Here is a 72089-nt window from a genome sequence, read left to right as displayed (position 1 = left end):
GAACTTTCCCCTTAGGACTGCTTTTACTGTGTCCCACAGGTTTTGGGTTGTTGTGTTTTCATTTTCATTCGTTTCTATGCAAATTTTGATTTCTTTTTGATTTCTTCTGTGATTTGTTTGTTATTCAGCAGCGTGTTGTTCAGCCTCCATATGTTGGAATTTTTAATAGTTTTTCTCCTGTAATTGAGATCTAATCTTACTGCATTGTGGTCAGAAAAGATGCTTGGAATGATTTCTATTTTTTTTGAATTTACCAAGGCTAGCTTTATGGCCCAGGATGTGATCTATCCTGGAGAAGGTTCCATGTGCGCTTGAGAAAAAGGTGAAATTCATTGTTTTGGGATGAAATGTCCTATAGATATCAATTAGGTCTAACTGGTCTATTGTATCGTTTAAAGTTTGTGTTTCCTTATTAATTTTCTGTTTAGTTGATCTATCCATAGGTGTGAGTGGGGTATTAAAGTCTCCCACTATTATTGTGTTATTGTTAATTTCTCCTTTCATACTTGTTAGCATTTGTCTTACATACTGCGGTGCTCCCGTGTTGGGTGCATATATATTTATAATTGTTATATCTTCTTCTTGGATTGATCCTTTGATCATTATGTAGTGACCTTCTTTGTCTCTTTTCACAGCCTTTGTTTTAAAGTCTATTTTATCTGATATGAGTATTGCTACTCCTGCTTTCTTTTGGTCCCTATTTGCATGGAAAATCTTTTTCCAGCCCTTCACTTTCAGTCTGTATGTGTCCCCTGTTTTGAGGTGGGTCTCCTGTAGACAACATATGTAGGGGTCTTGTTTTTTGTATCCATTCAGCCAGTCTTTGTCTTTTGGTTGGGGCATTCAACCCATTTACGTTTAAGGTAATTACTGATAAGTATGATCCGTTGCCATTTACTTTATTGTTTGGGGTTGAATTTATACACCATTTTTGTGTTTCCTGTCTAGAGAATATCCTTTAGTATTTGTTGTAGAGCTGGTTTGGTGGTGCAGAATTCTCTCAGCTTTTGCTTATCTGAGAAGCTTTTGATTTCTCCTTCATACTTGAATGAAATCCTTGCTGGGTACAATAATCTGGGCTGTAGGTTATTTTCTTTCATCATTTAAGTATGTCTTGCCATTCCCTCCTGGCTTGAAGAGTTTCTATTGAAAGATCAGCTGTTATCCTTATAGGAATTCCCTTGTGTGTTATTTGTTGTTTTCCCTTGCTGCTTTTAATATTTGTTCTTTGTGTTTGATCTTTGTTAATTTGAGTAATATGTGTCTTGGGGTGTTTCTTTGGGTTTATCCTGTTTGGGATTCTCTGGGTTTCTTGGACTTGGGTGATTATTTCCTTCCCCAGTTTAGGAAGTTTTCAACTATTATCTCCTCAAGTATTTTCTCATGGTCTTTCTTTTTGTCTTCTTCTTCTGGAACCCCTATGATTCATGTTGTAGCGTTTAATATTGTCCTGGAGGTCTCTGAGATTGTCCTCATTTCTTTTAATTCGTTTTCTTTTTTATTCTCTCTGATTCATTTATTTCTACCATTCTATCTTCTAATTCACTAATCCTATCTTCTGCCTCTGTTATTCTACTATTTGTTTGCCTCCAGAGTGTTTTTAATTTCATTTATTGCATTATTCATTGTATATTGACTCTTTTTATTTCTTCTAGGTCCTTGTTAAACCTTTCTTGCATCTTCTCAATCCTTGTCTCAAGCTATTTATCTGTGATTCCATTTTAATTTCTAGATTTTGGATCAATTTCACTATCATTATTCGAATTCTTTATCAGGTAGATTCCTATCTCTTCCTCTTTTGTTTGGTTTGGTGGGCATTTATCCTGTTCCTTTATCTGCTGGCTATTCCTCTGTCTCTTCATCTTGTTTAAATTGCTGAGTATGGGGTGTCCTTTCTGTATTCTGGCAGTTTGTGGAGTTCTCTTTATTGTGGCTCTTCCTCACTGTGTGTGGGTTTGTACAGGTGGCTTGTCAAGGTTTCCTGGTTAGGGAAGCTTGTGTCAGTGTTCTGATGGATGGAACTGTATTTCTTCTCTTTGTTCAGTCAGTCGCTGTGGGGAGGGGGAGGAGGGATGCTGCAAGCAAATAACACTGGCGTCTTCGCAGTGCCTGCCTCAGCCACACTGGGTCTGCCCGCTCACTGCGCGTGTAGCCTCCCTGCCCACACTGCTCGGGCTCTAGGTTGTTCCGCCGGGGAACAATCCAAGGCTGGCCCTGGGTTGCATGTACCTCCCAGGTCCAAGCCGCTCAGGTTCAGGCACTCGGATAGTCCTCAGAGGCGCAGACTCAGTTGGGCCTGAGTATTGTGCTCTTCCCAGGTCCGAGCAGCTCAAGTGATGAGGTGTTTGGCGGCGCCAATGCTGCGACTTATCGCCTCCCGCCACTCGGTTATCTGGGCGCAAAACCGCGCACCTTCTTAGGCAGATGTTAACCGTCCAGACCCCAAGAAGTTTTAGTTAGCAAAGAAGCCTGCTTACAGTTTTATAGATAATGTCTCTCTGGGGCTGCGATTGCCCCCTTCGGCTCTGGCTGCCTATCACCGGAGGGGAAGGTCTGCAGCCGGCTATCTCTGTTCAATTCTTTGTTCCGTGCGGGCCTGGCGGTCTTAGGTTGGGCTGGCTTTTCGCGTAGTAGATATCCCACAGTCTGGTTTGTTAGCCCAAATTATTTCGCTCAGATAGTGCTCAGGGTATTCAGGCCAGATTCTTACTCTAAGCGATGCAGCCAGCGCTCTCTCCCTGCCCAGCCCCCGCTTGTTAATGGCGCCTGCAGGCGTCTGCGCTAACTGGGGAGTTACCGTAGGACTCAATAATCTTGAGTTTTAATTGTTTATTTATTTTTCTTCCTGTTACGTTGCCTCTGTGCTTCCAAAGCTCGGCACAGATTCGGCAGTGAGAAGGTTTCCTGGTGTTTGGAAACTTCTCTCTTTTTTAAGACTCCCTTCCCGGGACGGAGCTCCGTCCCTCCCTCTTTGTCTCTTTTTTTGTCTTTTATATTTTTTTCCTACCTCCTTTGAAGAGTTGGATTGCTTTTCTGGGTGCCTGATGTCCTCTGCGGCATTCAGAAGTTGTTTTGTTTTACTCTAGAAAGTGTTCTCCCTGTCCTACTCCTCCGCCATCTTGAAATAAACTTTTAAATATAAGGGAAAGGAGGCAGCATAGTGTCTCCCAAACCATCACCTAAATAGCTAAGCATAAAGAAACTGAGAATTCAAACATTTTGTGTTCAGAAAACAATGTTTAAGTAAGCTGAAGGAATATCCTCAAGGCATAAAAATGTTATCCTTTTTAAAAGCATGCCCCTAGTGATTTATACCTTGATTTTCTGATATAGAAAGAGAAATATATATTCCATCTTTTAAAAGTGTATGAAATTATTTCATCATCATTACTACAAATGCCTGATGTGTTTACTTACTCAGGTAACAGTTGCTTTTCTAGGGTGACTGAAAATTCATTCAGCCATTATTTGATTAACATGTTGAATATATTAGTAACACTTCTTTCCTTTTGGTGTGTAAAAATTTTCCTATCAAGTAAAATAATCTTTTCACCTATTTTCTATATTTGAGAATCCCCATCCTTTTAATGAACATTCTTGCAGAAATCTTACAACAATTATACAATAAATTTTCTATCAAATGATTCAACAAGTGCAGAATTGAGTACAGAATACACTGAATATCCAGTTGGGTAGCACATTTCATTGACCGTGGATTTTTTGTGTGCTAGAAGAACATTTACTACAGGAGTAATGTAGATGAAGTTCTCTCATAGAGATCACTACAAGCGGCTTATCCAGTCAAGGATTAATAGTATTCAACCAACATGGGCTTGATGTTAGGCAACATTTCAAAATGGAGATCTATCAGTGAATGGAATAGTCTCCCAAGGGAACTAATGGGAGTGTAATTGCCTTTCTCATTTAAAATTGAGCCAGACAAAGCCTTTCTGGAAAGAACCATGATATTATGCCAGGGTGATGAACTGCACAACTCATGAGGTCTCTTCCGTCTCTAACTTTATGACATGAGAAATAAAGAAACACATTAAAATTCATGCATCTTAGCACATATCCATCGATCACCCCAAAATAATTCATAGCTGAAAGAAAGGAACAAATAACAATTTCTAAAATCCATTACTAATCATATGCTAGCACTAGTCATTGGGAATATTCTTGTAAGAAGACACTACCTGTAGTGACTATAGTTAACAATACTGTATTATATACTTGAAATTTAGTAACAGAATGGATCTTAAAAAATTTTTACCATACATACACAAAAGGTAACTATATGAGATGATGTATAGGTTAACTAGTTCGATTGTGATGATCATTTTGTGATGTGTGGTTATACCAAAACATCAAGTTGTGTACCTTACATATATATAAGCTCTATGTGTCGATTATAACCTAATATGGCTAAAAAGAAAGAAAAAGAAAAGCTGCCACCTAACTTTTTTAGCACCTGTGGTTAGCAGTTGAGGAAACTGCCATACAGCAATTCCACAGCTGGTATATCCTACAAAACTCTACATCATAATGATGTAGTTAATGTTTTTTTAGAAGAAAAGAAATTCCAGCTTTTCACAAGCACTCACCATTGTTGTTGTTTCACTTTTTGTTATCCTAACAATATTTCATATAAAATATGACTCAGATATTGTTGGATGTCAAATATATTCAGTGGTTTTCTAAGCAGAGTCCAGCAACTGCTGAGAGTCCCAAAATACTTTCAGGATGTCCCTGAGGTCAAAATTATTTTTATAAAGATACAAAGACATTATTTGCATTTTTTGCTCTCAGCCTCTAAGGATAGGCTATGTGATATGCTCACAAAAATCAGAAAAATCCGTATTAAAATGCATATGTGTATGATGCCTGATTTTCTTCATATACTTAACCGAAACAGCATATCACAATAGATTGAATGCAGTGACAGATATGAGAATCCATCTTTTTTCTATTAAGTCAAACATTAGATAAACATATTTGCAAAATATAATATGTTAACATGGGATAGGTTATTATTTGAGTAAGTTAATAAATATGTTAAATATTTTGACATTTTAATTTTTAACGCAGTAAATATCAGTAATCGTAATGTATTATATACCATTATAGTTAAAGGCATTCTAAAATCATAAAATTTAGGAACCATTGACCTAGAAACTTCAAAAACTCTAGATTGATTCTATGTCTTTCAGTAGGTTTCTCCACTTGGCTTTTTTTTAAGCAAAATTTCTAGAATTTTGCCAATATTTGGTGTCTCCAACTCTTTACCTACAAATCTTTCTTTAATTTACTCCAGTCAGAGTTTTTCCATCAAAATTTTAAAAAAACACTCTTACAAAGCTACCAGTGACCTCCATTTTACCCATTTTGAGGTCAATTCCCACTTCTAATAATAATCAGCCTGTCAGTACCATCCAAGACTTGATCTCTCTCTCTTTTTTTTTTTTTTAACTTAACTTCCAATTCACCATACTTTCTTGGTTTTCTCCTGCCTCAGAGGCTATTTTACGATTCATGTTCTAACTCATGTATCTTTTTAGAGGTCTTCTCTGACCATCCTATCAAAAATATCACCTGTTACTTTGTCTGCTTCTGCTTTATTTTTTTTCATAATTCTTATCACTATCTGAAAGTATATATTCATCTATTTCCTTACTCACTGTCTTTCTAGTTATTTATTTTATCTACTTATTTTTAGTTGCACTGGGTCTTCTTTGCTGAACACGGGCTATTTTCTAGTTGCGGTGCACGGGTTCCTCTTGTTGCTAAGCAGATTCTAGAAAGCATGGGCTTCAGCAGTTTTAACACATGAATTCTAGAGCATGGGCTCCATAGTTGTGTCCCATAGTCTTATTCGCTCTGCAGCATGTGGGATCTTCCCTGACCAGGGATGGACCTCGTGTCCCATGCATTGGCTGGCAAATTCTTAACCACTGGATCACCAGGGAAGTCCTATGTATTCCTGCTGCTAAGTCACTGTCCTACTCTGCGTCAGTCGTGTCCGACTCTGTGCGACCTGGTAGATGGCAGCCCACCAGGCTCCCCCACCCCTGGAATTCTCAAGGCAAGAATACTGAAGTGGGTTGCCATTTCCTTCTCCAATGCATGAAAGTGAAAAGTGAAAGTGAAGTCGCTTAGTCGTGTCAGACTCTTAGCGACCCCATGGACTATAGCCTACCAGGCTCCTCCGTCCATGGGGTTTTCCAGGCAAGAGTACAGGAGTGGGGTGCCATTGCCTTCTCCAGTCCTATTTATTGCTTTTCTAAATTGAAAGTGTACAGAGAATTTGGCTTCTTCATCGCTTTGTCCTTGGGCCAGGTGGGTGGTGGTGGTTTAGTTGCTAAGTCATGTCCCACTCTTGTGACTCATGGAATGCAGCCTGCCAGACTCCTCTGTCCATGGGATTTTCCAGGCAAGAATACTGGAGCAGGCTGCTGTTTCCTTCTCCAGGGGATCTTCCTGACCCAGGGATCAAACCTGCATACCCTGCACTGAAGGTAGATTCTTACTATTGAGCCACCAAGGAAGCCCATTCAGGCCAGAACCAAAGCCTAATTCATAGTGGCATGTCATAAATCACAATGATCGTGATGGTGATGATGATGATGCACAACACCTGCTTCAAGAAAATGTGTCTTCATGGCAAAACTATGTCTTACTCATTTTTATAGGCAGCATTGAACACTGTGCTTGGAATGTAATATATATTAAATAAGTGATGATTAAAAGAAGTAATAAATGTTAACACTGTAATGCTTAATGTTTACAAAACACTGTTACATCTACTACCCTACCTGAAAAATCACAATAACTCCAAACAGTAGATAAAATTTTTCTTTATTTTTTATTTGCAAATACTTGCACTGTATTCTAAATCCCACACTCTTTTCCTTAGAAATAATGTAAGCAATGAGCAAATGAACTTTCTAAAAGTTAAAAAAAATAAAAAGCAAACAGAGCTGGAAATGTACTTTTTTCTGTTAATTATCTAGTCTTCTATATTCTGTTAAGATAAGAATTTTTATACCATTTGGCTGTACTCTAGAATTACTGAATAGTAATAAAGAACTGGAGAAAAGTGCCAAAGTTGAGAAACAAATAATTTTAAATTTTGCTACATTTATATTCATCACTGAGAGGACTCAGGTGGTTTAACTGAGAAAATTAATATTATTAAAAGTATTAGTTCTTTTCCAAGAGATATGGACTGCTTGACATCTAATTCAGTCATAAAAGGCTTCATAGAATCTGTCCAAAAGTAGCCAAGCATTTTTCAAGTTTACAGAATCTGAAATATCTGAAAAAATCAGAATCTTAAAAATCAATTTAGTGTCTTTTATAGACTACCTCTCTTGTAGAGAGTTTTGCCGGTGATGAAATCACAGCCGCATCCCTGTTGGAGGGTGGGGGCATTTGGTTTTGCTTATATCAAAGAAGGCATATGTGGATGATCTAGCAGATATAAGGGGCTTTCTGCCAACTAGACATTCAGAAAAAAATGACCTGAGATTGAGCCTAAAAGACAGAGTTACTATGCTAAGTGTGTTGCTATCATTTTATATCTCTATTTTTGTGACAACTTTCCCAAAACCCAGATTTGGTTCCAGTGTGTTCACTTCTGGGGAGATGGAAATAAGATTAAATCTCTTGGGACTGGCTTCATGCATTGTGGACAAACTTCTGGCTTGAGTTTTACTCTAGCATTTGTCCTTGGAGCTGAGGAGCCCTAAAGCATTTGGCGCGATTAAACAACAAGTAAATAATTTGACTTCATCATCCTGTTACTTAGATTCTTTGATAGGAAGCTTATGGTTTTTAAAGAAAAAAGCATTAGTGATCTAATTTAAGAGATGGTTCTTTGATAGGAAGCTTATGGTTTTTAAAGAAAAAAGCGTTAGTGATCTAATTTAAGAGATGGTATACATCTCCATAGCCTCAGAAACAGGGTTTGAAAAGATTATGGAGATCATTCATATGCTTTCCTTGATGTCCTTGCAGTGACAAAGAAGAGAAATAGCAACAGGATATTCCTTCCATGGTGTGGACTAAGTTACATTTTATGGAATATTTTTATAAATTTTAACTTGAAAATAACCTGTGAATCTAGGTTGCTTCTTATAAACAAATTTTCAGAAGATATTCACAATTAGTAAGACACTGCTGTGAAACACCAAGCAGAATTGGGAAGAGGAGAATCTCTGACTTCAAAGCTTGCCGCTTCCCTTCACCTAAACCCCCAGCTCCACCCAAAAGCATGTCTCTTTTTAACCTCTGAAATTTCATGCAAGCCTGAAATCTGGCTCTGACTACAAGGCAGGAAACAGCCCATATGCAGCATCCAGAGAAGAGCAAAAGCAGAAAAAATGCGAAGGCAGGGCGGGGGATATCACTAAAGTTTTTTTTCAATCTGATGCTTTACAAAGTTTATTTAGAAGAAGGGTTGGATTGTGGTTTTGTTTGTTTTGTTTTAAAACTGCCTGTTCCCAAGAGGACAATGAGTATTGAGTTGAGGTGAGGACAAGTTGGCTTTCGGCCTGCAGGCTCTTCCTTGTTACATCCAAAGGGAATTTTAGAAGGATTTGGTATTCTTCAGATCTTTAGTTTGGAGACCATGGGTGGAGCCCAGACACACAGCATTCAGCTGACGGTCGATAAATAAATGCTTGCCGAGTGACCTCAACTGGCCAGACTGTTTCACAGGAGAGGAAACAAGACCCCATGAGATAAATGGGGGAGGAGGGAGTGGGAAGTCTGGAAAATTGTTTGCTGGAAACTGGAGATGCTGGCATGGAGCACATATGTCTCTGAAGGAAGGATGTTAGCCAACCTGGAAATCTGGGTCAAGGAAAGCATCCTTTAAGTCTATCCATAGTAAACAGAATTGAGAACAATACTAAAACAGTTCTCCTAAATTAACAAGCCACAGTCAAGCAAATAAAGTCAGACTATTGAGATTTTTACTCAGTAATTAACAAAAGTTTTCAAACTGATGAGTTTGATTTAGTTCTCATTCAGTCGCCCAGTCTTATTCGACTCTTTGCGACCCCATGAACTGCAGCACGCCAGGCCTCCCTCTCCCTCACCATCTCCCAGAGTTTGCCCAAATTAATGTCCATTGCATGCATGATGACATCCAGCTATTTCATCCTCTGATCTCCTCCTCTCCTTCTGCCTTCAATATTTCCCAGCATCAGAGACGTTGCTACTGAGTCAGCTGTTTGCATCAGGTAACCAAAATACTGAAGCTTCAGCTTCAGTATCAGTCCTTCCATAGAGTGTTCAGGGTTGATTTCCTTTAAGTTTGACTGATTTGATGTCTTTGCTGTCCAAGGGGCTCTCAGGAGTCTTTTCCAGCATGACAGTTTGAAGGCATCAATTCTTTGGCGCTCTGCCTTTTTTACGATCCAGCTCTCACAACCACAACCATACATGACCACTGGGAAGACCATAGCCTTGCCTGTACAGACCTGTGTCAGCAGACTGATGTCTCTGCTTTTCAACACGATTTAGGTTTGTCATAGCTTTCCTGCCAAGAAGCAATCACCGTCTGATTTCATGGCTGCAGTCACATCCACAGTGATTTAGAGTCCAAGAAGAGGAAATCTGTTACTGCTTCCACCTTTTTCTCTTCACTTTTCATGAAGTAATGGGGCCAAATGCCAAGATCTTAGTTGTTGTTCTTTTTAATATTTAGTTTTAAGCCAGCTTTTCACTCTACTCCTTCACCCTCATCAAGAGATTTTTTAGTTCCTCTTCACTTTCTGCTATTAGAGTGGTATTATCTGCATATCTGAGGTTGTTGATGTTTCTCCCGCCTATCTTATTCCAGCTTGTAACTCATCTAGCCCCGTGTTTCTCATGATGTGCTCAGCATATAGGTTAAATGAACAGGATGACAACAGAGAGTCCCGTTGTAGTTCTTTCTCAATCCTGAACTAACCAGTTGTTCCATACAGGGTTCTAACTGTTGCTTCTTGACCCACATACAGGTTTCTAAGGAGACATGTAAGATGGTCAGGTATTTCCATCTCTCTAAGAGCTTTCCAGTTTGTTATGATCCACACAGTCAAAGACTTTAATGTAGTCAATGAAAGAGAGGTAGATGTTTTTCTGGAATTCCAGCAAATGTTGACAATTTGATCGCTGGTTCCTCTGCCTTTTCTAAACCCAGATTGGACGTCTGGAAATTCTTAGTTGACATAATACTGATTTTTTTTAAATTTTATTTTCCTTTAAATTGAAGCATGTGTAAACATTAGGTCTCATCTCTCCACAGTTGGAGAAAACATAATCCCTCTTTAGCTGATTCAGTTCCTATTAAACTGGAATAATTATTATTAATAGCACTCCCTTATATTCTAAAAAGACTCACAATTTGGATGATAAATTATATATGTGTGTGTGTGTGTGTATGTATGTAATTAGTCACTCTTCCTGTGACTAAGGACTTGTAATACTTCAGATGATTGCTGCTAATATATTACAGTGTGATGTTTAGGGAGAATCTGCCTGCAATGTGCAAGACACAGGTTCGGTCCCTGGGTTGGGAAGATCCCCTGGAGAAGGGAATGGCTACACACTCCAGTATTCTTGTCTAGGAAATCCCATGAACAGAGGAGCCTGGCGAGCTACAGTCCATGGGGTTGCAAAGAGTCAGACACAACTGAGCCAGTAACACTTTCATTTTCACACTGACAAATTTAGTAAGTCTAATTGTATCAAAAACTTCTTAAGGAGAAAACTGAAGAATCCAACACCACTTTGGCAATTAGCCTGAGTTAAGTACAACCTCAAATCTAATTCATGCCGTCATGAGGCTGCCAAAACAAGTTAATAACTTATCTTAAATTGCATAAATTGAAGTCTCATGTCCAGAACCAGGGAAGGTATTAGTATTTGTTTTCTGTGCTTTCAGACCGCATCTCAAGAGCCGTGTTTGTTTCTAAGCATACTTCTTGAGAAGGATTAATAAACTAAAGCATCTTCAGCAAACAGCAACAGGATCAGTTCAGTTCAGTTGCTCAGTCGTGTCCAACTCTTTGCAACCCCATGAATTGCAGCACACCAGGCCTCCCTGTCCATCACCAACTCCCAGAGTTCACCCAAACTCATGTCCTTCAAGTCGGTGATGCCATCCAGCCATCTCATCCTCTGTCGTCCCCTTCTCCTCCTGCCCCCGATCCCTCCCAGCATCAGAGTCTTTTCCAACGAGTCAACTCTTCACATGAGGTGGCCAAAGTACTGGAGTTTCAGCTTTAGTGTCATTCCTTCCAAAGAACACCCAGGACTGATCTCCTTTAGAATGGACTGGTTGGATCTCCTTGCAGTCCAAGGGACTCTCAAGAATATCCTCCAACACCGCAGTTCAGAAACATCAATTCTTCGGTGCTCAGGTTTCTTCACAGTCCAACTCGCACATCCATACATGACCACTGGAAAAACCATAGCCTAAACGGACCTTTGTTGTCAAAGTAATGTCTCTGCTTTTGAATATGCTATCTAGGTTGGTCATAACTTTCACACTTTAAAAGTTTTGACATAAGCAGTATGGTTGAAAAACACTAACAAAAGATATCCAAAGGGAAAGAAAGCTGTCAATGCCTGCTGCTGCTGCTGCTAAGTCGCTTCAGTCGTGTCCAACTCTGTGCGACCCCATAGACAGTCACCCACCAGGCTCCCCCATTACTGGAATTCTCCAGGCAAGAACACTGGAGTGGGTTGCCATTTCCTTCTCCAATGCATGAAAGTGAAAAGTGAAAGTGAAGTCGCTCAGTCCTGTCTGACTCTTAGCGACCCCATGGACTGCAGTGCACCAGGCTCCTCCGTCCATGGGATTTTCCCAGCAAGAGTACTGGAGTGGGGTGCCATTGCCTTCTCCGCAATGCCTGCTAGACATCCTTAAATACTTTGTGTTCCTGCTCAGTCTCTCAGTCATGTGTGACTCTTTATGACTCCCATGGGCTGTTGCCCTCAAAGCTCCTTTGCTAATGGAGTTACCCAAGCAAGAATACTGGAATGGGTTGCCATTTCCTCCTCTAGGTGGAGCTTCCCAACCCAGGAATCGAACCCACATCTGCTGTTTTTCCTGCTTTAGCAGGCAGATTATTTACCACTGAGCCACCTGGGAAGCCGCCTCAAATACTTTAACATATATCATATGGAAGAAAGTTGTCTTGTTCTGTAAATCTTTAGGCTATATACAAAGTTCAGCACCAACAGAAATCTGTTCAGTATGAGGGAAACTTTCTAATTAATACAATCTTCTGCAAAGAGATATCTTTGGAAATATTGATCAAGGTAGTCAGGGAAAAGCAAAGGGATATACTCATAGGGATATAAAAGGGTAAATTAAGGTACCACACGGAAGTCAGGACTAAAAGATCCTAAACTCATTTGAACTTTATATATTATACTATCTTTCTGATGAAATAAATGTGGACAATTCAGGAAAATCCTCTACCACTGCATTAGTTACCATTACTCTGTCCATGTTTTGAAGGGTTTTGAATTGGTCACACTGTCCTTTCTTTTTAATGAGTACAATATTTTGGGCAATTATTATTTCCCCATGTACCAGATATAAATACTGTTGTCCAGATCTGGGGAGATGATTAGAAATGAGCTGATCTTGCCAAATTCCAAGTATATTTCACCAAAATCTCTGGGAATGTGCCTAAGAAGCTCTAGGAAATACATATTCTGGAATAATCTGGAATCTGAATCTGACACCCTATTAGCATGCACTGGAAACCTTGGAAACATTCATAAGTCCTTTTTATCTTTGTAACCTAGAAACAAATAACCCTGTATCAAACACTATTATTAATATTACTTGTTGGAAAACTGCATTTGAATCCTTTAAGATACATATGACAAGAGCCTAACCAAAAAAGGAAAATTATGGACTCAAAAAATTTAAAAGCTGGTGCTGATTCAAGTATTATTCAGAGAGTTGGCTGTCATCAGAGTTTTGTTTCTTTTTCCTCTCCTCTACTTTCTTCATTCTATTTGACTCATTTCTCTAAATGGCTCTCTTCATGTAGCAGCAAGATGGCCACAATAGTCTTACATCTCAAGTTCACTGGGAAAAAAAATGAGCATTTTCTTTTTATCAAAAGTTCAGAGAAATTCCAGGGAAAATTCTGATTGACTGACCCTGGGTTCTGTACCCAACCCTGGAGACTGGCATGAGGACACCAGTTCCATTCTGCAGAAATATTATGGCAGGATGACTGGGTAACTGTGCCTCTCCTTGTTGTTTAGTTGCTAAGTCTTGTCCAACTCTTGGCAACCCCATGAACTGCAGCATGCCAGGCTTCCCTGTCCTTCACTATCTCCCAGTTTACTCAAATGTATGTCCCCTGAATCAGTGATGCTATCTAACCATCTTATCCTCTCCAGCTCCCTTATCCTCCTGCCTTCAATCTTTCCCAGCATCAGGGTCTTTTCTAATGAATCAGCTCTTCACATTAGGTGGCCAAAATATTGGAGTCTCAGCTTCAGCGTTGGTCCTTCCAATGCATATTCAGGGTTAATTTCCTTTAGGATTGACTGGTTGGATCTCCTTGCAGTCCAAGAAACTATCAAGAGTCTTCTCCAGCACAATTCAAAAGCATCAATTCTTCAGTGCTCAGTCATCTTTATGGTCCAACTCTCACATCCGTACAAGACTACTGGAAAAACTATAGCTTTGATGATATGGACCTTTGGCAGCAAAGTGATGTCTCTACTTTTTAATATGCTGTCTACTTTGGTCATAGCTTTTATGCCAAGGAGCAAGTGTCTTTTAATTTTGTGGCTGCAGTCAACATCTGCAGTGATTTTTGGAGCCCAAGAAGAAAAAGAAATCTGTTGCTGTTTGAACTTTTTCTCTATCTATTTGCCATGAAGTGATGGGACTGAATGCCTTGATCTTAGTTTTTTGAATGTTAAGTTTGAAGCCAGCTTTTCCATTCTCCTCTTTCACCCTCATCAAGAGGCTCTTTAGTTCCTCTTCACTGTCTGCCATTAGAGTGCTATCATCTGCATATCTGCATCCCCTAGAAAGGGTGATAAATGAAACTAAAGAATAGATATATTTTTTGTTCTCCAACAAGATGGCTATTTCTTGATAATATCTGATAGATGGCCATTTCTTGATAATATGCTAAGTCACTTCAGTCGTGTCCGACTCTGTGCGACCCCATAGACGGCAGCCCACCAGACTTCCCCGTCCCTGGGATTCTCCAGGCAAGAACACTGGAGTGGGTCACCATTTCCTTCTCCAATGCATGAAAGTGAAAAGTGAAAGTGAAGTTGCTTAGTCGTGTCCGACTCTATCGACCCCATGGACTGCAGCCTACCAGGCTCCTCCATCCATGGGATTTTCCAGGCAAAAGTACTGGAGTGGGGTGCCATTGCCTTCTCCATTTCTTGATAATATCTGATAGTAACTGTCCCCAGCTATGGTGAAATACTATAAATTTATAATCTCTGCTAGCAACTATCACAGTACATTAGGAAAATCCACACTCTGTGAATATAATCCACGGGGCTTCCGTGGATTTGTATTATAAGAATGTGGCTATCCATTATGTATAACTCATCACTGAATCATACTATTTATGACCCTAACTTGGAAAGTTCCCGATAGGAGCATCCTGTTATCCTGTAGGAGTCTGGGCTCTCTTCCAACTGGTTCATTAACAAGGTTGGATTGTTGATCTAGATTACAATGTTTCTTCTATAAAAGACAACAAAAGAAGTCGACAGACAGTGAAAATATTAAGGTATGAATCACACATAATTGAGGTGAAAAGGACTTTTCTAACCCTTAAATTTGGGATTTAATTCCCTGGTAGAAAGCCAACAGGAGCTGAGTACATAATTCTTTATTATAAAATCCCCAAAAACTAAGGTCAGATTCAATTCAAATGAAATTATCACTTCTTAGAAGTTCAGTAGATTTGATTTAATTCACTTTCTTGATTTTCACATAACTGATTAATTCCCTTTTCAGTTCCTTTTCTGGTTTCCCATGCCCGCCACCTTTTTATAAATTCCTTTGATTGGTTCATTAAGTTAACAACTACTTTTGCCCTGAACATCAGACTTTTAAGAGAACCTGGTTACCTTTTCCCTTCAACAACTTAATTGGAGACAAGGGAATTCTGAGCTGCTCTCATTTCAGGGACATTTAAAACCCCAAAGGAAAAAATATTTTAATAGGCTAACTACCTGCTATCAAAGAGAAGTTAGACACCTCTGACCCTCATAAGAGAACTATCGCAAGTGTGTTTAAACTTCCACACATATACTCCAAAACAGAGTAGTTTGTCATTAACAAACTGGAGAGCAAAAATTTGTCTTTATCCTGCAAAGGAATAAAGAAATGGAGAGAAAAAGAGGAAAGGAAAGAAATTATCAAAGTGAACTAATGAATATTTTCAAGATAAGTGCTCAAAAATGGAATATTTGGCAATATGATTATCTTCAGCAGAAATCATTAGCAAGAGAATTTATACTCTTATATTTTGTATAATCAGAAAGTCTTCCATTAGATTTTCATGGAATACCTTACCGTAATCACCTAAATAGAAAGTAATAAATTATCTTACCAAATGACTTAATAAAAGCTTTGAAGCTCTTTGATATCGTTAATGGATTTGCCAAATAATCACTCTTCCTCGATAACTGATCTTGTTGAAAATTGTTGGAGCTGCCAGGGGAAATGGTTTCCCGTGTATGTGGAATGTACTAATACTAATATCTTTCCCTGCTGCCACCTGTAGTTCCCAAGGGATCAGGCTTCCAAAGAGAATCCTTTTACGCAGGTTGTGAATGTCTTTTTTTCCCATAATTGTTTGGAGAGAGTCGAAGTCAAAGAGGGGGAGTTTTTTTCCCATCAATCCATTTCCTGTGTTTAATCATTTGACACAGTTGACTCATGGCTGTGTAATTATCTCTTGGCGTGTTTAACATTAATGTAAAATGGTACTGTATTTCCAAGCCAAATGGAATTTTTATGAGGCCATACAACCTTCTTGGCTTTACTTTTTGTTTAATGGTCATGCTGTAGCAAACAGCAGTGTGCAATATGAACAGTTAAACTATTCACTTAATTATTGCATCTGGTTTACCATATCCTGCCCATCTAGTATGTTTTAATTGAAGGGCAGAAAAGATCTCTGGTTGATCATTGATGGTTTTAAATTGGCACATAATGATAATACTGAGTTCTGGAGGGAGTTCTTCCTAAATCTCAGCATATGTCTTTATGTTAAACAATTAAACCACATCTGGAAAGAGAAAGCAGATCAGTACATTCCTCAGTGGACTCTATGAGAAAACTAATTCAGTGGGCTAAATACTTGTTACCAAAAGAGAGAGAGAGACTGAGAAAGATAACCTTGAGCTAGAGTAAATTTGCAGAATTTTTTTAAAAAAAGGAACAGGTGTTTGAAGGAAAATTCCCACAATGAAATAAATAGTTTTATATTGGCAAGGGCATTTAAGCAATAATGAGGAGATTTCATGCATTTTATGCAAGGGCACCAGGGGGAATTAGTAACAGAAGAATATAAAGATCTTATTTCAAGAAAGTATATTATTATTAGGATTTGCCAAGTCTCTTGTACAAGTTAGCTGGACAAGGACTTACTTAGCATTTAAAAGAGAATTCAGAATATGTTTAGAAAGGGTTAATATGCTGTTCACATTGCCTGAAGCAAATCAGACTGAAAGTTACACTTGGGTACATATTTCCAGGTGAGAGTTAAGAGGAATTTTCACAGATCCCTATCTCCTCCTTGGTAGACCAGGGCCAATGCTGCCAATCCCCAATGCTGCCACTCCTCTGGGATGCCAAAAGAAAAGTCTTCGCCACATAGGATTTTATCACATTACTTTTCTGCTGAAATGCCATCAATGCCTTCCCATCTTTTGCCTTTAAGAAGAAACCCAAATTAACAAATCTGACAGTCAAATTCTCCATACTCTGTCCCTACACTATTTTCCTCAGCTTCTTTTTCAACAACTCTCCATAGGAATCCTCTGTTCTAGCCTATTTGATCTGCTCTTGCTCCCCAAACATCCTTTGTATTTTTTTACTTTAGTGACAAAATTTCCCTTGCCTGGAATACCTTCTCTTCACTCCTATCTCAAATCTCTTCTGATTTTGAGACCCAACACAAATGTCATCTCTGTAGCAAAAAGATTCCAATCTTTCCAGTTTAAGCAGTGCTCCCCACTTCCTGATTATCTCTAGAATATCCACGTTATGCTATTTATTCACCATTTCTGAATTCAGTCTATTTTTTTGTTTCCTGTGCAGATGGCTTAAGTACAAGTGACTGTAGACATCATGTATTCCAGAATCTTTTCTAGTATTTATGAATACCCACTTTCTCAAAACTACTCTATATTCTTTCATATAATACTTGCACATTTGAGTAAGCAGAGATTCCAAAATAAATGTATTTACTTTTCAGGTTAAAATCCAGTTCTAAAACAAAAATCAATGGAACTATGTCCTATATTAGTTGGCTTCGGCTGCCATAACAAAATACCACCGACAAGGTGGCTTAAACAGCATAAATTTATTTTCTCAAATTTTTGGAAGCTGGAAGTCCAAGTGTTAGATTCTTCTGAGGTCTCTCTCCTTGGCTTGCTGATGGCCACACCTTATCTGTGTCCTCAAATAATCTTTTCTCTTTTCATAACACATCTCTGGAGTCTCTTTTTGTGTCATAATTCCCTCTCCTTATAAGGACACTAGTCAGATAGAATTCAGTTCAGTTCAGTTGCTCAGTCATGTCCGACTCTTTGTGACCCCATGAATCGCAGCATGCCAGGCCTCCCTGTCCATCACCAACTCCCAGAGTTCACCCAGACTCACATCCATCAAGTCAGTGATGCCATCCAGCCATCTCATCCTCTGTCGTCCCCTTCTCCTCCTGCCCCCAATCCCTCCCAGCATCAGAGTCTTTTCCAATGAGTCAACTCTTCACATGAGGTGGCCAAAGTACTGGAGTTTCAGCTTTAGTGTCATTCCTTCCAAAGAAATCCCAGGGCTGATCTCCTTCAGAATGGACTGGTTGGATCTCCTTGTAGTCCAAGGGACTCTCAAGAGTCTTCTCCAACACCACACTTCAAAAGCATCAATTCTTCGGCGCTCAGCCTTCTTCACAGTCCAACTCTCACATCCATACACGACCACGGTAACAACCATAGCCTTGACTAGACGAAACTTTGTTGGCAAAGTAATGTCTCTGCTTTTTAATATGCTATCTAGGTTGGTCATAACTTTCCTTCCAAGGAGTAAGCGTCTTTTAATTTCATGGCTGCAGTCACCAACTGCAGTGATTTTGGAGCCCAAAAAACTAAAGTCTGACACTGTTTCCACTGTTTCCCCATCTATTTCCCATCAAGTGATGGGACTGGATGCCATGATCTTCGTTTTCTGAATGCTGAGCTTTAAGCCAACTTTTTCACTCTCCACTTTCACTTTCATCAAGAGTTTTTTTAGTTCCTCTTCACTTTCTGCCATAAGGGTGGTGTCATCTGCATATCTGAGGTGATTGATATTTCTCCCAGCAATCTTGATTCCAGCTTGTGTTTCTTCCAGTCCAGCGTTTCTCATGATGTACTCTGCATATAAGTTAAATAAGCAGGGTGACAATATACAGCCTTGACGTACTCCTTTTCCTATTTGGAACCAGTCTGTTGTTCTATGTCCAGTTCTAACTATTGCTTCCTGGACCTGCATACAAATTTCTCAAGAGGCAGATCAGGTGGTCTGGTATTTCCATCTCTTTCAGAATTTTCCACAGTTTATTGTGATCCACACAGTCAAAGGCTTTGGCATAGTCAATAAAGTAGAAATAGATTTTTTTCTGTAACTCTCTTGCTTTTTCCATGATCCAGCGTATGTTGGCAATTTGATCTCTGGTTCCTCTGCCTTTTCACCCTAATGGCCTCATTTTAACTTAACTGCTTCTTTAAACACTATGCCTCCAAATACTGTCTCATTGTGAGATATAGAGGTTTAGAGCTTCCACCTATAAATTTGGGAGGACACAATTTAGCTTAATGGACTTCCCTGGTAGCTCAATGGTAAAGAACCCACCTGCCAGTGCAGAAGATGTGTGTTCGATCCCTGGGTCAAGAAGATCCCCTGGAGAAGGAAACGGCAACTCACTCCAGTATTCTTGCCTAGGAAACCCCATGGACAGAGAAACATCATGGGCTACAGTCTATAACGTCACAAATAGGTAGGATATAACTTAGCAAATAAGCAATAACAAATATATATATATATATATATAAAAGACAAATGTATATATGTTATAAAATACATATATTGTGTGTGTATATATATATCTAAGTATATATATAAAACACTCTTCTGTGTTTATTCTTTTATGCCTTCTGCTACATTGTCAAATAGTTGCACTTGTAAAAAGTTACAAGTAGAAAGATTAAATTTAATGGGTTCCAACAATTGGAGAAGGGCATGACAACCCACTCCAATATTCTTGCCTGGAAAATCCCATGGACATAGGAGCCTGGTGGGCTACAGTCCATGGGGTCGCAAAGAGTCAGACATGAATGAAATGATAAAAGTACTAGATTCTGAGTTTTAAACCTGAATTTCTGGAGTTTTAATTCTCTTTCCCTTTCTATTCACTGGATTTATTTCCATCTTTGCTCACAACTTCATTGCCATCATGCCTTTTCCTTCAATTCCCCAACATCAAATCTTGCTTTCAGAAAAGAACCAATGAAAATTAGAATGTAAATAATCAATGCCAACTAAGAGTCTTCCAGATGCAATCAACAGTAATCCAAACTAAATTTTCTTCTGCATCAAGAGAGTTTTCAGATTCACATAATTTAAAAATAAAAAGGATAGTGGTACTTTAGCTTTGGCTCAATCCAGGTGTTCAGTGTAGCACCAGGACTTGGTTTCTTTCTTCCTGCAACTTTCTTCTTCTGAGTTGGCTCCATTCTCTAATATCACTCATCTTGTACCAAAAAAAAAAAAGTGGTTCTAGTATCTTAGCATATGTCCTTTCAAGTTCAATTTTGTTTCCTGGTAGCTATTTCCCAGACTGGAGAGTTTTTCTTACTAGGACAACTCAGGATGTATCTACCAATCTCTATGGTGAAGGAATGTTTTAACAGACAGATTTGCATCCCACGTGCCACCCCTGGAGAGGAGCATGGAGCAATCTCCACCCCCACCGATGCACACAAACTAAGGAGTTTGTTTTTGGGAGAAGGAGTAATTCTCCAAAAGGAAATTAGAGTTTTGTTCTTTAAAAAAAGGAGGTAGGAGACAGAAACAGGCAGTCAAAGTCTAGCAAAATTTCACAGCAACATTAACTTCTTCCCACTACTTCTTTTGATAGTGGGGGTAAGATAGTAGCAGAGAAACAAGAACTCAATTAACCATAAAGGCAATGAACGTTTTTAGATAAAGTTCCTCCCTTGTACCCCTTAAATTGTACCACATAAGAGTCAACCTTATTTAACTGTCCCTGATTTGGTTCACTTGTAAGAACAAATTTATTCTCTGGTGCCCCACTTTTCTCAGTATGTCTCTAAAAGCCAGAGTCAGGATTAGGTCTGGAATTCAAGTTATTGAGGATTGCCTAATAAAAGGACAAAGCAATTTGAAAATGGAAAGCCATATTCAAACTCTTATTAATAATTGTGTCTCTGCTGAGCACATGTAGAGACAGATAATTAGATTCACATAAAGAGTGGTCTCTAATTGGATCCAGATGTGAAGAAGTCGACAGACATCCACTAAAGGGAAACTGTACAAAACAACCAAGAAACAAATGGAATTGCAATGCGGAAGTTTATGAAGAATGATGGGCTGAATGACTACAAAGGCTTTCAGGCAGCTTTTAGTCACACACTTGAAGAAATTTATTGTTGCGCTGAGCATTATTATAGAGCGGCATCGTCAAAAACCAATGGTGTTCCCTGCAGAAAGAATACAATATGGGACACAGAGTCCTCAGGAAGAGGGCATTATAAAGACTTTAACTGTTAGAAATGCCACCCGTTTTATTCATCGGCTGTGTTTAATATTAATTCCACGTATTAGAAAATAAATGTCATCATTTTTGCATCTCCAGTTTATGCGTGTGCTAAGTGAGGAGACTCTGTAAACACTGCTAAAAAACTAACATGTCTCCACTTAATAGAGGAGATGTAACTAGCTGTTTGTCCTACTTGACTTGAATCCAAATGGGTGTATTCAACCCACAAGTAACCATAACCAAGTGTTAGAAGGAGACAGCAGTTAGCATCAAAACTGCCACATATAGCATCAGGATCAATAAATGCATATACATACACTCCTATCTGAGGTAAAAAGGAATTATGTAGGTCTTGTGGAGCATTTAAAATCTGAACTCTATCTTCTTCATATCCATTTAATAGCCATTTTGTAAGTAGAAGGAAGTATTCTCCAAATAGGGAAAACAGTATATGCAAAGTCCCTGAGCCAGAAAAGACTCATGAGTATGAGGAAGTGGGAATAAGCTAGGATGGTTGGACTATAAAGAGAAATTGGAGAGTGAGGGACTGGGAACCAGACAGAGTCATAATTATAAAGTTATGTATATGGTTTTCTGGCTTGCCAAAGTGAACTATAGTATAATTTTCTAAGATAGAAATAACTGGGAAAGAGAGAAAGAACAAGTTTTATAGTTAAAGGGGTTTGAGACATGTCAGGTTTGAGATGTCTGTGAACCACCCAACTAAAGTGTTGAGTAGGATATAGAAGTCTGGAGATCAGGAGAAAAGCCCAGGCTAAAAACATAAATATACTTAAAAATCACCACTATAAAGATGGCATTTAAATGCAGAGGAATTGATGTCATATATTGAGAGAGTGCATAAATAGAGAAGATAGTTCAAGATGAGGTGGAAATCACAAAGAAGGCTGTGAGTACCCTGTAGGGTGGAAAAAGGGGCAGAAGAATGTGGCAACAGAAGACAGATGAAGCAAAAAATAAGTTGGGGGAGATGGGAAAATGTTATCTTGGTGATGATAAAGTTGAGGCCCTTTGGTTGTACCCATTGTACTCTGGATTTAGCAACATAGGAGTCATTGACAAGAACCATTATGACAGAGCCATAAGTCCACCTTTTAGGGAGTCAATGTGGAAAGTGTATGGGAAGGACAGCATACAGTGACACTCTAACACACAAGATCCGTGATGGCTGGGACTTCACATTTGGTGCTTTTCCAGTTCTCCTATGTCTAAAATATTACCTGGCATAGATAAAAGGTGCTGAATAAACAACTGTTGAATGTTGAAAGAAATGTAAGTTACACATTTAAATGTAAAATGTTCTATTTAGCTGTGAAATTTTTCTAGGAAAGCTAACCTCACATGTTGGCATCAAGGCAGCTGATGGGTATGTTTGTCCAGTATTGGAGTTTTGTCAGGAAAACAAGAGGAAGAGGATGAGAAGGCTATGGAGAGCATTTTCTGTGGGTGGTCATTGTGATGGAATCTGGAAACAGTGTACAGCAAAGAGGAGACGGACAAATAGAAAAAACAAAATGATGGGAAACTGCAGATTAGACGTCTCAATCCTGCCAAAGAATAGTGGCATTAGGCGAAGTTGAAAATGTGACAGGGGAAAGTGAAAAGTTTATCAGAGGTTAGGGTGTTTGAAATCAACATTTCAAAAGTGAATTGCTTTCAGATGTGGCCCATGCCAGCTACCCAGCTAGGGTGAGACCATGTGTGGGCAGATCAAAGAACAGAGGGTATTAGGTAGATCATCTGTAGGGATACTCAAGTCTCCAAGAGTAATCACAGGATCTGGAGAAGAGAGAAACATTTTGAGTCAGATAACACTATCATCACTTCCTGTCCAGGAAATATATGAGCATGAGAGACAAAACTAGCCTTGCCCCCTGGAGGTTATAGGAAAGCAGGGACCTTGAGAGCAATCCAGTTCAGTTATAGCTTCAGTTATAAGCAAAGTGAAAAAACAAAGATAGTTCAAGGAAAAATCTGAGGATAGAGAAGAGTTGACAAAAAAACAGTCCAAAAAGTCAGAATAGTAGGGTTTGGGAAGGAGGAGAGAGCAAGGTGGTTGGATCAGAGCAGGAGAGGAGTGTGGTTTTGCTAATGACAGGTGACTAGGGAAGACAGACACATAGCAGCAACTGCAAAAATAAGGATGCAAGGCAATGTCCCAAGCATCCATGAATAAAATTGTGAGCTATGGCTCTGTTCTTTTTTTTTACTGTGCCACAGGTCAAATGCCCCGTGAGGGCTGGCAGGTACTTCTGAGGCAGCTGGTATGATGATATGGCACTTCAGTGCAACAATTTTAAAGTATTCCATGAAATAATATTTTGATAGCACTTCATGAAGTTGTGCTTTACAGTTTCTGTAAGTAAGGAATACGGGAGGAAGGTTTTGGTTCAGAGCATCTTCTGAGTGCAAACAAGCTGCTAGTCAGGGCCACTGTCATGGAGAACGACCCACTTCTAAGCTTTGTGTGGTTGTTGGGAGGTATCAATTCCTTGCTGATTCTTGGCCAGATTCTCAGTTCTTCATCATGTGGGCCTCTCTACAGCCTGTCTGATCTCCTGGACATTCTCTTTTTTTATGAAATGCAATGAATTAAAGACCCAAGTATTAGTAATGTGTTCCTTTCATTGATCACAGAATTCCAGCCTATGGATGTACACAGATTGTTTATCCATTCAATAATTGAAAAATATTTGGGTGCTTTCCATTTTTTGAAAATCATGAATAAAGCCTTTATAAGTTGTATACAGGTTTCTGTGTGGATTTAAATTTCCATCCCACTTGGGTAAATATCTAGGTTTGGGCTTGATGGGTCATGTATATGTTTAACTTTGAAAAAGAAAATTGCTATGCCCTTTGTCTAAGTGGCTGTACCATTCTGCATTCTCACTAACAAAATTTTAGAGTTCAAGTTGCTCCAGTTCTTTTCATTCTCTGTGTTTTATTAGTAGTATTAATAGTAACAGTACTTGTTACAGTACTTGTTACTGTTACTATTACTATTTTTACCATTCTAGTAGGTATGGAGTGCTAGGTCATTATCATTTAATTTGTTTTTCCTTAATGACTAAGGATATTTAGTACGTTTTCATGTGACCCCTTGGATTTTAAGCTCCTCTAGCACAGAGTTTACATGTTAATGCTAACCATTGAATTCTAAGCCCTTAATGCTTTTGATTTTCAGTAAGTGCTTGTTAAACAAAAGAATAGGCTCAAAACTTAGAGAACCCAGTCTTTATTTCAGGTCTTGCTATCTAAGTCTCTATAGAAGTTGGAGAAAATAAAGAGACAGGAAATAGAAAGAATGTCTAAAGTATATTATTTTCTTGGGCTCAAAAATCATTGCAGATGATGACTGCAGCCATGAAATTAAAAGACGCTTGCTCCTTGGAAGAAAAGCCATGACAAACCTAGACAGCATATTAAAAAGCAGAGACATTACTTTGCTGATAAACGTCCATCTAGTCAAAGCTATGGTTTTTCCAGTAGTCATGTATGGATGTGAGAGTTGGACTATAAAGAAAGCTGAGTGCCTAAGAATTGATGCTTTTAAACTGTGGTGTTGGAGGAGACTCTTGAGAGTCCCTTGGTCTGCAAGGAGATCCAACCAGTCCATCCTAAAGGAAATCAGTCCTGAATATTCATTGGAAGGACTAATGCTGAAGCTGAAATTCCAATATTTTGGCCAACTGATGTGAAGAACTGACTCATCAGAAAAGACCCTGATGCTGGGAAACATTAAAGGCAGGAGGAGAAGGGGATGACAGAGGATGAGACGGTTGGATGGCAAGAGTCTGAGCAGGTTCCTGGAGTTTGTGATGGACAGGGAAGCCTGGCATGCTGCAGTCCATGGGGTCGCATAGAGTCAGACACAACTAAGAAACTGAGCTGAATTGAACTGAAAGTACATGGTTTCCTTGCTGCATGGCAGAGTCAGGAAAAGAATGGGAAGGTGGAGGCAGTCCATGGGAACTGCTGCCAAACCAGAATACAGCAGTCTGAGCTAGAGATAAGGACTCAGCAGTGCTGCACATCCTGAGCAAGGAGGTGCACATTAGAACCAAGCTCACTTTAGCAGCAGCAACACAACTCTCTCAAACACCAGTCATGTACAAAGCCCTCCTCATCCTCCTTCTTCTCCATTTCCTCCTTCTTCTCTTTCTCATCATCATCACATTTTTGGAGCAACTATGATGTGCTAGCCCTGTTCCTTAAGTACTTTGGTAGAGTATGTCATCAAGTCCTCACAACTCCAAGAATCACGTACTATTATTATTTAATTGTGAAAACAATGAAGTAATTCTTACAGCCTGCCCAAGGTCAGAACTGACTGTCACAACTATTTTCTCACCTAAGCCTCAAAGTCTATTCTCTGAACCCCTGCTACTCAACTCTACTCAGCTACCTGCTCAGTGAGATTTCTTTGCTGGTCTGGTCTAATACATTTCATTCTACTGTCATCTATTTCTGGTTTGCCTGTTTCCTTGGACATTAGGACCTGAGGCCAGCCTACTACATACATCAATCAGGCAATATGATTTTAGGGACACTGGGAAGGCCCAGATGTGCTAAATTCTCTCTAACCCAAAGATTGATGCATATTTCATTAAGCTGAAATTTTGTATTGCAAGTTTGCCAAAGAAAGGTAGCATCTTATTTGCTTATAAAGTTAGTTTGAGTAAAAGGAAAAAAAAAGAAAGCCTAAGAGAAGGTTTTGATGGTAGTAGAGGAAAAAAACAAAAACAAAAAACCAGGAGAACAGTGAGTTCTAGAGAAGGTAAAGATATAGGATCAGTTCAGTTCAGTTCAGTCGATAAGTCGTGTCCGACTCTTTGCGACCCCATGAATCGCAGCACGCCAGGCCTCCCTGTCCATCACCAACTCCTGGAATTCACTCAGACTCACGTCCATCGAGTCAGTGATGCCATCCAGTCATCTAATACTCTGTCATCCCTTTCTCCTCCTGCCCCCAATCCCTCCCAGCATCAGAGTCTTTTCCAATGAGTCAACTCTTCGCATGAGGTGGCCAAAGTACTGGAGTTTCAGCTTTAGCATCATTCCTTCCAAAGAAATCCCAGGGCTGATCTCCTTCAGAATGGACTGGTTGGATCTCCTTGTAGTCCAAGGGACTCTCAAGAGTCTTCTCCAACACCACAGTTCGAAAGCATCAATTCTTCGGCACTCAGCTTTCTTCACAGTCCAACTCTCACATCCATACGTGACCACAGGAAAAACCATAGCCTTGACTAGACGGACCTTTGTTGGCAAAGTAATGTCTCTGCTTTTGAATATGAGATATAGGATAAAAAGATATAAAATAGAAAGACAAGAGTCACTAAAGATACAGTATTTGATATGTGTTTAGAGAATAAGTAAATAAATAAAAGATAACCTTGAGCCACTTCTCAAGTTCAGCCCACTGGGGACTCTGAGTTTTCTTGTGCTCAACATTCTTCCTGGCAGAGTGACAGGTTAAGGAGTTTCTCTGCCATCAGCACTGTCCTTCAACTTAATCAACTGGGAAACGCTAATGAATGGTGACTTTTATCCACTATGAAAGCTAAGGAAATAATCGCCAGATGATCCTCTACTTGCATCTTCTTTGATTTCACTAAGTTGAACATCATACTGCTCAAAGAGATCATCAAATGATTTCTGAGTAGCTTGAACTACAACACATTTTTCCTCCAGCACTTTCCTCTTAGTTTTTGTGATTAAATATGCCAAAGTAACACTCATTTGTGGACCTTATTAAAAGAGAGAGATGAAGACACAGAGTAACTGGCTGGATCAAGTTCCTCACCCACCACAGTTCAAAGGGTTTAAGACTCTTGAGGGTCAAGCCCAGATACCAGGAAGCACAGACATACTGTCTATATACATGAAGATGGTGATGATAGTGGGTCATGGATTTGACCAGGAATAAGATCAGGAAACTTTGGGAGTAGATTAGAGACAAACTAGGAGCACCCACATCTCCTTCTCCTAATTCCTTCTACATGAGAATTTAAAGCGTACTCACCCAGACTCATTTTCATACAGGTTATGACATCTACTTCTTATATTTACAAATAGTATAACCAGGAAGTAGTAGCACAATTAATTAAGAGTGTGAACAGGAAGATGAAGGTTGGAGAAGAAAACGAGTTTTGCAAATGTATGATATGAATTTTTAGTCAAACATTCACATGAAGATGTTCATTGAAGACATAGTCTAGAAATTTTAAAAAGTACTTAGGGCTGGACATAGAGATTTGAGCATTATCAGCATATAAATTATAATTGAGATCCCCCTAGTATGATTCTGACTCAGGAACCAGTCAGCCTTGCTGAATTTGTCAGACATTGGACTTGATTATGCTCCAGTTCCTACATCTGGATGCCTGCCCTATTCATGGTTCCTCAGCTCTAATTTGGTTCCCTAACCTCATTATCCTAAGACTCAGATACCCTTCTTTGCTCCTTTTGTCCCTTTCCAGCTACCTCCTAACCCAGCCCGATGTGACATCAGGATTGACCCTCAATCTGTGACCAGTATTTCTATCCATCACGACAGGCATTGGCTGCCTCCTGCTCCAAAGGAGAGTTTCCCTGATCGTCACACCTCATGCAGAGATCACACTGCCCATCTGGGCACCAGTGCTACAGCCACTTGTGAGACCATCCCAAAGATCCATCCCTGTAGCTGTCTGACTTCCAATTCTATGCTCACTAAGCTGCCATGTAAGGAACACATTATCTTATAAAGACTACCCACAGGACCTCAACCGGGTAGGAACATTATACAACAAGATAATATGGTGACACAGGCTTAGCCTCTCTGATCTGCCTCATCTAGTTGGTTTTTTTTTTTTCTCCTGAGTCTCTAAATTATGCTCTTTAGCATCCATCCAAATTCAATTCTCATTGTCTTTTCTCCAACTCTGCCTCCCTCCTCATCTATAATTGTAAAGCTACTCCTTTTCCTTGAGGCTTCTGATAAGCCTCTTTAGTTCTCTGGTGTATGCCTACAGCTCTAGGTTGGTATTCCCAGGAAACAGACTCTCAGCTGGAGATTTGTAGGCAAGAGGTTTATTAGGGGCACTCTGTGGAATAGCACTTGAAAGGAAATGCAAGGAGTAGGATTGGCTGGGCAAAGGGAGAAGCTGATCTCTGTGGCTTTTGCACTAGAGCCATCAGCCAGTCCCACAGGAGCTCTGAATCTGAATGGCATATCAAAGTTTTCTTGAACTGGGCAAAAGGACGAGACCTTCAAGACCCCTCCATTAACCAGTCATTGGACAGAGGCTACTTCCAGGAACAGGGAAATATCTTGGGCAAAGCAATTCCTCTCAGCTAAGAGTCACTGTAGGGAGAAGAAATTTCCCATCACCAGAGAGAGGTCCTGGCACCAGGGAACATGTGCTCAGTCCTGGAGAGGTATCTGAACGCACTTCTTCAACTACCACATCTGTCATTGACTGGATGAGCCCAGCCACATTCCTCCTTAGCTTGAAACAACTCCAGACCATCTTCACATTAAAAGTAAAAAAGTTTACTGCCTTCTTTCCTCCTCAAGAACTGCCCTACTTAATGTATAGATGTCACCAGCTGTATGTGGTGGCCCTCATGACAACTATGTTCAAAAGAAGACCTAAAGTACTATGAGTTCCATGGACATAAAGTCAATAAGCTATTAAACTGTTAGGGTGACTTTATTGTAAAGTCTACTAGGAACTCCAGGTGCTATTAACATAACAGGCTATAACAGATACATCAAACCCATTTACATATAATGCTCATATATGGTTAATATACTTAAAAAAAAACTTTAGGGATCTTGAAACTCTTTGAATCTTGAAACATTCTTACTGGTGCATTAAGTTTTAAGATGTGAAATATATATATATATCACATCTCTCTCTATAGATAGATAGATGATAGATAGATAGACAGACAGACATATGGGCTTCCCAGGTGTCTCAGTGGGTAAAGAATTAGCCTGTAATGCAGGAGATGCAGGAGACATGGGTTTGATCCCTGGGCTGGGAAAATCCCCTGGAGTAGGAAATGGCAACCCACCTCATTATTCTTGCCTGTAGAATCCCATGGACAGAAGTACCTGGTGGGCTACGGTCCATGAGGTAGCAAAGAATCAGACAGAACTGAGCGAATAACACATACATCTATATATATGTATGTATATATACATATACAGAATGGAACATTACTCAGCCATTAAATAAATGAAATAATGCCACTTGCAGCAACATGGATGGACCTAGAGATTATCATATTAAGTGAAGTAAGTCAGAAAGAGAAAGACAAATGCCATACGGTATCATTTACGTGTGGAATCTGAAGTATGACACAAATGAACATATGTATGAAACAAAACAGACTCCCAGATACAGAGAACAGACTTCCTGTTGCCAAGCAGAAGGGGGCCTAAGGGAGGGATAGATGGGAGGTTTGAGATGAGCAGATGCAATCTATTATATATGGGATGGATAAATAAGTTTCTACTGTATAGTACAGGGAACAATATTCAATATCCTGTGACAAACAATAATGGAAAATTTGAATATATATATATGTACATATAAAAAAATTTGAAATATACATATATGTATAACTGAGTCACTTTGAGCTTCAGTCAGTTTGGTGTTCAGTCATTCTGCTGTACTCTGCTGTATAGTCACTTTGCTGTACACAAATTAACACATCATTGTAAATAAACTATACTTCAATATAGTTTTTTTTTATTTTTTTAAATTAACTAACTTTTCAATATGAAAAGAATAATTATGCTCTCTGAAACAACTACTTGTCCAAATTTTTAAGTAAGAAATAGTGTTCCTTAAACATGCAATATGATTACCAGGAAAAAAATATACTAAGTTTATCATCAGAAAACCTAGATTTGAGATCAGACTAAACATACTTACTAGCTGTGTGATCTTATGTAAGATATAACCCTCTGAATCTAAATTTTTCTCCTCTGTAAAATGTATTGATAATAATAACGAAATGTACCTCATACAGTTAACCAAATTGAATAGCATCAACAGAAACAAATACTAATATTGATTAATTACTGCTTGCTAGTCATTCTGCTAATCACATGTATTTCCATGTTTTAAGCCTTAGTATAACTTTAAAGAAGTAGGTCCTATTATTCTTTCTACTTTAAGGAATTTGAAGTGAAAATGGCAAAGATTAAAGAGCTTCCCCAAAGGCCAAACAGCTAGTAACCCTCAGGTCCAACTGCAGAGATTATAATTTAATTCTCTTCTGCATTTCCTCGCAAAGCATACCTGAAAGTATTTTAAAGCTGGTAAAGCTTCATTTTAAATGCTCAAAAAGATTTGAGCTTTTGTCACTGAGCCTATCTCAGTGGTGAGAAGTCACTGCAGGTTCCATGTGGTCCGTTACTTTGTCTTGACATCCTTGAACTTTATTTTGGTAAGAGGCAAAAGGCGGTGACAACATTCACTGGCACCAAAAAGACATGAAAGTTGAACTCACATTTCCTAGCACGATCTAATGGCAAAGTCATTCCCAAAGCCTAGTGAATCAACTGCAAACACAAGTTTTCGCACCATTTAGTAATTCTTATAAGACTGTGGACACGTATTTTAAGAGATAGTTCTCAGTGATTTATTCCTACATTGGTGAACATCCAATGATATTAACATTCTATGCATTTGTAAATTCAGACAGACACAACTTTCTAAATACACTTTATTATTCCAGTGATGTAACAGATAAGCTCAGCCTAGTTCCTATTTTAATTACTCTATTTCACCATGCCAAAAAAAATCTGTTTCAAAGTATATATCAGAACTCAGTCCAAAATATAAGCCATTCACCTGTAAAAATAGGGTTGGGGGATTTTAGAAAAATGCAATTACATTTTTTTAAGACACACAAAAAAACTTTAATTGCTCGCTTTATTTTTCCAAGGTCTCTGAAAACTCAAAAGAGGGTCTAAACAGATTCTGGACTTTATAAAAGAAATTAACTTCCCAGATTAATATATTGTTTGCCAAGTTTCAGTTTAGAGTGAATTTTTACAAGCAAGTTATAAAACTCCTGAAAAGACCATGGGGACTAAGAATGGAAAAGCTCAGAGAACTCCAATATATCTGATGATAACCTAAGAGCCAAAAACACATGGTGAGATTGCTATCCCAAATGGTGAAAAAGGAACAAAGTCAGTTCATATGGTAAAATAAATGATATATTTTATGGTGTTCATATATTTTAAAAGGCATGCCATAGGATATTCTGTAAAACTTTATTTGGATCTGTGGGAGACTGAATGACTCATTGGCTAGTAATGGGATACAGAGCTCTCTGCTTCAGGGCCACCAATACAAATCTTCTTTGGGAAGAGAGTATGATATAAAATTGTTACAATGGATCAACTTTTGCTTAATCCCCACTCACCACCCACCCCTGCACTTCACACTCTCCATGCCTTCTCCACGCCTCCAATCTTTTGCGGCTGAAAGATATCATTTATAATTGAAAGATACATACATGTTTAATAAAGTAAAAATTGATGATTCTCATTCATTTTATCTCAGTCAGTCAATAAATAATTTGTGGAAACTTTAACAAAGACATCAAGAAACTAATCTCATATATCGCAATTTATTAGCAAATGTCCAATGGACCTCCTTGGTGCTTAAAAATCAGCACAAACTACAAGGAAAGTATCCATCTAATGAAAATTATTATCAGGAATAATCAAGAAATGAAACAAATAATAATGAACAGGAAAGAACTGCAGGCAGAGAAGTTTTCTTTTACTGATTATCGTATACATCTTCCCTGGTGGCTCAGATGGTTAAGAATCTGCCTGCAATGCAGGAGACCCAGGTTCAACCCCTGATTTGGAAAGATCTCCTGGAGAAGGCAATGGCAACCCACTCCAATATTCTTGCCTGGAGAATCCCATGGACAGAGGAGCCTGGTGGTTATAGTCCATGGGGTAACAAAGAGTTGGACAAGACTGAGTGACTAAACTTTTCTTTCATATATATATGTGTGTGTGTGTGTGTGTGTGTGTGTGTATGTGCAAATTATGTAGGCAGTTGCCTATATCTACTAAGTAGATTTTAATAAAACTGAATTATCTATAAAAAGTGCAACTCAGCACCAATGTAACCTTGTAGTTTTAATTTGTTCTTTAGATTTAAAATAATATAAAATATATTACTTTGAATTTTAAAGCTTTTATTCAATTATAGGTAGAATACTTCACATACAAACAGTTTGCACCTCCAGTGAAAAATTTTGTAGTTCACATTTTGTATTTTAAACACAAATTTAAAATCCAAATGGTCACACAGGATGATAGAATTGAAGTAATTCCAGTTCTAGCTCTCTCTTTTTACAAACACTTTATTGACCATTTGTTTTAAATTCACTGTTTAAATCACAGGAACATGTAGTTCAGTAGGAGTTGAAGACACAAATAGTGCTTAACATTAGAATTCTTAACTAACTTCTCAAAACAAACCCTTATAGCTGAGTCCATATGTGTTGGAGAACCAACTGCATCACTGGAAGTTCTCCAACTTAACTTCCACATAGAAAACAGTTTTTATTAAAGTCCAAGCTACAAAAATGTGCTAATTTGAAACTTACATATATATTGTTTAAGTTCATCATTGCAATTGTTTAGAACTTAAGCCAACATTTTTTTTTTCAGAGAGAAGTATTTTGTTAATGACTGTCTAGAATTTCCAGCATGTGGTCATAATGAAAACCATCTTACTTTCAATGAGTCTGTTACTGTTAAACTCCCCCCTGTTTTGTACCCAGGGCAGATCACTCACTGGCCACAGGCTTGGGGTGCCACTCACTGATGTTCAACACTGATTTACCAAAGATGTCTGCAATTGGATGATATCTCCTCTACGGCATGGGACATTTAACTCTTCTACCATGAAAAATTGATTCTTTTGACTTGTGGTGCTGGAGAAGACTCTTGAGGGTCCCTTAGACAGCAAGGAAATCCCACCAGTCAATTCTTAAGGAAATCGACGCTGAATATTCACTGGAAGGATTAATACTGAAGCTCAAGCTCCAATACTTTGACCACCTGATGCAAAGAGCTAACTCTTATCCTCCTGATGCTGGGAAAGATGGAGGGCAGGAGAAGGCGATGACAGAGGATGAGATGGTTGGATGGCATCACTGACTCAATGCACATGAGGTTGAGCAAACTCCAGCAGATAGTGAAGGTCAGGGAAGCCTGGTGTGCTGCAGTCCATGGAGTCACAGAGTCGGACACCACTTAGTGACTGAACAACAATGAAAAAAATACAAGCAACCTCTTCATGGGACTCTTTCTTCATGGGAAAAATATCTTTTTTTACTGACACTATGTGGCATTTCTCTCAAGTGCCTATTTAAAACTACATGCCCTTAATCATCACTCCCAATAATAAAATGTGGAAATATGGCTGCTTTGGGGTTTTTAGCTATCTTAGTCCTATGTACAAATTGCAACCAAGAGAATATACCTATATAACAGCATGAACAGAGTAATAAACATCAGATGACCTGGCTAGTCACATGCCATAAGAACAGCTTAAGAAATTGCTCATCCAGTACAAGCTGGTAGAAGTCCTAGTCTTCCTATTAATAGAAATGTTAATTTCTAACTTTAGACAAGAAAGTGAAAGAAAGTGAAGTCGCTCTGTCATGTCTGACTCTTTTCAACCCCATGGACTGTAGCCCGCCAGGCTCCTCTGTCCATGGGATTCTCCAGGCAAGAATACTGGAGTGGGTTGCCATTTCCTTCTCCAGGGGATCTTCCCAACCCAGGGATGGAACCCGGGTCTCCTGCACTGCAGGCAGATGCTTTATCCTTTGAGCCACCAGGGAAGCCCAAAGCTTATACCTTAATGTGGACCTGTCTGTTAGCTATTCTGCAGGAAATCAACAGCACAATTAAAAATAGATTTGGGGGATATACAAAGTCTGTCACTGAAGTCAGCAAATAAACAGTTTTATTCCATAATCTGTAAAACACAGTCATGTGTTCATCATCAAGATCAACCCTGATGATGACTAGAAGGTGCAAAGACAAAACAGAGATGGTATAGAAAATTATAATACAACGTGAAAACCTATGATCAGGAAGCAGGAGATGGAAAATTAGCAATAGTCAGTGAAAAACAAAATCCAACTAAATTTGTTCAATACTATGTTTCTTACAGTTAGCATTCATATACCACACAGGAGTTGACTTTTGTTTTATTATGTAAGAAAAGCATAGCTTTGTACCTAACCTTGTCTACAAAATTATCCTATATAATATCCTACCTACAAAATATACACACACACAACAGCAGCAACAGTAAAAACCACAGCATGAGTTAAAATGTACTTCATTCTGACAAAAATTCTCTGTAGCATAACCTGGTGATATTTGTTATAATAATTTGATTTTAAATTAAGCTAACTATTAGTCAGGACTTTCTGAATGGGTCTTAGTTAAATCCCATAGTGATTCTTTATTCTAGACCTGGATTTTTATTTAGTTTCCATAGACTGCTATGTTATAAGAATAAATGCCTCTCCATAAATGCCTCTCTGAATGGTGTCTTCATCTTCACCATGCACTATAAAATCTGAAACCTCTGGAGGACATTGCTACCTCGGCAATGTTTTCAAGGGTGGCCATTTTTCCTCCTCCATCCCACTTACCACTAAACCCGAAAATGGCATATATACTTAGTGCTCTTCATTGCTTTTCACAGTCGTTATTTCCTCCACATCCCTAAGAGTGCCCTGTTCCTTTGAAGCACTTGCGACTGGATTCTACTCTGCTGCCACGTTGCAGTCATCTAACATCCTTCTGTACCCAGTCTTCTGGTCACTTTCTCCTTCAGTGACTATTTGATTACCTGGTTTACTGCCCATCTCTCTACCACTGCTCTTGTCATCCTTCTCTAAAAACCTCTAACTCAATGGAAATTCAGTTCCTAGAAATTCACTTCCTTGATATATTTACTTCTAATCATCTTGTCTCCTTCTTATATCAGGTCTCCCACTGCATGTTTACAGCATCAATAAGTACATCACCTCAAAGATGTCAACTATATGGTCATGCAATTTTTGACACTCCCCAGCAAGGAACTCAAAAGTATTATCATTTTCACTATATTATCCTCTCATATCTGTACTTCTTTTTTCATACAACTTACATCTCATTCTGTGGACCATTCCTATAACTTTGTATAACCTGGGATCCCCTATCTGTCTTCTGCTGTAATTACTTAGCAAAACCATATGCATAAAACCATATGACTAAATAGGAAAACTATCTCCCTTTATTCAGACATCTCTGCATACAGAGTAACTTTATATCACTATAAATTTGGGTCCACACACCTCAAAACTTAAGCACTGCTTAACAATCCAACTGCAATATCCTAACCATTCTATTCTCCTACTTTCTAAGACAACTACTTTACACTTTGTCTTGTATCATCAAAACACTAACATGTTCTGCCCCTTTATTGTTCTCAGCTACTGATCATTTTTTGGTCAGTTCAAGAAGCAACAAGAAGAAAATGTCCTTCTCGTCTAACTAAACTTGTTGATTCTCTTGCATCTTTGCTTATATGCTCTTTTTTTTTCTTCATGTCCCATGCATTAATTATTGTCCACACTTCTTTTAAAGGCAAACCTCTGTATATTTATATTGGGTTTTATCCCCCACCAACTCAATGACTTCATTCCTATGGGTTTTGCCTCTTTTCCCTGCATTATTTTCATCAACTAAAAGTATGCATAACTATCATATCCCACTGCTGGGCATACACACTGAGGAAACCAGAAGGGAAAGAGACACGTGTACCCCAATGTTCATCACAGCACTGTTTATAATAGCCAGGACATGGAAGCAACCTAGATGTCCATCAGCAGATGAATGGATAAGAAAGCAGTGGTACATATACACAATGGAGTATTACTCAGCCATTAAAAAGAATACATTTGAATCAGTTCTAATGAGGTGGATGAAACTGGAGCCTATTATACAGAGTGAATTAAGCCAAAAGGAAAAACATCAATACAGTATACTAACGCATGTATATGGAATTTAGAAAGACGGTAACAATAACCCAGTGTACGAGACAGCAAAAGAGACACTGATATATAGAACAGTCTTATGGACTCTGTGGGAGAGGGAGAGGGTGGGAAGATTTGGGAGAATGACATTGAAACATGTAAAATATCATGTAAGAAACGAGTTGCCAGTCCAGGTTCGATGCACAATACTGGATGCTTGGGGCTAGTGCACTGGGACGACCCAGAGGGATGGTATGGGGAGGGAGGAGGGAGGAGGGTTCAGGATGGGGAACACAGGTATACCTGTGGCGAATTCATTTTGATATTTGGCAAAACTAATACAAGTATGTAAAGTTTAAAAATAAAATAAAATTAAAATAAATAAATAAAGTAAAAAAAATAAAAATAAGTAAGAACTGCTCTCTTAATCAGACATCTCTGGTTACTGCTCCATTTGTCTGATGCCCTTTAAATAAAATCCTTTGAAAATGTAACTATACTAGCTATTTCACAGCCTCTTATTTTCTCCTGAATAAACACCAATCAAGTTGTTATCCCTATCATTCTATTGTCTTATGTTGTTCACTAATGACTCCATCCAGTCAGTTCAATGGTCGGTCACCACTGTAATCTTACTTGACTTCTCAGGAGAATTTGGCACAGGTAAGCACTCTTTTTCATGGAAACCTTTCTTTACTGAACCTCTTTACATCCCACTTTTGGATTTTCTCCTGTCTCACTTAACTCTCCTTTCAGTCTCCCTTGCTGAACCCTCCTCCTCTTCATGACTTCCAAATGTTAGAGCGCTCCAAGAGTCAGTCTTCTGTTCTCTTTTCTTCCCTATCTACTTTTATTTTCTAAATAAGCCTATCTAATCACACAACTTTCAGTATCATCTAATAGTATTTACTTTATATCTCTAGCCCAAACTCTCTACTACTGAGCATTCAACTGATAATATAATTGTGTACACAACATTTTCACTTGACTATCAAATAGCATCACAAATTGGTTGTTTTTCAGTCACTCAGTCATGTCTGACTCTTTGTGATCCTCACAGACGGCAGCATACCAGGCTTCCCTGTCCTTCACTATGCATACCAGGCTTCCCTGTCCCTCACTATCTCCAGGAATTTGCTCAAACTCTATGTCCATTGAGTCAGTGATGATATCCAACCATCTCGTCCTCTGTCATCCCCTTCTTCTGCCTTCAATCTTTCACAGCATCAGGGTCTTTTCCAATGAGACAGCTCTTTGCATCAGTTGGCTGAAGTATTGGAGCTTCAGCATTAGTCCTTCTGGTGAATATTCAGGGTTGATTTCATTTAGGATTGACTGATTTGATCTCCTTGTGGTCCAAGGGAATCTTAAGAGTCTTCTCCAACACCACAGATCAAAAACATCAGTTCTTCAGTGCTCGGCCTTATTTATGGTCCAAATTTCTCATCCATACATGACTACTGGAAAAAATGATAGCTTTGACTTATGGACCTTTGTCAAAAAGTAATATCTCTGCTTTTTAATGCACTGTCTAGCATCTCAAATACAATGCTATATATATTCTTCTCCTCCAACAGTCTTCTCATCTTCAGTTCAGTTCAGTTGCTCAGTCATGTCCTACTCTTTGAGACCCCATGAATCGCAGCATGCCAGGCCTCCCTGTCCATCACCAACTCCCGGAGTTCACTCAGACTCACGTCCATCGAGCCGGTGATGCCATCCAGCCATCTCATCCTCTGTCGTCCCCTTCTCCTCCTGCCCCCAATCCCTCCCAGCATCAGAGTCTTTTCCAATGAGCCAACTCTTCGCATGAGGTGGCCAAAGTACTGGAGTTTCAGCTTTAGCATCATTCCTTCCAAAGAAATCCCAGGGCTGATCTCCTTCAGAATGGACTGGTTGGATCTCCTTGCAGTCCAAGGGACTCTCAAGAGTCTTCTCAACACCACAGTTCAAAAGCATCAATTCTTCAGCGCTCAGCCTTCTTCACAGTCCAACTCTCACATCCATACATGACCACAGGAAAAACCATAGCCTTGACTAGATGGACCTTTGTTGGCAAAGTAATGTTTCTCATCTTGGTAATAGATAAATTGTTCAATCACTTTTACAGCTGTTCTTGGAGCCTCACATATAAGCCGGCAGCAAAGTCAGCCAATTGAATATCAAATGTATCTCAAGTCCAACAACTTCGTATTTTGAACCATCATTATTCCTGCAGAGAAGACCACTACAATGACATTCTACCTGGTTTGGACTCCCGACACCAATAGCTCATTCTCTGCAGATAAGTCAGAGCTGTCCTTTAAAAATATGTCTGATCACATTACTTTCTCATTCAAAACTCTCCAGTGGCTTTTCAGCACACTGACAAGAAAACTAGAATTTCTTACAATGATCTACATGGCCTACCTCTGGCTACTGTTTTAGTATCAAGTGCTTTCACTGACCTCTTACACATTTAACTTCAACTCCATGGCATCCTAGCACTTTGTCAAGTAGGCTGAGCCTGTGTCTGCCTTAGGCCTTTGCCCTTGCTATTCTACCTACCTGGGATGTTCTTTTACTTAATCTTTGCATGGCTTGCCTCTGTGTCCAGTTTAAGTCTCTGCCCAAATGTCAACTCATCAGTCAAATCTTTACTAAGTATTATATTTCAAATAGCAGATCCTCACACTGCTTTTCTCTTCTTACAGCATTTATCACCAACTGTAATTTTTATATATATTAAGTATTATGATCCCAGGATACTCTTATGAAGATGGACATTTGAATTTAGAGCTCATGTGAGAGCTTATTCAGTTATCCTTATCCAATTAGCTATGGCCTAAGTGGAGAGTGAAAAAGTTGACTTAAAGCTCAACATTCAGAAAAAGAAGATCATGGCATCCGGTCCCATCACTTCATGGGAAATAGATGGGGAAACAGTGGAAATAGTGTCAGACTTTATTTTTTGGGGCTCCAAAATCACTGCAGATAGTGACTGCAGCCATGAAATTAAAAGACACTAGCGTCTTGGCACCCCACTCCAGTACTCTTGCCTGGAAAATCCCATGGACGGAGGAGTCTGGTAGGCTGCAGTCCATGAGGTCACTAAGAGTTGGACACGACTAAGCAACTTCACTTTGACTTTCCACTTTATGCATTGGAGAAGGAAATGGCAACCCACTCCAGTATTCTTGTCTGGAGAATCCCAGGGACAGGGGAGCCTGGTGGGCTGCCGTCTGTGGGGTCGCACAGAATCAGACATGACTGAAGCGACTTAGCAGCAGTAGCAGCAGCGCCTTGGAATGGAGAAGGCAGTGGCAACCCACTCCAGTACTCTTGCCTGGAAAATCCCATGGACGGAGGAGCCTGGTAGGCTGCAGCCCATGGGATCACTAAGAGTCGGACACTACTAAGCGACTTCACTTTCACTTTTCACTTTCCTGCATTGGAGAAGGAAATGGCAACCCACTCCAATGTTCTTGCCTGGAGAATCCTTGGGAAGGGGGAGCCTGGTGGGCTCCCGTCTATGGGGTCACACAGAGTCGGACACGACTGAAGCAACTTAGCAGCAGCAGCAGCAGCAGCGCCTTGGAAGAAAAGCTGTGACCAACCTAGACAGTGCATTTAAAAGCAGAGACATTATTTTGCCAATAAAGGTCCATCTAGTCAAAGCTATGATTTTTTCCAGGAGTCATGTATGGATGTGAAAGGTGGACCATAAAGAAAGCTGAGTGCCGAAGAATTGATGCTTTTGAATTGTGGTGTTGGAAAAGATTCTTGGACTGCAATGATATAAAACGAGTCTATCCTAAAAGAAATGAGTCCTGAATATTCATTGGAAGGACTGATGTTGAAGATGAAGCTCCAATACTTCGGGTACCTGATGCAAAAATATGACTCATTGGAAAAGACTCTGATACTGGGAAAGATTAAAGGCAAGAGGAAAAGGGGAAGACAGAGGATGAGATGATTGGATGGTATCACCGACTCGATGGACGTGAGTTTGAGCAAGCTCTGGGAGTTGATGATGGACAGGGAAGCCTGACGTGCTGTAATCCATGGGGTAGCAAAGAGTAGGACACAACTGAGGGACTGAATTGAACTGAGGTCCTTGTTGGATATCCATTTTAACTATAGGAGTGTGTATATGTCCATTTCAAACTCCCTAACTGTCCCTTCACTCCATCCTTCCCCCTGCAATGACAAGTCCACCTTCTAAGTCTGTGAGTCTGTTCCTATTTTGTAAATAAGTTCACTTGTATCATTTCTTTTTAGATTCTGCATATAAGGGCTGTCATACAATATTATTCCTTCTCTGTCGACTTAATTCAGTATGAAAATCTCTAGGTCCATCCTTGTTCCTGCAAATGGCATTATTTTAGTCTTTGTAATGGCTGAATAATATGATACTGTATATATGTACCACATTTCTTTATTCATTCCTCTCCCAATGGACATTTAGTTTGCTTACATGTGCTGGCTATTGTAAACAGCGCTGCAATAAACAATGGCATGCATGTTTCTTTTTGGATCATGTTTTTCTCTAGATACATGCCAAGGAATGGGATTTCAGGGTCATGTGGTAGCTCTATTTTTAATTTTTTAATGAATCTCCATACTGTTCTCTATAGTGGACAAGAACAGGAACCAACAGAAAGGAGCAAATCCCTTCTCTTTACTCCAGCCTTCCAGGGTCCATCTAGGAATTTATTATATTTATGTAATTATTTATTTATTATGTGTCCTCCTCATAAGCCTTTGAGTTGTATTACTCTTTGGTTAACCATTAAATCTTTAAGTCTGGAACACAATAAGGATGAATTTACAAATAAACTAATAACATCCTTTCATTTAATCAAACTTCTAGGAGTTGGGAAATTGATTGGACAATAAGAAAAGATTTCACTGGAAGAGGTAAAAGTTTTAGGATAAATGTCTTCTCAATGATCTTCGCAATGAAGCATTAATAATTATGAGCTGATGGGATGACCCTGAGGGATGGGATGGGGAGGGAGGAGGGAGGGGGATTCAGGATGGAGAACACATGTACATCCATGGCTGATTCATGTCAACGTATGGCAAAAACCACTACAGTATTGTTAAGTAATTAGTCTCCAATTAAAATAAATATGTTTTTTAAAAAAGAAAGGAAAACAAAATAAAAATAATTATTATGAGCTGGTAAATACTGCAATAATTTTATTATGGTAGATGGGTATGTTCCTTTTTAACCTAAAAGCAAGATTGTTTCCATATTTTCTCAGCTTTGTTTGAAGTTCTCTGGTGAGCACAAAACTAAACTTTTTAAAAATTCCATGAGATCAAAGCATATTGTTGTGTGCATAATATACTTTGAGTACTCCCTTTTAAGATTTATAAATTTTGTGAGTGAGTTTGCTTTCAGGTAATGTTCTCGCATTGTTAATCACAGTCCAGGAGAACACAGGGTATACCTCCTGGCTTATTTCTAATACCCCTATGTTGAAATTTCATCAGAGCCTTCTAACTCTGCCTGTCAAAGGAACTCTTTACTTTTTAACTCATTGCACAATCACATCTATGTCTTCATTGATAACATTCTGAAATCAGATGGGATCCAAAGAGAATAGCATTTCCTCCTTCTTTCACTGAACTTTATTTCATATGAAAGGCTATGTTGGTCCCAAAGACAGGACCAAGGACAGAATCAAAGGATGCCAGTTAGTGAATCATTTCCACGGGAAGAAGGAGCTTAACATGTGCACATTGTGTATTACTATCTATCACCTTCTCCCTTTAAGCCTAATTATACAAAAGAAAAAAGGAAATGGTTGAGGCCAAGTAACACAATGCAACTGGAAAATGTCTGACTCAGATATCATCTAAATATATAACACAGGAGGATATTGATAAGGTTCAAAATAATGGAAGGAAAAGATGATTTAAAAATACATGACACACTTTGAAAAACACTGCTGGTCAGATTTCCAAATGACCCACATTACTTCTACTTCTTTGTTTTCCCCAAATGCCAGTTTCCTTGAATAAGTGGATTCCACATGATAAGCTTTAAAAAACAGACTTGTGATATGTACAGGAGCATTAAACATAATTTGAAATTTAAATTGTGTTCCAAAGAAATTGTAGTGCATTCGATTGTGTTCAAAATTTACTGCTGTTATTTAGTCTATCTACATTTAGCAATAAAAGACAGTTAAACCATTAAATTGTATGAGTTTCTCAAAATTGCTCTTCAATTATGGTAAAATTAAGCTTTTGTGTACTATTTATAAACATGGATAAGTAGCCAATACATTGCAGATACCATTGTACTATAACCAAGTTTAATTTTCAATAGTTTCCTCAGGGCTTTCATCATTTACTGATATTGGCCAATAAATTTGTGTATTTATGTGCATGTCTGTAAGCTATGTCAAAATTATCTTTAAAGAGAGAAACTATATAGCTCCTTGAAAAATACAAGGTGTAGGATAACACAACAGCTGTGCAAAATACAAATCAGTTGTAAGGAAATGGAGTTGAAATTAACCACAAGGAAAATGTAGAAGAGAATTTTCAGCAAACAGTATTGGTTTTCCCTAGATAAGGGTGTTTTTGTTTTTAGATTACAAAATTTATAACTCATGAAAGATCTTAATTCTCAATGATTTTTAAAAATATTAAGATCATGTTTAAACCTCAAAAAACCTGAAATCCTTGTTCTAGGACAATATTGTGTGATGAGAAGACAGAATTTTATGTAATTGCTCCAAGATGACTTCTTGGCTGGTATGTCTGCCCAGTTATGCTGTATGGATCCACTAGGATAAACAGTAATCTCTACTCTGCTCAGGCTACAATTTCATTGGAGTAACTTCTGTTAATGCCAAATGACTTTCTTGATGAATTAAAAAGTCCAGAAAGTAAAGAAGGATCAATAAAGATGAAATCAATTTGCAACTTGTAGTATTTACTAAGATGGGTAAAACAAAGAGAAAACCAATAATGTGAATCATGCAAAACTTGTAAGGTTACTTCTTTCACTCTTTTGATGTAGTTACTTTACTTCCACATCTACGCAGCACACAGTAGAGTATTGGCAACATTCTGGTGAAACTGTAAAGACCGTATTGTTTGTTGGAAGAACTCAGGCCAAAAAGAGTGCCCCGTGTTCAGTCAGGAATCCTGAGGTAATCCTGGCTAAAGCAAGTTTGTGGCTTTAGTGTAGACAAAAAGATGATTGACTGGGGTCTGTGATTATTAGCAGTGAGACACAAGTGCATTTTAATTTATGGTTCTCATCTGGCGGATTTGAACCAAGAGCTCTGGCCCACGTGGAGATGTACATCTGGTCCGTCCAACAAAGATCTGTTCATTCCTCCCATGGAGAGGCTGGCACAGGGGAGAGGAGACCCTCCACTGAAGCTTTGGACACTGCCATCAACACCTGTTTCCAGCTGAAATCTGCTGAACCAATTTCTGTTTGCAAAATTAACTGAGAAAGTGAAGACGTTCTGCAGCAGATTAAGAAACAGAACCTCCCTGTCCTACCCAAGGGGAAGTCGTGTACTGGGCCTTATGAAAATGCCGTTTCAAGGGAGGAATAGCCATCTGCTGCTGTGGCAGTCAGGTTTTCTGTTGTTCGTGTCCGACTCTACAATCCCATGACAGGCTGCTGGGCCTTATGAAAATGCCATTTCAAGGGAGGAATAGCCATCTGCTGCTGTGGCAGTCAGGTTTTCTGTTGTTCGTGTCCGACTCCACAATCCCATGAAGGGCTGCCCACCATGCTTCCCTGTCCACTATCTCCAGAAGTTTGCTGAAGCTCACATCCATTGAGTTGGTAATGTCATCCAACCATCTCATCTTCCGTCACCCCTTTCTCCTCCTGTCTTCAATCTTTCCCAGCATCAGGAACTTTTCCAGTGAGGGGGCTCTTCGCATCAGATGCTTGCCGTGGCATCTGCTCAGTGGCAGTCAGATGCTTGCAGCCAAAATTTCATCAGTGCCGCAACTTGCCGTCTGTCCCCTAACCATATGGGGGACTTGATCTTTCTGAAGGGATGGCCCCCTAGAGGAGCAGTCCAGTTGGCCTATAGCCCATCTGACTCCTCCTTCCATAGGATTTTCCAGGTGAAAATACTGGAGTGGGTTGCCATTTCCTTCTCCAGGGGATCTTCCTGACCCAGGAATCAAGCTTGGGTCTCCTGCGTTGCAGGCAGACTCTTTTATTATCTGAGCCACCAGGGAAGCCCACAAGGAAGCCAAGTTATGGCAAAATAAAGGAAATGCAGCACCATTGACTCCAATTGGCTCTCAGTCACAGCGCCAATCTTAATGGGAGAGCAGAGCTGTCCTAACTGATGCCGAAACACACTCAGAATTCTTCTTAATTGAAGAATAATTGCTCTGCAATATTGTGTTGATTTCTGCCACACATCAGTGTGAATTAGCCATAGATATGCATGTGTCCAGAGACGTTCAAGAGGAAAGTACAGACTTCACAAAAGTGACAAAATGTCCAGATGGGCAATTTGATTGCCTAATCCCAGATTCATCAGGTTCCCTTCTCTTCTGACTTTAGATACCACATAAAGATCTTTGTTTCTCCCTCCTCCTTGTCTGATGTGGGCAAAGATTTCTCCACTTCTGGCCCTCCATTATTTTGACTGACAATCCATATTGTGTCTTTATGCAAATCAGTTCTACTATAGTTTTTGGATTAACTAAAAACTGCCGTTTTATGCAACTATTAACAGTTACTGTACTAACCATGATAAAAACCACCCATTTAGAGTAAGAGGTAATCTAGATTGTAGTTTTGTACCAACTGAGTTTTAGTGCTTTTTTTTAGATGGATTAACTGGATTTATCTTGCAGTTTGAGAGCGAGTATGCAAAATGCAGCAGTTACTAAACTTCACTGCATGTTGGATGCATAGGAGATCTTTGAAAAATAACTGATGTCTAGCTCCATACTTGAACATTTGGATTTAATTGATGCGGTCTGTGATCTGGATATTGGCGTTTGTGAAAACTCCCTAAGTAATTTTAATATGAGGGTGGACTTCCCAGGTGATGCTAGACGTAAAGAATCTGCCTGCCAATGCAGGAGACACAAGAGACACGGATTCAATCTCTGGGTCAGGAAGATTCCCTGGAATAAGAAATGTCAAAAAAAAAAAGAAATGTCAACCCACTCCAGTATTCTTGCCTGGAAAATCCCATGGACAGAGGAGACTGGCAAGCTACAATCCATGGGGTGGCAGAGGTTGGACATGACTGAGCGACTTAGCACACGCACACAAGTGTGGGAGCAACCATCATAGAGACTAAACAATGAATTCTACAGCTTCCCAGGTTAAAACTCAGTTTCTCCATTTGCCAGGTGCGTGATTTTGGAAATATTACATCCCTGACTAGCAGCAATGACTTCAATTATTGTGAGGTTTTAATGTAAAAACAAAGAAAAGTGCCTAGTACATAGTCAATGCTTAATAAATGTTAGTTAAGTGAATCACTTATGAAAATCATGCTTGAGTTTCAGCCCAAATAAGCCTATCTGTATGATTTCCTTATGAATGTCTTAGACTAATTTTGTTCATTCAAAATGTATTTACTAAAAAATATTGCGTTTATTTTCTATGGTTGCCATAACAAATGATCAAGAGCTTAGCGATTTCAGACAACACAAATGTATTGTCTTAGAGTTTTGTAGGTCAGAAGTCCAACACAAATCTCACTGGGCTAAAACCAAAATGTTGGCAGGGCTACGTTTGCTTCTGGAGGCCCTAGAGGAGAATCTGTTTCCTCACTTTTTTCAGCTTGTTATGAGTCTCTCACTCTCCTTGGCTCCTGACTCCCCTCTCCTCTGTCTTCAGAGCCAGTGATGTTGCATCTCTTTGACCCTTTTTCCATAGCCACATCTCCTGCTGACTAACCCCATCTGGAAATGGTTCTCTGATTTTAAAGATTCGTGTGATTAGACCAGGTCCCCCTGGAAATATATAGGCTAACCTCCTTGTCAAGATCTGTAGTCTCAGCCACATCTCTTAAGTTCTTTGTGCAATGTGAGCTTAAAAGATTCAGAGGTTCCAGGAATTAGGGTGTGGGCATCTTTGGGGAATCATCATTTCATCATTCTTACTATCACAGAATTACTGTGGCCTTGTATCATGTTCTATTTATGTGTTCTCTTGGATAAATAAAAATCCCTCCATTCCTTGAAATTTAGAGAAAACTGCTTGTTTTGAAAAGTATACTTCCGTTCAAGTCTTACAGCTGCTGCTGCTAAGTCGCTTCAGTCATGTCCGACTCTATGTGACCCCATAGACGGCGGCCCATCAGGCCCCCCCATCCCTGGGATTCTCCAGGCAAGAACACTGGAGTGGGTTGCCATTTCCTTCTCCAATGCATGAAAGTGAAAAGTGAAAGTGAAGTCGCTCAGTCGTGTCCGACTCTTTGCGACCCCATGGACTGCAGCCTACCAGGCTCCTCCGTCCATGGGATTTTCCAAGCAAGAGTACTGGAGTGGGGTGCCATTGCCTTCTCCAAGTCTTACAGAGATTATTACAAAACGTTAACCAATCATGTCCATCCACATCATCCAATAATTGACAAATGTAGTAAGCAGTTAACCAAATCAATCCCAAGAAGAGATAATAACGATTCTCTGCTAACTTTTTAAACTTTCTGTCTGTTGTTTCTTCTTAGGATTTAGCCACAAATCTTTTACCCAATTTCCCTCCGAACTTTAGTAGGTTTTTTAAAAGTTGTTAGTGCCCCTTCCCATTATAATAGCACTTAATCTGTAGATTCCAAACACCACACAAACCCCTTCTCCAGCCAAAAAGCTACTGGAGCAAAAATAAGTAACGAGAACCTACCAGAGCTGCTCATGTTTCTTGACACTATTCACACCTCCCTGGATAATCCATCATTTTTCTCTGCAGCACCAATTGACCCTGAAAATCCTGGGCAAGTTCCCAGAAACCTGTGAGCTGGCCCCACACATTTTATCCCAGGGAGTTACTGCTACAACCTGGAAAGATTTGTCTGAGCAAATGTCCTCCTTCCAGGCAAAGCCTCACCTTGAAAACGCACACACGGAGATTTCAACTTGGCACTACCGCCTGCACTTGCAGCTCAGAAAGACTAGCTCGACCACACCATCAAGTTCAAGGGAGCCACGTACTTACAGTCCAGCCTTTCTTTATCTAAGGCAGCTGTGACTCATTAGAATGGCTCACATTCTCCTGTCTCCTCCCTCACCCCCTTGTTTCTCTCCTCTTCTGTCTATAAAGTGATTGATAACAGTCCATCTTTCCCCCATTCCTGGAGGTGAAGGCTAGGGAGTCAAAGCCCATATAGTCTTATCATGATGGAGGGCACACAGGTAGATAAGGTGAAGTAGGTACAGCAGGGCCAGATAATGGAAGGCTCTGGATGCTGCACTGAGGGATTTGGGCTTGATTCATTAAATGATAGGGAAGCATCCTGAACTCCTGGTTAGAAGAGTGGCATGAAGATAGTGGTATTTCAAAACAACAATTTGAAAGTGCCATGTGTGATGACTTAGAAGCAGAGAGAAAATAGAAAAGATGCCAGTTAGGAGACTGTCACACAAACCAATTCCAAGTTGATAAGAGCCTGCAACAGTATGATGAGATACATAAAGCAGGAGCTAGGATAAGTCCAAGAGGCTTCAAGAAGGGAGAATCTACTGGGCTTAGTGACTAATTTTATACAGGTGATTCATTTGAGAGAGACTTCCAAGATGGCTCTAAAATATCAAACTAAAGCCATAGGAAAATGGTGGTGCTGCTGACACAGGTAGGGGGACTGGGAAGGAAATTTGGTTTGAAAGTGTGGATTGAATTAAGTCATTAACAAGCTTATGTTATTCTTTGATTAAAATCCATCAATAGTTTCTCAATGCAGTTGATATAAATTCCAAAGCTTAACGTCACCCACAAGGCTCTGCTTAAGTCTCTGTAATTTTCTCTCTCACAATTCTTCTGATAGTAAATATCTTTCAGTATATTGCCAGGATCAGATCAGAGTTGGACCCATGTCTGGCCAAACATAGAACTCCAATATTGTGATTATTTCAAGGAATGTGGGGTATCACTTATGGATGCCAGTTTAAAAAGAAAAAAAAAAAAAAAAACAGTGGGAGAAGACTCTCCCATTCTCTGGTATAGGAGCAATAAAGATGATATAGCCTTGTGATTTCTAGTAGACAGCTTGCCACCAAATGGAGGAAGTCTCTTTAAGGAGAAAAAGCAGAGACAAACAGAACTACAGATGGAGAGAGAGAGCGGAACATGAGCCCTCATATAAATTCTAGGATCCAGCCACATACCCTGGGTCACATCTTAGCCTCCCCAGTTATATGTACTAATCAATCTCCCTTTTTAGCCCAAACTTAGGCCTCTGTCACTTTAAGTCCAAAATTCTGATTATTCTATCACCCCAAGGCTGCTCATCTGCATGGAATGATTTTCCCTCTGCTCTGTGTGTGGCTAATTCCCACTTGTTTTCAGAACTTGGTTTAAATATTACCTTCTCAGAGGGCCATATGCCAAAGTATCAATCCAAATTTGGTCCCTCTCAAATTAGCTTATTATTTTTCTTTATAGTTTCTCGTATAATTTGTAGTGACATATTTATATGTGTTTACTTGTTGAAGATCTGTCTTCTTAATATTACCCTACACATTACCCTTTGCACCCTCTGGAAGTCCCACTAGCTGATAATAACAGAAAATTTTAAGACATAAATCCAAATTTTAAAAAATACAACAAAATTTTGGCAGCTAGAAAGCAGATGAGGAGTAATTGACCTAGAAAACCCAAGAAAACTGTGTCTGAAACCTGGGCACAGCTGAGATGAAGCCTTATCTACACCAGAGAAGTACTAAAGGATTTGGGAATTCTTAGCATAAGATTCCTGTGAATGTAGGAGGTGGATATCAAGCAAATCCATTTCAGAAACAGATCATCAAAAACCCTCCCCTCACCCAACAGAAAACTGGAGATATCTCTGGGAAGAAATGAAATTTCTCTGGACTAGAAGATGCTAGTCTAGAAGACTAGAAGATTCTCTGCACTAGAGCTGGGTGCAGAACTAAAGCCAGTCGATTAAGTGTAAGTTTTCAAATTAAATGTGCAAATAGTCTTCCGTCTGGAAAGAGGGATTATACTCCAAGGGCAGAAAATTCAGTCCCTCTTTGTGGAATCTGATCAGTCCTGGATACTGCTGCTAAATCACTTCAGTCGTGTCTGACTCTGTGTGACCCCGTAGACGGCAGCCACCAGGCTCCCCCATCCCTGGGATTCTCCAGGCAAGAACACTGGAGTGGGTTGCCATTTCCTTCTCCAATGCATGAAAGTGAAAAGTGAAAGTGAAGTCACTGTCGTGTCTGACTCAGCAACCCCATGGACTGCAGCCTACCAGGCTCCTCCATCCTTGGGATTTTCCAGGCAAGAGTACTGGAGTGGGGTGCCATTGCCTTCTCCGAGTTTTCTTTAAAGATCTAGTGATACTTGGATGTTGACCTTTGTTTAAGAGAGAGATAATGAGAATCAGATGGCAAAGTCAATGCCTGAGGATGGCACTTTTCTAAAGTGTGATTTAAGCTGGGCCAGTGTATCTCAGTATCTATCTCTTAAACAAAGGTCAACATCCAAGTATCACTAGATCTTTAAAGAAAACTCCAAAATGAAAGATAGATGTCAAACCATACAGAAATTTTAAAAACTTGAAGAGACAATACAGAGATAAGAAAACTTTTAAAGTAATTATTATTAAAATCCTCAAATAAAAATAGAGTGCATTCATGAAGGAAAAGAAAGGACTCTAACGGGAAAAAAAGAACACTTGGAGACTGAAAAAAAAAAGTTGTAAATTAAAAATAAAATAGTAGAATAAAAAACTCAGTAGATGGATTGCAATAAAATGTGACCAGTTTTAATGAGTTGGGCAAAAGGACAAAACGATGAAAAGTCGGAGAGGAAAAGTATAAAATTTAAAGGACCATGCCACATCCAAAGAATAGGAATTACAGTAAGAAACAGAGAAAATGGAGAAGAAATCACCAGAGAAATAATTTCAAAGAATTTCCCCAAATGCTCAGAAAGATAGATGCACACAGATCCATGTGAAAGCACATCATGATGAAATTCCTTAACACCGGAGATTATAGGAGTGTTCTAAAAGTTTCCAGAAAAAAAGAAATGGATATATACAAAATATCAAAATTATAACAGCATAGAACTCTTCAATAGCAACAAGAAAACTAAAGACAATGAGGTGATGTCTTCAAAATTCTGAGACCATGGTTCCAACCTAGAACTCTAGAGCTAGTCATGAATGTGAAGATAGAGCAGAGCCATTTTTAGCAATGCTGCTGCTGCTGCTGCTGCAGAATATCAAAAAACTGTAAACCTGTGGCCAACTCATGTTGATGTATGGCCATCACAATGTTGTAAAGTAAGTATCCTCCAATTAAATTAAATAAATTTAAGAAAAAAAGAAAAGTAAAGGGACTCTTTAGGACAATAGTGAAGAGAAAGTGAGAGACAAATGCCCCATGGTGTGATGGTCACCCAGAGTTAACTAGAACAGATTCAAAGACTCTGGGAAAGACTTCACAAAAATGTAGTTATTATCTCAACAAATATATTTGAATATAATTGAAAAGAGATTTCCTGGGGGAAAATTAGGGATAAATTAACTAAGTACATGGAAAACTATACAAATAAAAATGGAAATTATTAGTATGTTATTATTATTAATCTCAGAAAAAATTAAAACTTTCACAAAGAAAATAAAAACAAAATTTCTAACACTTTAATGTTTGTTCTACTCGTTTTTATTTTTTTTATTAAGATATAATTTCTTTACAACATTGTGTTAATTTCTGCTATACAATGAAATAAATAAACCCTATGCATATATATATATATATATATCCCTCACCCAGCCTTGGACCTTCCTCCCATCCAGCCCCTCACCCACTCCCCGGGTCATCACAGGGCACTGAGCTGAGCTTCCTGTGCTTTATAGAAACTTCTCACTAGCTATCTATTTTACACACAGCAAAATTTGATTTTCATCTCAATCTCCCAATTTGTCCCACCTTCCCCTTCCAACTCTGTGTCCATATGTCCATTCTGTACATCTTCATCTCTATTATTGCTTTGGAAATAGGTTCATCTGTATCTTTTTTCTAGATTCAACATGTCAACTGTTTCCACTGTTTCCCCATCTATTTGCCATGAAGTGATGAGATCAGATGCCATGATCTTCGTTTTCTGAATGTTGAGCTTTAAGCCAACATTTTCACTCTCCTCTTTCACTTTCATCAAGAGGCTTTTTAGTTTCTCTTCACTTTATGCCATAAGGGTGGTGTTATCTGCATATCTGAGGTTATTGATATTTCTCCCGGCAGTCTTGATTCCAGCTCGTGCTTCCCCCAGCCCAGCGTTTCTCATGATGTACTCTGCACATAATTTAAATAAGCAGGGTGACAATATATAGCCTTTTCGTACTCCTTTTCCTATTTGGAACCAGTCAGTTGTTCCATGTCCAGTTCTAACTGTTGCTTCCTGACCTGCATATAGGTTTCTCAAGAGGCAGGTCAGGTGGTCTAGTATTCCCATCTCTTTCAGAATTTTCCACAGTTTATTGTGATCCACACAATCAAAGGCTTTGGCATCGTCAATAAAGCAGAAATAGATGTTTTTTCTGGAACTCTCTTGCTTTTTCGATGATTCAACAGATGCTGGCAATTTGATCTCTGGTTCCTCTGCCTTTTCTAAAACCAGCTTGATCTGGAAGTTCATAGCCACAGGACATTATTTTTCTCCATTGTAAGCAGCATTTTCATAGTCAAATAGAAACCGTGATTATTCACTTATCCTACATTATAAGATGACCACTTTGGAAGACTAAGAAAAGTGTATAGGTATGATGTGGTATATAGGAAGGAAACTCAAACATCAGTGTCTGGTTGGAAGTCAACATTGAAGACCTTTGAAAAATAGAATGCATTAGAAATGTAAGCATCATTTTTGGACATTTAGAGGTAAATGCCCTACCAAATCAGTTAAAAGAATTGAATGCAGTTTCCATAAGTAGGAAATGGCATAGTATGAGGGATTTCCTTTAGGGAACTCATTCTATCAAGCCTTATAGAAATATTTTACTCTTTAAACTATGTGCTTGGATAACTTTAATATTTTTAAGCCACTGTTAAAGGTTTAAGTATCACTAAATTGTATTTAAAGCTGTGAGTATGGGTGACCTCTCAGCATGAGCAGAGAGGAAAGGTCGCAAGGACAGAATGCTTAAAGGCTTACATCGCCCAAGACAGGAGGCCAGAGGAATAAGAGGGACAGAGACAAGGAAACACTAAAGAGTAAAGTCAAAAGGCTCAAAGGAGTCCAATGACCTCGAAAGCAAAGGCGGAGAGAGCACTGGGAAGGAGGGAGCCATGCACAGAGATGCACAGAAGGGGAAGACAGTGAGAATAGCAACAGAGCCAAAACTGCATTTCAGTTTGAGAAATAGTTGGGGAGAAAAGAGGTTGAAGGGGTTTATGGGGGAGCTGTTGATAAGGCATCAAAGGAGTGAGTCCAGACCATAACTATCAGTGTTGCAGGGAATCCTAAAGAAGTCATTTCCCCTGGCATAGGCACTCGCTACCTCAAGGGCTCCCGGCTGATTTGATTTTTTTTTCTCAAGTATGCTACCAGTGGAGCAGTGGCCTCTTCAGAAACTGGAAAGCAATGACAGGAAATCATTACTGGCAAGGAGCTTGTTGACATGAGGAAAATGACATAGTTTCTAGTGATGGTGGCAGACCATGTTTAGTGATATCAAAGCAAAGAAATCATAATATCAGAAAAGAATATTTCCGTGTCCACTATATAAATTCTAGCCAAATGTTGCCCCAAGGAAAGTGAGCTCCTTTGGCTCTGATGACAAGTACTGAAGAGCAAAGGCCTCCTTCTCATTCTTGACAAGCCCCCGATTGTTGGTTAGATGAATCAGGAGACAAGCTTCGGGGCAGGATCACAGTGAGCCCCGCCTCAGACCTGAAGATAAGTGGGAGGTCACTGTTTAATTTCAAGGAAAGCACCAAGTACATGCTGAAGAAGACAGAAGCCACGTGGCAGCATTAAAGTAGAGCCTCCAGAATACGACTGTGTTCCGGGGGCAGGCAGGTGAGAGCATGCTCTTGGCTCCAACAAAGTAGGCGTGTGACAGGGGGAGATGAAAGCATTCTCAACACCTCCTCCCAAAACTATGGGAGGTGTCCTGTCCTTTTCAGCTACCTTGTGACCTGTCAATTACCGGCAGGGGATGTCTATAGACTTATGCCACTCTGAAATGTTTTAGGCACATGTCAGAGTGCTGTTTTCTTCAAGTGGAGAATATCAGAAAAGTATACATTGGTCTCTAGTTGTCCATCGATACGTAAGATTCAATTGTTCATTGAGGTTGCAGATTGCTTCCTTTTACTGAGAGACAGTTCCAGAGAATGATGGTTCTTTAAATACATAAAATTCTACCTGCAGATAAGAGATTACCAAGGTTCATGTAAAATAAGCATTGCTCCTGAGAGCTACACTCAAGTGGAAAATATTTTGGATTAATCATGTATCCATTCTTTCTGTATTTTCATACCATTCAGAGGCAAAGCCAACACACACATACATACATACACACATATGACACATAAAATGTACACATTCAGTTACTCAGTTCAATTCTCACCCTCCCACACCCTCGGTACCCAAATGCTGTGGTTTAGTCACTAAGTTGTGTACAAGTCTTTGCAGCCCCATGGACTCTAGCCCACCAGGCTCCTCTGTCAATGGGATTTCCCAAGCAAGAATATTGGAATGGATTGAATACCAATGTGGATTGCCATTTCCTCCTCCGGGGGCTCTTACTGACCCAGGAGTGAAAACCATGTCTCCTGTTTGGCAGGTGGATTCTTTACTACTGAGCCACCTTGGAAGCCCCAGAGAGGGATAGTAAATAAGTGGAAGAGGGAAGGTGTAGGTGGGGATGTAGTCTGATATCCTGGAGGAAGGATCAAGGACCACTTGCCTGCTCACCTCCCCCATCATGACCCTCCCTCCACACTGCTCCAGAGGAAAGAAAATGGGAGGCTGTCAATCTTCTCTAGCGTATCCTAGAATATAGATGACTCCAACAGAACAGCAGGCAGTGATCCAAAAAGAGATGCCAGGCTAGGGAACAGACAACCCTGGGCCTCTCTTCACCAATGTACCACCCCACCTGCACCTCTGAGAAAAAACGAGCTTCTGACAAGCGAGAATACATGTCCTGTGGGAGACCGTGTCTGATGCCAAGTCTGGGCTTGAGCTCACTCTTGACGAGGCAGCAAAGACTGTGCTATTAGAGGCACAGTGGAGAAGTGAAACAGGTGGGGGGGGGCCAGCCCATTTACTCTGCATCTCAAATGTCCATTAGGCTTCCCTGATAGCTCAATTGGTAAAGAATTTGCCTGCAGTGCAAGAGACCCTGGGTTGATTCCCCGGGTGAGGAAGATCAGCTGGAGAAAGGATATGCTACCCACTCCAGTGTTCTTGGGCTTCCCTTGTGGCTCAGCTGGTATAGAATCCACCTGCAATGTGGAAGACTGGGTTCGATCCCTGAATTGGGAAGATCCCCTGGAGAAGGTAAAGGCTGCCCACTCCAGTATTCAGGCCTGGAGAATTCCATGAACTGTATAGTCCATGGGGTCTCAAAGAGTCAGACACAACTGAGTGACTTTCACTCACTCAGATGTCCACTTACCAGCTATGTAACATTAGGCAACCTCTCTGTATCTCTGTTTCCTCAACTCTAAAATGGAATGAGTGATGATATTTATTTCATAGGATTACTTTGTTGGGATTAAATAAGTTAATTCATGTAACAGAAGCTCCTTAAATGCTAGCTATCATTTTGTGTATTAATAAGATCTTTAGACCCCAAACAGCCTTTCCCATCAAGTTGTTTTATGTACCTGAAATTCTACCTTTGGAAAATTATTCTTTGGACAAAGAATTAAGGGTCTAGAAGAGTCTCCACCTTTATTAGAAAGCAAAATCTTCCTATGATGCAAAAAAATTACCTCTGAATATCATATTTTTGAAACAGTTTTTCTAGTTTCTTTCAAGGTCACATCCAAAAGAAAGGTCCCCTTAACTTTTTTGCATTTTTTCTTTAACCTGCTTCTGTTCATGGCTTGTTAAAGGACTCCTGGTGTTCCCTGGTGACATGAGTTTCCCATAAACCTCCTCCCCAATCTACCTTCCTATGTTCAAGGTCAGGAGAAGCTAGTGTTTCCTACAACTTGACTGGCACTCCTACAATTTTTCTCCTAACACTTGTCCAATCTGTCTTAATTCCTCTGATTCACTTTCCCCCAGTACCTACTGTATATCTGTCTGCAACAATTCCTCTGACATCCCAAATCCACCACATCAGAATCATTTCTCGCACTGCACTGCTCCTATACAGAATACTTCCGCCCGTGGCAGTTCTTCACTCTGCTTCTGCCAAAGGTATTGCACATTTCGCAGACTAGCCACCTAGAATTAACTCTGACTGGTTCTTCTAACCTTGCAGGAATACATTCAGTCACTAAAGTGTTTGAAGTCTACATATAAAGTATGCCTCAAACACTCTCAGTGCCCATGCTCTCTACCATCAAATCTTATATTTTGAACTTGCACTTTTGCAATAAGCTCCTAACTGATTTTCCCACATCCTATCTATTTCCCTTCCCATCTAATGAGCACACTGCCTCAGGCTCTGAGCAAACACTTTCCTATTCAAAATAATGTAGTGACTCCCTAAAATCTGGTGAAATAAACTCAGTACCTCAGCTCTAAACTCCCTTTTCAGCCCCCAATCCTATTCTTTTCTGTATCTACCCAACATTCCAGTTAAGCTGAATTACTCTGGGATATCACCACCCCCTCATACAAGCCATTCTTTCTCCACATTTTTCCCTGAGCTCTGTGTGTCTAAGATGACATTATATCCTAACTCCACATAGACTGAATTGGTATAAATACTTTGCCTTGTTTAATCTCTGGGGCTTTGAACAAGATAGTTAATCTCCCTGGACTCAGAAGTAACTCTGGAAATTGTAAAATTGTAAGATGCTGTTGGGAGAGTTCAGAGAAAGTTGCCACTCATCAAATAGAACCTATCTTTAAGGCTTAGCTCAAGTGGAATCTCCTATAGGAACTTCACCTGATTACCCCCAATAAAATAGTCCTTCATTCTTTTCTTCCTCCTTCCCTTTCTTCCTTCCTTTCATCATTTCAGGTCACAAGCATTCATGGAGCCAATGTTCCATGTCAGATGCCAGGCTGATCTTGGGCATCTACAAAAGAGAAATGTGATTGTGACCCTACAGCCTAGAGGAAAAGAAGGTGTGTATAGAAATGGGGGTACATAAGGGGTTTCCCTCATAGCTCAGTCAGTAAAGAATCCACCTGAAATGCAGGGGTTCACCTGCCTGCCATGCAGGAGACCCAGATTTGACCCCTGGGTCAGGAATATCCTCTGGAGAAGAAAATGGCAACCCACTCCAATATTCTTGCCTGGGAAATTCCATGGACAGAGGAGCTTGGCAGGCTACAATCCATGGGATCACAAGACTTGGACACAGGTTAGTGACTAAACCACCCCCCCCCCCCAATAGGTGTAACAAAGGCATACAAGATGAATGAGAGAATACAACTGCCAGGTCAGTCCAGGGAGAGCTAGTTGGTGATGGCAAATTGAGAACTGAGTTGGAAGTGATGCGAAGCAGCTTCCCAGGCCACCATGTGTGGAGGAGACTCCTGAGCAGAGGGCGACCAGGTACAATGGCTGAGAAGCACCGGGGAACAAGGTTCCTCTAAGTGTGCTTATAGCAACATGGCGTGAACACTGAAGCAAAATCATCTAAGGCACTCTTACAAATTCAGAACCCACTTCAAAGTCACTGAATAAAAATACTTGTGATTAGGACCTAAGAGAATAAACTTCAGACAACTGCCAGAGATGATTCTTCTATGTATTACAAGAATGATGCTTCCTTTGGGGTCACAGAGACCCACCATATGGCTTCAGAGAAAGAAACTGGATCAAAACAGATGAGGTAATAAAGGCAATGGATGTGTAAAAAATGCATTATTCTTGAATTTTGGAATTTCAGAATTTATTTACAGTAAATTAGAACACTAAGTAGCCATTAAAAATAATGTTGTAAAATGTTTTTATATTGAACTATTTTCTGCAAGAAAAGAAAAAAAGCATATTCAAATTGTAAAAGTTTGTATAGAGAGTTAGATTAATAGATATAATCCCATTTTTATAAGAAAAGTAAGTTTTGGTATATATGTGCAGAAAAATATGTTTGAAAATGTTAGTGATCTAAGCAGAGGAAGTTTGTGTAATTTGGGAGGAGACTTAATGATTTTCCTAAATGAATAGATACTTTATGTTTAATTTTTTTCAAAGCAGTAAGTTCCTTCCTTTCAAGGCAAATAGCCAGAACTAAATTGGAATTCTAATTGAGTGACCTGAAGCCATGAGAGCAAGGAAGGTTTGACCCCAGGACGGGTGGTAGTGACACAGCCCAGACTCTTCCCAGGGTGTTGGACCTTCATCTGGCCTGGACTAACTTCTAGCAGCAGGGCCTGCAAAGAGAAAGAGCCTGAGGTGAGGCCTGTCCAGCCCTGGTCAAAGATCCAGCTGTGAGGTCATGGAACACGGAGGAGAGGAAATAAAGCCAAGGCAGGCAGCCCTCACTGGAGGTCTAGCACTGGCCAAATGGTTCTAGGTATTTTCACCATGAACTTCTTTGCCTTAAACAACTTTCCCATAAACATTTTTGCAGCATCATTAATTGACTGTAAGTCCATTTTGCTGTAAAAGACAAAATAACAAAAAATTAAAGAAGGGCATGGAAAAAGACATAATGAAATATGATAAATGAACAAAATTTTAAGAACAAAATATTAGAATACACTTGAAATGTGTGGAAATTCAATATTGCATATATAACTGATTTTACTTTGTGGGTTGTACCCAAACACACTGTCTTCCAAATCTTTCATTTATAGTGTTTTATATTTATTGGCTTCTTTTTCTCTTTTTTTGGTTTGTTGAGTCCTATCCTGGTTCACTTTTTTCTTTTTCACTAAAATTTCCTCCTTCATTAAGAGAGGTATCGGATTCCAAACACCAGGGTGCACATTTGTAACTAAGTTTTGCGTGTCATTGTGAAAGCCTCTTCTCTGTTCTGTGCTCTCGGCATGTTGTCACTTGTCCATTGACAGACGTTCCAACATTCTATGGAAAATGTGGGTGCAATTCTGCAGCTTCTAAGCCCTCAGTCTCAGCCTGTTTTTCCTCCAACGTAGTGGGTTTCAAAATAAGAAACCAACTTTTGGGGCAAATTGCTGTCATCTATCATGACTTTTGTATATTATGTCAGACCAAACTGTCAACCAGCCATTTCATCTTTTATGGCAAAATTGCCTCACAGCCAATTAGTTATGCTGCTAACATGTTTGTGGCAATAATGCTTGTGGCAAAGATATCTACAGCAGAGATATTTACAGCGAAAATACCAGATGTGAGCCAGATCCAGAGCATGCCTTGTGACCACCAGAATTTGTGCTAGAAGCAATCATCCTCCCCTCCTAGTATGGAAGTTTCTAGAAATCAGAGCTTGACTCAAGGCTCCCCATAATCCAAGAGGAGATTCAGAGACAAGTGTTATAGAAAAGATTTCTAAAGTATTGAACTCTAAGGAGCCCAAATCATTCCCCAAACCTGTGATCCTTTAAATTACTGTATTCTATTTGTAAAACAAGACATTGTACCTCACAACTGTAAAATTATATTTTTCTATGTCTTGTTCCTAAAGTTAACATAATTGAAGGAGTAGTCTCATACCAGTGTTTAGAATATGTGCTCAGTATTCTGTACCCTAGACTACACTACCATCCTGTGCCATGCAGTCATTTAGTGAAAGTCATTATGAATAAATAATAATGTATGGGAAGCTACTCTTTTACGTAAAATTGCATGTATAATGCAGCTGATACTGGGGATGGAAAAACTTTTCACTGGTCCTATATCATAGCCTGTAAACTATGAACACTGAATTAACCCAATAAAAGTGACAATTCTGACCCTGGGCTATACCTATTACTCTATGGGTACAGCTTGCAAGCCAACTCAAATTGTTCTCAATGTGGTACTTTACTGAAATACTTATCATCTGGAAACCGTATGTAGTATATATTCTTAATAAATAATAACACATTTTATTTTGGTTTACTGAAAATTAACAGGGCATTTGGAAAATTGCTGTTATTGTGGGAGCCTGTTTCACATTTGCCTTGGCAGTACAATAGCTATCTAAGTGGAAAACAGGAGAGCCAGTGGCTCTTAAGGGTGGATTTTTTCCCCCCTCTGCTGTTGGTACTCAGAGAAGCCAGGCAGCTGGTAACATTAATGACATGCCATATACTCAGAAGAGATGAAAGAACTCCAGCAAAATTGTTACAGGCTTAACCATATGAAATTGTCATTCTGAGTTGATTAGTTTTGCATTCATACACAATAAATCCATTTCTCTGCAACTATATTCCAATCCATAGTCCAAATGGTCTGCAAAGCTTCAGAGCTCTTTAGAGATTGTCTAAGACAGCTTTGTGAACAAGCTGAGTAGGAAGGCAGAAAGCAACGAGCTCCAGGGGCTAGACCTATGACAAGTTGCTGAGTGATTATGTATTATTCTCTGATAGTCCCAATCCCTCTCTATGCCGTTTCAGAAGCAACCCCAACAAGGCTTTCCAGGCTCCTAACACAATTACAGAATCAACACCAAGGTGACTAGTTTCAGTTGGAGAAAATACTTATGAGTAAGTAACTAGAGAGAGTACAATAATGAGGGGATCCAAGGACGGGAGAACTGAGACTAAGACGACCAACAAAAGCAGCAATTTTTCAATGGTCTCACTTGGTGCTTTTTCCTCTTTCCCTTGCCAGTCCTACGAAGCAATAACTGTAGGTAAGTAGGGGCCAGGGTGCAAGCAACCAATGGATTTAAGACAGGTGGGGAACTGGGACTTTTTGCTGCAGTGCTGCAGTGCCTGCACAAAGCACAAAGAAATTAAACAGAACTAAAAATAACTGTGTGCATGTGCAGTTGGGGCAAATTATGGACAAGAAGATACAAAAACAAACAAACAAACAAAAAGCCCAACTACTACTTCTAGAGAGCCAGGAGCAAAAACAGGGGGTGAGAGAAAGCGTACTGCACATGCTGCCTGACTCAACACCTCCAAAGGGATAGGCAAACCATCTAAACCACCCCTCCAAGCCCACATCTGGACACACATCCCTCCCCTCTCCCCAGGTAAGGAACAGCTAGCCACTCCCCCGCCTCCCACCTCTGGAGCAATCAAGGGAACCTGTTCTTTTTCTCCCTCCCGAGGCTGTTGTTCTATACCAAGTCACTTCAGTCAATTCTTTGTGACCCTATGGACCACAGCCCACCAGGCTCCTCTGTCCATGGGATTTTTCAGGCAAGAATACTGGAGTGGGTTGCCATTTAAAAACTTGACTGAGCTTCTTGACTGGCCTCTTATCAATTTCTATTGATTGGGGAAGGCCAAGAAACTTGGTTCGTATCAGTGTTACAGTCCCTCAGCCTTGTATCAGCATTGCTAGCCCTCCCAACCCCTCCTCAACCTATTTGCCACCCCTGCCTCTTGCTGTGTTAAAATATATCCAACACAAATTGGATATTTTCATGGTAAGAGGGATAATTTTCCAAATAAATTCCTCTATTTCTGTTGACCTTTGTTCTCCATTATAATGTAAAATATACATTCTAGTTGACTCGTTCATATCAGTTCTGTGGGTGTTTGGGTGGGGGTTTGAACTGGTACATTGAGAAACCATGTGATTATTCTTATCTAACAATGCATTTTATACTTTCTGGATTTAGAAGAATTTGCTTTTTCTTCCTTAATCTCCCTTTTTCCACATCACTGATTCTTGAACATTAATAGTTTTATTATTTATTCAGACACCCAAGTTGGAAACCAAAGTGACCTTTACCTTCATTCTCCTGCTTCCCCTCCCCACCACCCCACAACGACCCTCAAAAACTTACCCATCATGACATCTATGTCCCTTATCATTTTTTTCCCTGGGTTATTATACCCATATAACCAACGTATCTGCCTTCAGTCTCACCCCTTCCCCTCCAAATCATCCTATGGTGCCACAAATACACACACACACACAATTATTTTGAAAATTCAAAAAAAAAAAATTACATCCCAGATCAGTGAGCAGATAACCATTTTTGCAGGATTGGATCCACATTTCCAAAGGAGCCAAGCAAGATGTTTAAACAAGGACTCCAGAGCCAGGTTGTCAAGATTCCAATCCCAGCTGTGCCAATTATTAACTTGATGACTTGAGAGGCACCTCAGTTTCTCATTCTATAAAATGAGATAAAGATAGTACCTATCTCAGTGTTGTGAGAACTACGTGAGTTAACACCAGTCAGTGGCATAGAATAGTGACACTTAGTGAAGTTTACACACATTTTGCTACATAAGTGAAATGACGCCCTCACATAAGGCATTGAGGCCCTTCTCTGCTCACTTTCCTAATTTTTTCACCTCAAATTCCATCACTCCTGACGACAATCTTCACACCTTCCCTCATCAGGCCACTTGCCACATATGCTTGCACATATTCATTTTTTCACTTCAAATATCCTTCTCATCTGTTTCTCCATTTGGGAAAATTCTACTCAACCAGTTTTTATCTGGAGAAGGCAATGGCACCCCACTCCAGTACTCTTGCCTGGAAAATCCCATGGATGGAGGAGCCTGGTAGGCTGCAGTCCATGGGGTCGCTAAGAGTCAGACACGACTGAGCGACTTCACTTTCACTTTTCACTTTCATGCACTGGAGAAGGAAATGGCGACCCACTCCAGTGTTCTTGTCTGGAGAATCCCAGGGACGGGGGAGCCTGGTGGGCTGCCGTCTATGGGGTTGCACAGAGTCGGACCCACTGAAGTAACTTAGCAGCAGCAGTATTTTATCACTCAGAATTTTATAATAGTGTGTAACCTATTGTTATGGGCTTCCTGGGTGGCACTAGTGGTAAAGAACCCACCTGCTAATGCAGGAGACATAAGAGACTCGGGTTCAATCCCTGGGTCAGGAAGATCCCCTGGAGGAGGGCATGGCAACCCACTCCAGTATTCTTGTCTGGAGAATCCCATGGACAGAGGAATTTGATGGGCTACAGTCCATAGTGTTGCAAAGAGTCAGACACAACTGAAGCGACTTAATATGCAGCCTGCAAGAATTCTATTGTTACATAATTTAGTGTTCTCAAGGATCTTAAGAATTTAAAATCTTTGAGTTTCAAGGAGTCTCTTTGCATTCACATCTGATAACTCCATATCTAGAATCATGCATAACAGGTATTTACTAAATATTCAATGAATGGTTGCTGTTGGAAGGGAGGGAGACAGAGAAAGAAAATAAGAGTACTTAATAATTTTCTCTGTACCAGGCAAAATGCTAAATAATTGACATGGATAATTCAATCCTAACAACAGCCCTATAAAAGACACTATTGAAGTGAAGTGAAGTCATTCAGTCATGTCTGACTCTGCAACCCCATGGACTGTAGCTTACCAGGCTCTGCTGTCCATGGGATTTTCCAGGCAAGAGTACTGGAGTGGATTGCCATTTCCCACCATTACTGTCCCCATTTTATAGACAAGGAAAAAAACTGAGGTGCAGAGGTTAGGTGACTTTTTCAACATCAACCTGATCCTAGATTCTGTCCAAATAAACTTCTCATGAATCTGCTTCCCATTGGTCCCGAACATGACTCTCTGTCTCCCCTGAATTGCCAGCCAACACAGACACAGGGAAAAGTAGATTACAGTCACTTGGGTGGCAGGGAGGCAGGGTGGGAAGATCAGCAGCTGCCAAGCATTAGCATGAATCCCAAATCTAAGGCCCAGCAAGACTTCCCTTGAGCAAGTCCCTTAACATCACAGAAGTTCAGTTTCCTTAACTACAAAATATGCAGAACAGTGCCTACCTCCCACCTTCTAGAATTATTTTGAAGGTAAAGATGATAAAGTATCTGTATGTAAAGCTACAGCTTCAGTGCTTTACACAGAGTGCTAAGTCCCTTAAGTCATGTCTGACTCTTTTCGACCTTATGGACCATAGGCCACCAGGCTCCTCTGTCATGGGATTCCCCATGCAAGAATGCTGGAGTGGATTGCCATTTCCTCCTCTAGGGGATCTTCCTGACCCAAGGATAGAACCCATGTCTGTCATATCTCCTGCATTGGCAGGCAGGTTAGGCACCAATATATGTCACTTATAAAGATTAGCTAGTCCTACTGGCTTCTTGGCTGGGGAAAAATTTAATTATAGTTTCCATCTCTGATGGTTTTAAAGACAGGCTTTAATATTTCTTTTAATATACCAGTTAAACCTTGCTTCAAAGAAAATACAACCTACCATTAAGGTAAGAGTGAAATGTTTTCATTCATATCACACAGATGGAACAAGTCTTCCAGAATCAAAGAACTCTTTCCAGAGTTCCGGAGTTTCATCTCAGAAATTGAGAAAAGGCAACTTGAACAAACTCAATGATTTTTTAATTGTACATAGGTATAGAAAACCAAAAGGAAACCTAGAAACTGAATAGAAGGGTTGGAAGAATTTCATGTTAATCTTAATTTAATTTTAAATACCTAATCAATTTGTAACTGAAGAAGCCAAGAACTCAGGAAAAATGAAACTTGGTAAAATTAAACCTTTGTTTGACAGGCTTTCTCATTGTCTATTTTTCTTGTGGTTTTTGACATTTTTGCAGTATATGATCAAAGACCAACCCAAGTCTTTTACCCCTGAAATTTAGAACCAGTTACAAGAAGCAACTTAATTTATGACTGTAAAGACCAAGTACATTTTTCACATGGCATAATTAAAACTAGGTCAGTGAAAGAAAGGAATGAGAGATGGGAGAGGTTGTCTAAATATTACGCTGATAAATGACAAATCCACCTTGAAACAATTCTTCTGCCATTTCTCTCTTTATTTAGCCATGTCCTCCATTTTTGCATTTAAAGAATACTCAGTTTCCAAGATACCAGATTTCCCAGCCATCCCCCGTGTTAGTGTGCCAAATGTTGCAGATGGAGCTAAAAGGATCCACAGTAATTGACTGTTCTTACACAGTCAAAAGGCAAACTTCTCCCCTGCCTGTACAGTAGCCCTCTAGAACATGCTCTGCACTTTATTCTCTGGGCAGAGCTCCCACTGATAACTTGAGACAGCCCATTCGTGGAATGCATGTACAGAAATCGCCATTCTGCAGATCGGAGAAGAGAATTCAATCCAAGCCCAGCTGGGCATTCCAGAGAGAGAAAAAGAAATAAGCAAGCATAGTATCAACAATCAGGGGAAATGCTATGACTCTGCAAGTTTAGGTTTTCAAATCTTACAGGAATTGTAGAAAATAGTCTCTAATATGCTATGTGGTGGATAAAGCAAGGCAGAGTAGCAACTAAGGGAATAGGGGTCCACACACACACACAAAAAAAAGATAAAAGAAGAAAGAAAAAGAAGTCAAGGAAATTATAGAAACATCTGATTCGGTTCCATAAAGTCCCTCTTGTGAAACTCATAGAAAATTAAGAGGAATGTTTTGTGTGCTTAGCTTGGATTGGCTTAGCTACATGGGGGGAATGAGGAACTAACTGCATAGACCCTACCAAATGTCTGGCAGCCTGATGTGTTTTTTCTTTCCCCCTTGTCCCTCCCACACTCAACCCTACCAATAGCCAGTTTCAAACCCCAGCCTTTTTCTCACTTCCTTTGAGCTCCTCTCTCGAGTGGAGAATGACATTCATGCTGAGTGTGACAACCTGGCAAAACCATCCAGGCTTCACCATAATTAACAGTGTTCCCATCAACACTCTTAGTCGCTGGTGAAGCTTGTTCTGAGGTGTAGGCCTGAATCCATGTCAAAGGAGTATAACTGCTAACACCTACTAGATGGATGTACTCCCAATGAACCAAGTTCTTTAGCAGATCATTTATCAGTTCCAACCATTTCTCAGCTGACAAGTAAAGAAAGACATTTCTAAGTGAATGATTTAGTTATACATGTCTTTCAACAAGTTGCATTTTGCATGGTCTCTTTTGGTAGAGTTGATATGGCATGTGATGGCCTTAAAACCACAAACACATAAAGTATTTTCCTTTGAAATAGCATAGGCACTTTCTTCCTCATAGGTTGCAGAAAGTACAATTACAAAACATGCCAAAGGACAGATCCTTTTAGGCATATAAAAATGACTACTCCTGGACAAAATCACCTCTTTCATATTCTCCATCTAGCCTTGAGAAACAATGCTTTAGGCTGTTATAATCATTGGAGTTTAAGGGTCTTCTGATTTGCTTACCCACTGCTAGAGTTCTTCCATAATATTCTAATTTAGTTTTCTCGTTTATAATCCTTGAGTTCTTAGACTCAATCACACATTTCTGAACACGACCTTGGGAGTCTGAGCTGACTTATGCCTGTCTTTCTCATTGCCATATAAACTCTGCCATGCTGGCCTCATTCCAGGATCTCAAACTAGCCAAGGTCTCTTCTGTCATTAAGTCCTCACACTGACTGTTGCCACTGCGTAAATGAACCTCCCCAATGTCAACTTCCACCATTTTTGAACTTACAGTTGAGATCAAGAAAAGCACTTCTTGCAGACTTTTCCTAACTTCTAAAATAAGTTATATCCCTTCCATGAATTCTCCACAGGTAACTCTATTTATGCTCTCATAACATACATTATACTTAACCTTCACCTGGAAAGAAATCCCTTGAGGACAGGAACTGTACAAATTGTGCTGCGTTTTACCCTTAACACCTAACCCAGTGCCTGGCACCTAGTAATTAGGTCCTGTGTTAGTCTACTTGAGCTGCAGTAACAAAATTTCATGGTGATATTTTGTTTAAGGTGACTTAAACAAGAGAAATGTATTTCTCACAGTTCTGGAGCCTAGAAACCCAAAATCAATATGCTATCAGCATTTTTCTGGTGAGCCCTCTCTTCTTGGCTTGAGAAGGACAGCTTGCCTTCCTTCTGTCCTCATAGGGCCTGTTTTCTCAGCTCATGCTCAGCATCAAAGAGAAAGCTCTTTGGCGTCTCTTCCTATTCTTATAAGGTTACCTATCTTAAGGGAGTAAAGTTCCATTCATATAATTTTATTTAACTTTACCTCCCTAAAGCTTCAATCTTCAAATACAGTCACACTGAACGTGAGAGCATCAACATATGAATTTTTCAGGGGACATACGTCAGTCCATAACAAGCACTCAATACACATTTGTTGAGTAAATGGTTAAATGAATGAATGGTTTCTCATTCCAAGCTCTTTTCTTCCTGAAGAGATTGCTGGCTCAGAAAGGCACGAACCATGTCTTTCTTCTCCCCAGCATTCATCATGGTATCTGGACGCAAAGCACACATTCAGTATATATTTACTAAATTGAATTTTTACACTCAACCTTCGAGGTAAAGGTGACCTGTGAGGATTGAGGTGTGTATGCCTGTGTGTGTGTGTGTTTATTAAAAACAAAATGTAACTCAATAACTTTCTATAATTATACAGGAGGCTAGTTTTAAATTTCTAGGCAGAAAGCTCCCAAGTAAGTGCCAGCTCAAAAATCAAAGAATGGAAGCAAATGAGCAACTTGCAAATTCAGTGCTGCTTAATTCCTTTCCTCCTTATGATGACAGCTCTTTCTCCATGAAGTAATTTTCTCTTGGTAAAAGGAGACCAGGTCCCCTGACCCCAGAAAGAAATGAATTAGTGATTTCCCTGCCTGAGAATTGACAAACAGCCCTTACATCTTGCTCACCTGATTTCCAGCCAGAAAACAAATAGACTCTGGAAACAATCTTTTTTTTAAGAGGTTGGGGAATCACGGAATTCCTGTAGAGTCAGACCTCTGGCTAATTCTTCATCTTGTTTTTCTTCCTGGGGATATCAGTGCCCTGTAGTCCATGCAAAACTCATGCCCACAGCCTCCAGCATGTGACTTTGTCAGCTGGCCACCCAGACTTGGTAGCAGAGTGGGTACATCACGTCCAGGGGCCCTCCCCCGCGTGGCCCTCTCCTCTGTCCCCTGCCGTTGTCATCAACAATTTTCCCAGTCTCTGAGACTTCTGCTCAAATTTACTGCTTCTGACTCAAGCCTAGTAAGATGTTAAGTGTCATGAGAAGGGATTGTCCTTCACCTAATCTGAATGTACTTATTTTTAAACGCAGAAAGTGAGTGAAAGATGAACCTATGTGATTCTATCAAATCAACCAAATCCAAAAATGCAATTAGGTTCTCTCCTTTCACCACCTCAGCCCTTCCTTGAAAAGCTTCTTTAAAGTAGATTAGTTCTTATGGATGGCATGAAGCATAACTCCTAGTGTGGTTGGTATCAGCCTCAGAATTCTTGGATTCTTCCTGGTGTGTACCTGTGTGGTTTTGCCTTGCTTGTTACTTATTTTTCTCAAGAAAATGTGCATGAAAGAATTGTAGTTAACCTATATTTGTAAAATATCTAACTGAATGAAAGGAACACATGAATAAAATATGAATTATAATAACAATAAAAATAACATGTTAAAGCATTATAAAACCATATTATGTGACCATTTTTAAACAATAATTTCTAAGACAGTGTTTATGAAAGGCTGGACAGGAACAGCAAGGACCTAGTTCAGCTTTTGAGGTCTATGCACATTTACAGAAGGAGCTTCGTTCCACATAGCCCATACCCTGAAACTATTAACTTTATCAGGAAATCTAAGACACAGTATCAGAAGCCTATTGTATTGCACTTCACCTCCCTGGCCTTACCTCCGATTTCCACTATAACTGAAGTAGGGTTTTATGAGAATTTCTATGTCACTATGTCACCTCAAGTGCATGCTGGGTGCCTTTAACTTTCTGCCCTGAGAATCTCCAATTCTAAGTATTTCCAGAGTCACTTTATAGAATAACACTGGTGCAATACAGGTGTCTGCTTGCCATCTGCCCATGTGCTACCAGAGTGTAAGACACTCAACATCCCCATCATTGGTAAGCCTCCATCAATAGGAAATGGAAACCAGCGGAGAAACATGTTCCTTATACATTCCCGGGTAGGCAATTTCTGCAACTCAGAAGGATCTAGCAGGATCAAACTCCAGGAGCCCAAAAACATGGGCTTAATATGCCCTTATATTGTCTTTTCCCCCTTCCCTGTTTCATCTCCCCATGTGCCTCATTCTTGCGTCCAGGTCAGCATGTTTATTTTCCCATGTATTAGACAGGTGGCCTTGGTCAAGATACTTAACTACCTTGTACCTCAGTTTCCTTATCTATAAGATGGGGATACTATTAGTCCTAAAATATGAAGTTTAATGAATTAATACCTGTAAAGCATTTATAAGTGCCAGCTATAATAAGAAGTGCTCAAGATCTAAAAGTAAAGGACATTCAAGTGAAAACAAGAGACTGTGGGAAATCACAGCATGTGGAAACCTGTAGGTAACTCACCATGGGCAGAGCTTTCTCCCAATTAGGGGAGAAAGTATGGTTGGAAACATAGCCAGGGGCTCAGTCAGGAACTGATCATTGAAGGTCTTGTAGACAATGCTAAGGAATTCAGTCCTTCTCTTAAAGGCAAGGCAAATACATTGAAAACTTTTAAACAGAAAACTGCTGTAATCAGATTTCTGGTCTCAGAAGATCATTCTGGAAAGTGTGAGGTGAAATATATTTTTTATATTTTTATAAATAATTGTATAAATTATTTTATATAATTATGATAAATAAAATAAAGCTAAATGAAGACTCTTGAGAGGCCCTTGGACTGCAAGGAGATCCAACCAGTCCATCCTAAAGGAGATCAGTCCTGGGTGTTTATTGGAAGGACTGATGCTGAAGCTGAAACTCCAATACTTTGGCCACCTCATGCGAAGAGTTGACTCATTGGAAAAGACCCTGATGCCTGGAGGGATTGGGGGCAGGAGGAGAAGGGGATGACAGAGGATGAGATGGCTGGATGGCATCACCAACTCGATGGACATGAGTTTGGGTAAACTCTGGGAGTTGATGATGGACAGGGAGGCCTGGCATGCTGCGATTCATGGAGTAGCAAAGAGTCGGACACGACTGAGCGACTGAACTGAACTGAACTGATACCCTACACACTAGGCACCTGAGCACTTGAGTAAGGATGTAAAGTTCAGTCCATTCCTACCAGCTCTATTTCTCCTGCATTCAGTAGATTGCCTTTAAAGGAGAAGGCTGATGGAGTTTTTTTCTTTTTTCATTCACTCCAGTCTCTATTAACAAACAATGAAATGATGGTCTTGGGATATGCATTGGCTTCCTGTTGGTGTTGTAACAAATTGTCACAATATTGGTGGCTTAAAAACACACAGACTTGTAGTTTGGGAGGTCAGAAGTCTGAAATGGGTTCCACTGGGCTAAAATCAAGATGTGGGTAGGTTCATTCTGGAGACTCTAAGGGAGAACTCATTCCTTGCCTTTTCCAGCTTAGGAATGTAGGCTGGAAAATCTTCAAGTCTCTCTGTGAGTCTGACACCCACTCTTCCACCCCAACTCTGTCGCTTATAAGGACCCAGAGGGTTTGTTTGGGCCCACCCAGATAACCCTGGATAATCTCCCATCTCAAGATATTTAGTATGTTGGCCCTTTTGCCATGTAAGGTAGTAATACCTCCAGGTCCCAGGAATAAGGATATGGACATCTTGGGGGATGGGAGGGCATCATTCTTCCTACCACTAGACATGAGTGGTATACCCATGTTTTCAGGGAATTCTTGCAAGTGACTCTGATGCGCATGTATATCACAGGTCAAATCCACCCAAGCAGGCTTAAGGCTTGTGGAAAGGAGAGCAAGAGCCCCCAAGTCAGTTTAGTCTGTGAAGACAGAGGACTGGTCAGGGTGGGAAAGAAAATGTAAGGGAGAAATAAACTTCCACTACTATTCCTAAATCCCACTCCTGTAAAAATTTTGCTGTTTTTACATTGCCCACAGGGCACCTGCCACATCCCTTTCCATTTCACAGGTGGAAAAAATATGCTGAGAGAACCCAAAGAGCTTAAAGAGCTTGGGTATGTTACACATGGGGCCACTGAGGTCACAGCACTTCCATGGCTGAGCAGGAAAATGAATCCATCCCATCAGTGGCCCCATTTGTAACATACCCAGAGCACATCTGCTCCTATCAGGGCTTAGTTCTTAAGTGGTTTGAATTTATCCAGACCCTGTAGTGATGTTTTCAGAATACAGTCCCACATCAGGAAAAAATAAAAGTTTCACTTTAATTAAAATGAGCTTATTGTAACTACCATAATTTTCTTCCTGCTATTTATGAGTCATTTAATAAAAACTTCCTAGACTCTCAGTAGTCTTTGCTTTGCTCCAGGCCCCTCACTCCCCCAGTTCATCATTTCATGGCTGGGAAAGATCTTGAAACAGATCATTATAGTTGAAATATCTGGGGGCTTAAAAACCCCACTTTTGCATATCTGTATTGTTGCCAGAATGTATATAAAATATGTGAGTTTCCTGAGACATTAGATGCAAACAGCTTGTCTCCTCACTTTATTTCTTTGCACTTTTTTTTACTCTCACTCTCATTTCTAGCACAGAACTTGAAGTTTTCCAGTATTATAAGCTAAGAGAGCTCCTGAATCTCCATGCCCCTTCTTGTTGCATTCATAAATCCATTTCATCATTGGGACCCACTCCTGCACCCACCACCACTTCTTTGATATCTAAGTAGAAGTTTTGCCCTGGAACACATGTCTCAGTGTGAATTCCCACCCAAGGCGAAGCCCCACTTCAGAAGAATAGCAGGGTCTGTAGAAGGTGCCATTCTGGACATTTGGAGAGAAGAATGTCATGGCTACATCAGTTTGACACCCTAGTTTCCATCCAGCAGAGAATCAAGAGATAGGGCAAATCAACCAGCTTCTAAAAAGGGTGTTGTTCTGACAAAAGCTCTTCAAAGGTTGATCTTTTTTGCCTTTCAGTTTGTTGTAATGTTTGTCCAACTGGAAAGTAAATGCTAAGAATTTAGCCAAGTTGAAACAAATGAAATGGCTTTCGTGGTCCTCTCCTGGCCCTCTATGGGGAGCTGGGACAGTTAGGAGGTGGTCAAATGTACCGAGTGCCAGGGAAAGTATGTGCTTAAGACGGAAAGGATTCTGTTGACTAGAGGGAAAAACATATTAACCACTTTTTCTTCATAAAAAGAAAAGACAATGGATCTCTTCCCTGTATCCCTCAGGGATCATAGAGAAATAGAACCAAAAAATGGCATGGTAGGAGAAAAAGAAAAAAAGAAAGACTACTTGACTTTGTTGGAGATCAGAGTCTGAGAATTATTCTTATAACACTGAGTTTCCAGAATGTTGCCAATGATCATGAAATGTTAGTTTAATGTGACTGAACTAAATTTTATTGAATTACAGTGGTTGGAACAACAGACAGTTCTACATGGCAATGGCATTGCTGAAATATACTTCAAGGTTAATCTTATGTATCTGGTTTTTGATGTTGGACTCCCATGTTCAGCTCCACCAGTGTTGAATTCCACGAGTACAAGGGTCTTGGGAACCACAGACCCCACCCAGAGCAACCAGATATCACTGGGTCCAAGAAAAGAGAATGACTAGGGTAACCATGACTACAGTACACCTGGTCCCTCTCCTGCCTGCACTCTGACAGTTAATCTCCCACTAGCCTTCATGATACTTTCAAACAAATATTTTTTAAATGCTTCAAACTCTTAAAAA

The sequence above is a fragment of the Bos mutus genome, chromosome 3 (assembly GCF_027580195.1).
Source record: "Bos mutus isolate GX-2022 chromosome 3, NWIPB_WYAK_1.1, whole genome shotgun sequence".
In the NCBI taxonomy this organism is placed as follows: Eukaryota; Metazoa; Chordata; class Mammalia; order Artiodactyla; family Bovidae; genus Bos; species Bos mutus.
The sequence above is the reverse complement of the archived record's forward strand: the minus strand, read 5'-3'. Positions refer to the sequence as shown.